Source organism: Stegostoma tigrinum, chromosome 15 (genome assembly GCF_030684315.1).
Source record: "Stegostoma tigrinum isolate sSteTig4 chromosome 15, sSteTig4.hap1, whole genome shotgun sequence".
NCBI classification, from domain to species: Eukaryota; Metazoa; Chordata; class Chondrichthyes; order Orectolobiformes; family Stegostomatidae; genus Stegostoma; species Stegostoma tigrinum.
Window position 1 is genome coordinate 20,895,907 of NC_081368.1, and position 60,948 is coordinate 20,956,854.

At 41.9% G+C, this 60,948-nt stretch overlaps 1 protein-coding gene across 4 annotated transcripts; it reads left to right on the forward strand.

Annotated features, from left to right (window-relative positions):
- The first annotated feature begins 6,916 nt into the window (after positions 1-6,916).
- LOC125458839 (cytokine receptor common subunit gamma-like) lies at positions 6,917-59,604 on the forward strand. Of its 4 annotated transcripts, none has more exons than XM_048544574.2 (9): positions 6,926-7,303; positions 31,874-31,961; positions 43,307-43,488; positions 44,326-44,468; positions 45,861-46,026; positions 47,500-47,587; positions 53,893-53,977; positions 57,375-57,625; positions 58,731-59,604. In XM_048544574.2, the coding sequence occupies exons 1-9, from the start codon at positions 7,201-7,203 to the stop codon at positions 58,747-58,749; spliced, it is 1,125 nt and encodes a 374-aa protein (XP_048400531.1). In that variant the 5' UTR covers positions 6,926-7,200; the 3' UTR covers positions 58,750-59,604. The 4 variants fall into 4 exon arrangements, with proteins under 4 accessions (XP_048400532.1, XP_048400531.1, XP_048400529.1 ...); XM_048544573.2 differs by having other exon boundaries at positions 6,927-7,303; positions 58,725-59,604; XM_048544575.2 differs by lacking the exon at positions 58,731-59,604 and having other exon boundaries at positions 6,917-7,303; positions 45,861-45,939; positions 57,375-58,681.
- Positions 59,605-60,948: the final 1,344 nt, after the last annotated feature.

Sequence of the window (60,948 nt, forward strand, 5' to 3'; positions counted from 1 at the left end):
GGTGTCACGGACGTAGGTGGGGAGTTCCTGGACCGCAACTTTCCCCCCACAGTGATCGAGAAAGCCCTTGACCTACTCTCCTCTCCACCTATCTTCTTTTCTCTTCATCTTCGGTCTGCCTCCCCCTCTCTCCCTATTTATTCCAGAACCCTCACCCCATCCCCCTCTCTGATGAAGGGTCTAGTCCCGAAACGTCAGCTTTTGTGCTCCTGTGATGCTGCTGGGCCTGCTGTGTTCATCCAGCCTCACATTTTATTACCATGTCTCGTTAGACTTGATCATAGATTCATACAGTCATACACCATGGACAAAGACCTTTTGGCCCAACAGTCCATGCCAACCATAATCCGAAAACTAAACTATTCCCACCTGCCTGCGCTTGGCCCCTATCCCTGCAAATATTTCCTATTCATTTACTTATCCAACTGTCTTTTAGCTGTTGTAGCTGTATCCACATCCATCACTTCCTCTGGAAGTTCATTCCACACATGAACCACTCTCTGTGTAAAAAAGTTGCCCCTCATGACTTTTTTAAATCATTCTCCTCTCATCTTAAAAATATGTCCTTTAGTTTTGAAAACGCTACTCTAGAGAAAAGAGACCTGCCATTCACCTTATCTATTTCTGTCATGATTTTATAAACCTCTATAAGGTCAGCCCTCAACCTCCTGCACCCCAATGAAAAGTCCCTGCCTATCCAGCCTCCCCTTATAACTCAAACTCCTCATTGCCAACAACATCCTGATAAATGTTTTCTGAGCCCGCTCCACCTTAGTCATAACCTTCCTACACAGGGCAAATAGAATTAGACACAGTACTCCAAAAGAAGCTTCACCACTGTCCTGTCCAAATCTTAACATCACATCCCAATGAGCCAGATTTAATTAGTAGTCTGACAGTGTATCACATTCTCTACTAGGGGACATAATATTATTGAGTTCAGCATAGATTTGGAAAAACTGATATGCTAAACAACTATTAAATTTAGGTAAGGCTGACTTCAAAGCAATGTAAAGGTGACTGTCAACAAATATTAAATGGGGCAAATCTATTAGTGCATTAAGTAACAGGATGTCAGTGGCTGGAGTTCAAACAAGGAATTAATGTGATTTTTAATTCATTTGTGGGATGTTGGTGTCATTGGTTGGCTGGCATTTATTGCCTGTCCCTAATTGGCCTTGAGAAGGTTATGGGGGTGAACTGCCTTCTTAAACTGCCACAATGCACACACTGTGGATTGACCCACACTGCCATAGGGAGGAAATTCCAGGTACTCATTTGTTACCCCTAACAGCCAAGAATCTACTTGGTAAAAAAGAAATCCTTGGTTGACTAAAATGGCGATACAGTATGAAACAAAATGAAGCATACCAAAATATAAGTATGATTCTGGTGAATGGAAGAGACACAATGAAGACAAAAGGGGGACAAGACAGAAAAGTATCTGCAAACAGGAACTTGCAAGGTATAAAAATAGCAACATAAAAATGCTTTATAATCATGTTAAGGAAAAGAGGAACACCAATGTGGACTCCTTACTAATTGATAATGACGATAGTTACAATGAAAATAAGAACATGTTGAACAAGCTGAATAGTTAGCTTGTGTCAGTATGCACAACTGAAGAAGTGCTTAGCTTGATGGATGTCTTGGAATCCTTGTGGCACAACGCTGATCACAGACCTTCAGTCTGAACATAATCTTAAAACCTGCTGCTTATGTTAGTAAAATGCATAACTCAGTCAGATGAGCAATACAGCATCAAAATATCATATGGCCCAAAAAATATCTCCAAAATGTGGGCGTGTTTTTCCATATCTACTGTATATTTTAAGAAAAATGTATATTCTGGTAAGATAAGTAAGTTTGCAGATCAAAATCAACATCCCTTCCTTGAAATCTCCTCCAAAGTGCTGGCGTATTGTTAAAATTGGTGCTATTTTTGACTGAAATGCATAACTTGGTGCGTTAAGCAGGTGTGCGCAACAAAATCAATGTTTCTAGCAACCTCTCCAAAATGCTTTATGAAGTCTTCAGAAGAAGGGCCTGTACTGCATTGTATTGTCCTATGTTCTATATATGTAAATCATGCTTTTGAAGCATTTTTTTTTAAAAAGTCTGTAATGTATGTTCTAAAAAGCGTAACTCAGTTAGAGTAGTCACTTTACAGATGATGTCCCACGTAATATGAACTAAGGAACAGAGTCTTCAAAACTTATAACAAGCAATATTACAGAAATGAGGGCAATATAGGTACTACAAAGTGATAAATGACCAGGATTAAATGGTTTCCATGCAGGGATTACTTAAAGGAAGTTCCTGAGAACACTGCAGATGCCCAACCTCAGGATTTTGAAAGCTGATTTAGTTTAGAAATTTGTGCATACAACTCAACATGTAAGAATGGTAAGAAAGGGAAGCCCAGGGATTATGGGCCAGTTAGTCTAACTCCTGTTTTTGGGAGATGGATAGATCAGCTGATCAGAGAGCCAATAGAGATTTGTAAAGGGTAAGAGCATGGTTTACAAACCTATTAAAACTTTTAAAGAGATGACTGCAGCAGTGGACAGAGGAATGCATATAAATATTATTTATATGGATTTCTAAAGACATTCAATACAGTTCTTCATGAGATACTGCTAGCTAATGATAAAGCTCATGAATTTCAAGACAGACAGAATAGGGACAATTGGCAGATATCCTAATTGTCATGATCTTACTAAAGGTTTCCCATTAATATGCATGTTAGGATTTCAAATATTCATCATTCTTATTAATAGCTTAATGATATGATAGCAAGTAACACATCAAAGGTTGTCAGTATTGCAAAGATTGGCAGCATTGTAAGCTACATAGATGAAAGCATAAACTAACAAAGACAATATTAATAGATAAAGCAAATGGGTTAGTAAATTCATGAACGGCTTCTTTTCTGCTGTTATCAAACTTTGGGACAGACCTTTCAAATGTTAATGTCTTTTTCTGAATCTTCTCTATGACTGTAACATTGTGGTCTGCACTCTGTTCTGCTAACCTAGCCACCTAACCTGTCCATCTTTGAACTGTGAGAGGAAAACAGAGCACCGAGACTGGAATTAAACACAGGTCCCTGGAGTTGAGACACAACAACACTAAGTTACCAAGCCACCCCTCTGTGTCTCCATATTTTTCAGCCAATCACAAAGCCTCTGAGCACATTCCAAGGACTGCAACTGGTTGTATCCCCCACCTGAGATTGGTAGACATGCACCAGCCTCACTGTACCCTCATAGCTTATCTCTAACCCAATTGTAGTACAGTTCTGTACTTCAATGCTTCAATTTGGAGAGCACAAGCATCTATCATTTTAATGTTATCAGGACACCTTCATGCAGTGACAGGCACGCTTGATTTGACTCAGAGTTATCTCAAGGTTCCTCGCCTGTTCCATTAGAGCTCACTCAACTTGTGTGCATGTGAATTCTCACAGCTTCTCTGCCTTTCCCTGCTCTATCCTGCCTTGCCTTTCTGCATGTTGCCTCCTCAACCAGAACTTAACAGCTCACAGTTCTTTTGTCTTGCCTTGCTGTTTAGCACAGGCACAAAGCTAGACTGCCTGTCATAGTTGCCAGCTGTGATCATTCAAGGGGGTGGGCATGTTGCTCTTCAGGACTGTGGTACATCAACCTCAACCGGCATCATTCATATAAGCAACAAACACACAACATCTGCATTAGTGAGAGTTCCACAGTATGAAGTGGTCTGTTATACTATCAACTGTTGGGTGATTTACAAGGATCGTTACTGGGAGAAAAGGGTCATCCTTTGCAACCATGGCTGTTGACTGAGATACACAACCCCTGACTGAAGTTGAGGCAATATTTAATGCTGCCCATTCTTCAACCCAGGCCATTGTAGGACAGATTCTAGGTCTGCCGAAGATGTTTTCCAATGTTTGACTCAGTCCAAGGTGTGACTATAGGGGATGGTGTGCATCTTTGAATACAGTTCGCACAGATTGTCCATCATCCTTGGATGTTATGGTGAAGAGTCAATGTGATGGACTATGTAGAGCTACAAAATGCAACAGCAGCTCCCAGTGAGGAGAGGGCATTGAGAAGGAAAAGCATTACCTTCTGTATGTTAGTACATTGCAGTATTGGAGCACAGAAAGCCACAATCTAATTGACACCATTTCCAATTTGAGCTGGGAGGTGTGATCACTCATTTACTGTAATGTTTTTGTTGCTTGAAAAGCAAGCAATTCATGACATGTTCCTACATTGAGCAATGAGATGATGTTTGGCTACACTGGATATTGGAGAAAGAGTAGCACTGCCTTAGACGGGATTCTAAGATGGGATGACTCTAAAAATAGGGGACATATTTTTAAGATGAAAGGAGAATGATTTAAAAAAGTCATGGGGGTAACTTTTTTTACACAGAGAGTGGTTCACGTGTGGAATGAACTTCCAGAGGAAGTGACGGATGTGGATACAGCTACAACAGCTAAAAGACAGTTGGATACGTAAATGAATAGGAAATGTTTGCAGGGATATGGGCCAAGCGCAGGCAGGTGGGAATAGTTTAGTTTTCGGATTATGGTTGGCATGGTCTGTTGGACCAAAAGGTCTTTGTCCATGGTGTATGACTGTATGACTCTATGATCAAGTCTAACGAGACATGGCCCTTGTTAATTCAAGAAAACAACCTTGAACATACTCAAGGAATTAATTACCCTCCCACTATGTGTTGATCTTCTTATCCTAATTTATGTTCAAGATAAAATCCATTGCTGAAAGCACTCTGCTGTTTCAATCTTCACATCACTATGAGGGGCCCTCTAAACAACTCCCATTCCAGTCCTAAATCTTTTCCTTTGTTTAGAAATTCTACTCAAAAGGTCTCCATTCCGATTACCTCTAGGTATATCTTTCCCATTCATTGGTGCAATTTCATCTCTAACCACTAGGGCACCTATCTCCTGCCACCATTTTGCCTTTTTCTTCCCAATAGTTCTTATAGCCTGCTTTATTTAGATTCAATTACTGAACGTTTTACAGCCATGTCTCAATGATGGCTATTATGTCATACCTACAAGTTGAATTTATATATGCAAATAGTTAATTTGTCCCTTACACTCAGTGTGTTTATATAAAAAATACCTTGAATCATACATCCATACTTGTCCTACAGCTCTAATGTCTTACTCATACATTTCTTATCCCTCCCTCTTGGTTTCATTCCTTACCATCTTTTAGTTTTCCATTTACCTGAAATGTCTGGATCACAATTCTTGACTGTTATTGCACTCTTCTTGTTTATTTTTTGAATTCCATTTATAAATACCTGTACCATCAAAGTCCTCACCTTCACTTACTCGCAGAAATACTTCATAATAGAAATCATAGAATCCCCACACTGTGGAAGCAGGTATGCAGCCCACTGAGTCTGCATGGACAGTCCAAACAGCATCCCACTTAGACCCACTACCCGCTCCACCCTACCCTATTCCCCTAGCCTGCACAGCCCTAGATGCTATGGGCAACTTAGCATGGCCAATCCAACCTGTATATCTTTGGACTGTGGGAGGAAATCAGAGCACCTGGAAGAAACCCACACCGACACAGGAGAATGCGCAAACTCCACACAGATGATCACCTGACACTGGAATCAAACTTGGGTTCCTGGTGCTGTGAGGCAGTAGTGCTGACCACTGAGCCACCGTATGACCCTTGGGAGGGCTTTGTATCTGAGTAGAGCATCAAGTTGAAAAACATACCAGCATTTAGTGTTCAGGTTTTCACATGAAGACCGGTCATTAGGGAACAGTGTTGGATAATGTTCTACATCCAGAATCAAATACTAATAGCAAATGAGCTACTTCAGGAGATAAAGAGAGAGACAAGTTTCCAAGATTGACTAATATCAAAAACGCGTTATATCTGTGACATTTCATTAGCCAAAATTTAACTGATGATGTCTTATTGATGGTCGTACTTGATCATAACGCTCATTTCCAGCAGATGAAGATATCATTTTAAATGTTTTACATTCATTTCAAAAATTATTCTGGCCAGATCCCAAGAGTTCAGGATGATACAGTTAAATTTCTGCAAAAGCTGTTGTAAGGGAAAATTGATATTCAAACCTTTACTTAGTAATGACTTGGACAGTAAATAATGCAAGACAAAACACTGAAAGTGAATTGAATTAGCCTTATTGTCACATGTACTGAAATGGGTGCAGTGAAAAGTTTATGCATATCCACTTACAGCTTCATCTTAAGTCTCAAGGTATCTAGGTACAACTTATTTAGTACAACTCAGTTTCAAGATCTTAGAAAATAGGGAAATAAAAAGGCCATCATTGCAGAAATAAAAGTTCAGAACAATGGTCTTCCGACCCAGACCATGCAGGCGCCTAGCTTCCAGTCCTCGGCTCCAAGGGTCTTGGCTCCACATCATGCCAGGCTTCACCTCAAGTGGTGGATGTGGGCACAACTACAATGTTTAAAAGGTAGTTGGATACATACATGAATAGGAAAGGTTCAGAGGGATATGGGCCAGGAGTAGGCAGGTGGGACTAGTTTGGTTTAGGGTTGTGATCAGCATGGACTGGTTGGATTGAAGGGTCTGTCTCCATGCTGTATGACTTTATGACCTCTATGACTGTATGAGCAGAGCTATTGAAAAATGTTAACATAATGGGGCCATTAGATTGCCTCTTCAAAGAGCAGAAATAGTCATAATGGGCTGAATGGTGACTTTCTGTGCTGAGTAATTTCATGATTCTTAGATATCTGGTACAAGACTGCAGGAATAATTGGGCTGTCTTGATCTTTTATTCCCATGTGCTCTACTCTGTAGTTATCACCTGAATAATTTGCCTGATACCTTCATGGGGATTGGTGGGGAAGAGAAGTGGAGAAGGAAATAGTGGTTGTGACTTTGTGTCAAATTCAGGTTCATTTTGCAAAATACAGAAATGTCAGATCTCCACACTGTGGAAAACACGTGAAATGAAACAGAGTGTACGTTCACTGCCTACGACAAGACACCGGAAACGACACATCTAAAGAGAGAAAAAGAGCGAGGGTGGAGGAAATTGATCAACTGCAGAGACCACAGAAGAGAACAGTTGCAAGCAGGTCCGCTATGGAATGGAAGTAAAAAGGTCTCATTTTTAAATGTCTGCTAATATTTTCACAGCAATCACAAAATGGCTGGACGATACTCATTAAAAAGACAGATACTGCCACAGCGGAATCATTGGATCTGGCTGATTGTTTTAAGCAACGTGGCCCTCAGCATACAAGCAGACGGTGAGTCTTTAACAAGATTTCTAACTTGTATTTTAAGCTATCAGGAAGGAAACATTTTGAAGCTTGTATTTACCACTACCCCATTTAGAATGAGACTTTCTGTTCGCATTATCTGAATTACGCAGTTGAAAATTGTTTGTTTATCTTATCACTTAAATTTTGTTTCAATTAAATGAAGGGGTCTTGTGGCGTATTGTTCCTGTCTCTGAACCAGAAACTACAGTTCAAGTCTAGGATTTGATGGTCAAGTAATGCAACTAAACAAGCTGAGCACTTACTTTTAAATCCTACCAAAGCAAATCATTGGCAAATGACACGACAGGAACAAATTCCTAATCAGCGATTTGATGGAACAGAAATTGGATTCGCTACTGTCAATATTCATAGTTCAGGACAATAACATGCATGTAAAAGTGTATGTTGCCATGTTCAAGTTGGGCAACTTGTGCTGAAGGCAGTGGCTTGTTGGTTCCAGTGGTCCTGATAGACAGTGTGGATCAAGTTGGTGCCTGTTCTGGCTGGGGTGAATTTGGTGTCTGCTTCCTTGACTTGGCACTGTGGGTCAGACTTTCCTTCAGGAAGAGAATTGAAGAAGATGAAATAGACGTGTCAAAAGATTCCTAAAATTAGCTTGAATTTCATTTGAAATGAAAATGCTGATCTTCATCAACAATACGATCAAGTGTGTCACGTAGCAATATTTCAAATCTTCTTTAGACGAATCAGAACTATAGAGAATACTTCAAGCGTTCTTGCCCTTGCGTCTCTCTCCTCTTATATTTGTTACATAAAAACGTAATATTTTGTAAAATCCAAATGGATAATTTGGAAATAGAAGTACCTTTTAAAATCTAAATTAATCTCTGCCTCAAATGTCGAGCAATGAAAAATAATCTGCTACATGTAAGCAATGACAGAGCAGAGTGCAGCCCACTGATAAGAATGCTTGAGATATCTAATTGAATGGGAAAGTCCCAAACTATGTTCAATTGAGTGAGTCATTCGAACTGTTCACTCCTGCAAAGTGAATTGTACAATTTACTTCATTTACAGCCTGAACTATATTTGATTTGTGCTTTCTTTACTTGTGCTTCAATAATGTGCAAGGCACTATTTACTGCGATCCCTAGTTGGATTGTGGACGTTAGAAGTCACCCTGTACAGTCACATGTGGGGCAAACCGATTAGGGGTGGCATGTTCCCTTCCTATCAGTGAACTACTTGAAATTTTACAACAAGTCAACAGATTTATTCTTCCTTCCTCACATTATGGTAATCGCTAGTAACTTTGATGAATTCACTTTTACAACCTCCAATGTAGAAATTGGGCTAATTGAATTACTAGCCTATTGTCATAAACAGCGGACTACTGACTGAACAGATCAATGATCAGAGTTTATCCTAACCAGTTCAAAGCAATTAATCACGAACTAACATGTACGGAGAATTACAGAATTGAACATTGCAACTGATATTTTATTTGCCACTCCATAACAATTTTATGTGTAATCCACTAGATTGGAATGCAGTGCATTATAAATTCAGTGAAACTACATGTGCTAAATATAAATATATATTCAACTTAAAGATACTCAAAGTAAACCATACAAATCTAAAAAGTGCCTTCTTGCGCTGAGTTAGCTGTTCTTAACTGTAGAGTGAATAGAATGCAATAACTGGCCTGAACATCCCTGAGGTAAGAAGCCTGGCAGGATAGAACAGCCAAGGAGTCCAATGATTCCTGTTTTTTGGTTAAGATTGAAAAGCCAGTTCTTATTTAGGGTACACTTGTCAGCTAATGGTAAAATCTTAGGATAAAGTTTAAACTCTTGGAACTAGATTGCCGTAACATGCTGCAACTGTACATTACACCAAAAAGATAATGCATGGCCAGTTATTATTAAGGCTTATGAACAGGAGACTTGACAAACACAGGAAATATCTTTCAGCTCAAATGTCTACCAATTGCCAAATCACACTTTCTGAATGTGAGACACACAACTGCAAAACTTACACTGGATGAGAACGTTAAAGTTTTATGGAAAATGGTTGGGAATCAAGAAGTATGCTTCACTTCTTCATTCTGTAGCCAAACGTTTGATATTTCTAAAGATCAGTGACAACATATAAAAGTGATCAGGCATAAAAAGAAATAAAAAAATGGCCAGTTGCTTCCAGTATGACCTTGAAAAGCTGAATGAGCTCCTTCTGTACTACAATGTCTGCCTGATTTCATCACATAACAACCTAACTTGGCTAAACAGAACTTAAGCAGCGGGCCAATTTTTCTGGCTGTGTCAAAACAAGCATTCTAAGGTCAATATCCTCTTGTCATCCCAGAATGTTTGTTTCACTGTTATACTGGAGGCCACAGAGGAGTCCTGTGTACATGAGTTAAGGCAGAGCTTAGTCTATTTGTATGTTGGAATTGACATTGACACATGCATCTCAGAAGATGGAGTTGAATATGTTTAGTTATTGAGGGATCTCCAAATTGTCTCCACTTTTCAAACATACTAATGAAACCAGACGCCTTGCTGCTCTACCTTCTCTCACATGTTAGGTTTAATTAGTATTGTGGTATATCAATTTGCTGATTCTTGACTCAGTCTGATTCTAAGCCAGAATTATGCTTCGGACACAATGAAAGCAAGTTAACATCAACTGGTATGGTACATTTTGTACGGCTGTTTTCATTCCACTTTACATTTAATATAGAATTCAATTTAATATTCTAATGCAGACATCTACTAATTAAATTTGCATTCTAGTCAATGCAAGGCATTATTCTGATATCATAAGACTGTAAGACATAGGAGCAGAATTTAGGCTATTCAGCCAATCAAGTCTGCTCTGCCATTCCATCGTGTCTGATATGTTTCTCAACCCCGTTCTCGTGCCTTCTGCCTGTAACCCTTGATCGCCTTACTAATCAAGAACCTATTGATGTCTGTCTCAAAGAGACTCAACAACAGCTTTTAACTACTCTTTATTTTCTAAAACTCTCCGAGTTCAGTTAGTATACATTTGTGCTTTCCATAATGTTATTTCAGTCTCATGGTATTTCTGAAAATTTCTAATGTGCAGAATAATTTGATGAATTCTAATAAAGAACTCTAAGTCTTAGTCAACAAAATCCCCAGATATTAATAAGTCATTCACCATAGAAAGCTTCTGCTGACTTAACTGATTTTAGCGTTCAGGAAGCACTAAATTTTGTTACAATTGGCCTCATTCCTCTTAGCTAAAGAGGAATAAAGAGGAAACCAACTCATTTCCCTTCCCCCGTCTCTTCTTCACCTTGATGGTTTACATTGTACTTAATGGGCTTTGCACATAAGTTCTCATGGGTGATTTATGAGAGGTGGTCAATAGGAGGGAAAAAATACCACAGTGATTTGGTAATGGGAAAAATGAATATTCAGTCATGTGTAAGAGCGCTTATGGATACAGCAATTTTTTTTGTAGAAAATGATTCCACTTCTACTCAGGACAGGGGCAGAATTGGACCTGATGTTTCTGAAAGCTTCCTTACAATTGTCATTTTGGCTTGCATATTAAAGAATCTTGCATGAACAATGTACTGGATGATTGCCACTACCTACTGACTTAAACTTTAGCATAGAACAACATTAAGAAGAAGGAAGAAGAAAATGAACAAATCAGCAGGTTCCACCAGGATGTTGCACTCAAACTGTAATTAAGAGATTGCCGTATTTTCAACCAATCAATTGTTAGCTGTTTTCTCAATAAAGTTGAAAGTGAATTTGCTACCATCATTCATTTTTCAGTATTACAGTCATCGAACATTATCCACATTTACCATACTTCCTATCAATGTCCAAGGTAAAATCTAATGCTGCTAGAAAGACTGAATCTAAATTGAACAAAATTGACCATAGCCATATTGTCAGAATCACAAGCCTTGAAATTGATTGGTGCCATTAGCTGTTTTTAGGCATAAAATATTCTGCAGATGAAGAGTGCCACGCATAGAGTCATAGGGCTATAGATATTTACAGCACAGAAACAGACCCTTCGGTCCAACTCATCCATGCTGACCAGATATCCTAAATTAATTCAGTCCCATTTGCCAGCATTTCGCCCATATTCCTCTAAACCCTTCCTATTCAAGATGTCTTTTAAATATCGGAATTGTACTAGCCTCCACCACTTCTTCTGGCAGTTCATTCTATACGCATACCACCCCCTGCGTGAAACAGTTGCCCCTAGGAGCCTTTTAAATCTTTCCCCTCTCTCCTTGAGCCTATGTCCTCTTAAACCTATGTCCCCCACCCTGGAGAAAAGACTTTGACTACTCACCCTATCTATAGTCCCTCGTGACTTTATAAACCTTTGTAAGGTCAGCCCTCAGACTCCCACATTCCAGAGAGAATAGCCCCAGCCTATTCAGCCTCTCCAAGCCTAGCAATTTCCTTGTAAATCTTTTCTAACCCTTTCAAGTTTAACCACATCTTTACTATAGCAAGAAGAACAGAATTGAATGCAATATTGCAAAAGTAACCTAACCAATGTCCTGTACAGCTGCAGCATGCCCTCCCAACTCCTATACTCAATGTATCATATTAGTGTAGTTAGAAAGGGGTATCTAGGCTTTTGGAGAGATGACCTTTGCATGTAGACAAATCAGATGCAAAGAAACAAAACCGGTAATTGCTGGAAAAACCTCATCATGTCTGGCAGAGGGTAAACAGAGTTAATGTTCCTGGCCCAATGACCCTTCTTCAGGACAGGGTCACTGGACCCAGAACATGCGAGTGGCTCAGTGGTTAGCTTTGCTGCCTCACAGAACCTGGGACCTGGTTTTGATTGCAGCCTCTGTGCAGAGTTTGCACTTTCTCCCAGTGTCTGCGTGTGTTTACTCTGGGTGTTCTGGTTTCCTCCCAAAGCCCAAGGATGTGCGGTTTAGGTGGATTTGCTGTGGTAAATTGTCCTGTATTGTCCAGAGATCTGCAGGCCAGATGGATTAGCCCTGGCAATTTTGAAATTACAGTTATAGGCTGGGTCTGGGTAGAATGCTCATACGAGGGCCACTGCAGACATGATGGGCTGAATGGCCTATTTCTACACTGTGGGTTTTCTATGATGCTAGGGAACCTGCTGAGTTTTTCCAGAAATATCTGTTTCTGTTTCTGATTTTGAGCATCCACAGTTCTTTAGTTTTTTTTCTCACACATGTATAGACACCTGTTAAAGGATGGTTTGCAAAACAGAATCAAAGACAGTCATATGTCTATCTGCAGCATGATCAGTGCACTGCTGAAGTCTGACACCAAAAGGGAATGTTTTAAAATAAAGTGTGTGAATGGCATTGTTATCTCCTACTTTTCTCTGGATGTCTGATCGGTTTCTGTTGAGGTCTGAGGTTCAGTCTAAACTGCCCCTTTCCAGTTTGTGATCAGGAAATTAGCCATTCTTCAATCAACTAGTCATGCACTCTCTATTTTTGGTTAGTTTCAATTGACCATTGCTCTCCTTTGATTATATATTTTACTGCAGCAAAGCAGGACACACGACTATAGCTTCAACTGACTGTTGACCAGTAGTCTTATGTATTAGGGCTGTTCAACTCACCAGATCATTTAAAACTACAATACTGCTGGTGATGGAAATCCGAAACAAACACAGAGTGCTGGAGAAACTCAGCAGGTCCGGCAACATCTGTAGAGAAAGAAACAAGTTAATGTTTTGAGTTTGGTATGACTCATCTTCAGACTCTTCTTCACCAAAGAACAATTAATTTAGTCATTTGACCGAGAAAATTTATCGAAAGAGTTAAAAACAATTTAACATAAACAACATAGCATGGGGATCTGGATGCAAAATGATGTATTTTGATGAGTGTGTGTGATTGGCAGAATCTCAGCATTCTGATATGGCAGGCGTCTGCAGTTTTTTTATTCGTTCAGAGAAGGTGGGCATCATTGAGTGGCATAGCATTTGTTGCCCAACCCTTGTGGCCACTGAGAAGGTGGCAGTGAGCTGCTTCCTTGAACTGCTGCAGTTCATGTGGTGCAAGTGGCTCCACAATGCTGTTAGAGAGTGGGTTTCGGGATTTTGACCCAGCAACAGTGAAGGAATGGTGATATGTTTCCAATTCAGAATAATGACTGGCTTGAACTGGAACTTGCAGGTTCCGATATATCTGCTGCCTTTTTCCTTCTAGGTGGAAGTCGTTATGGTGTTGTCTATGTTCCATCAGGAGTACCGATGAATTTCTGCAGTACATCTAGTAAATGGTACACAATTCCGTTGCTGAGCCTCAGTTGGAAGGAGTGAATGTTTGTAGATGTGATGCCAATTAAGTGGGCTGCTTTGTTCTGGATGGTGTCAAGCTTCTTGAAAGTATTTGGAGCTGCACCCATCCAGGCAAGTGGGGAGTATTCCATCACACTCCTGACTTATAACTTGTAGATGATGGTCTGACTTTGGGAGTCAAGAAGTGACCTGGTGCAGAATTCCTAACCTCTGACTTGCTTTTGTAGCCACTGTATTTATGTGGCCAGTCAGTCCCTTTTCTGGTCAGAGTTAACATCAGGGTGTTGACAGTGGAGAACTCAATGATGTTCATGCCACTGAATGTCAGGGGGCAATATTTAGTTTCTGTCTTGTCAGAGATGGCCATGGCATTAATGTGGCACTAATGTCACTTGCCACTTTTCAAACCTGAGCCTGGACATTGTCCAGGTCTTGCTGCGTCTGATTTGAGATTGCTTCAATATCTGAGGTGTTGTGGATGGTGCAGAATATTGTGCAATCAACAACAAACAGCCCCAATCCTAATGAAGGAGGGAAGGTCATTGAAGAAGCAGCTGAAGATAATTGAGCCGAGGACATTACATTGAGTATCCTTCTGGCACAGTAGTCATGTCCCTATCTCTGATCCAGGGCACTGAGGCTCAAGTCCCACATACTCCACAGGCATGTAACAACATTTCTGAACAGTTTGGTTCGAAAATTCCTATCCTGAGTCTCCTGTGGAGACGAGTGCTGAAATTTTATTTGAAACAGCAGAAAAAAATGACAGAAACCAAGGCAGTTTGTGGGGTTAACTCATTTATGCAGGAAATTCCACTCCTTTTCAAGGTACTTAACTTATATCAGTGGGTTTCTTGTTATCTGGGCAGAGATCATAAAGAGCCTTGACACCAGTAATCAGTTACAAAGACAGAAGTTGCTGGAAAAGTTCAGCAGGTCTGGCAGCATCTGTGAAGAACAAATCAGCGTTAATGTTTCTGCTCAGGTGACACTTCCTCAGAAGTAGTTCTGATGAAGGGTCACCTTACCCAAAACGTTAATTCTGATTTTTTCTTCACAGGTTCTGAGCTTTTCCAGCTACTTCTCTTTTTGTCCTGATTTACAACATCCACAGCCCTTTCAGTTTTTTTTAACCAATAATCAGTTAGTGCACTTAGCAAACTGACAGAACTGTACATGTTTGTAATTTTGAATGGAATTTTATTGAGGGGAAGGATCACATCAGCTGGCAGAGCCTGCTGAATCTTATGTCAGTCAGACATAGATGAGGTCTGCAGCTGGTCTTCACCAGGAAGTAAAACCTTGGGAGAAGATGTCCCACTCAATTAGAGTCTTGAATCAGCACCACCAGGAGAGGGGCTCTGGTTGCTGCTGGAAGAGCACCCAGGATGTAGGAGAATTGAGGCACGAGATAAATGATTTATGTAGGAGTTGAGTTTCTGGGGTTGTACATTGCAAGAAGGTCAGGGTGTGCAGGGTGTCTGAAGCAAGGCTAAAATGTAGCTCTAAGCACTTCCTGTCCTATGGTCAGTCGCTAAATCAGAAATTGACTGCCTTTGATGGAGCGATCACCCACACTCCCACCACCACCCACATTCCCACCACCACCTACTCCCTCACAAAATGATTGAATGACTATCAGGCGTACTGAATGGGAATGAACTTGCTTGTCATTTGGTTGCTCCTAGCAGTGCAATGCCCTTTGTGCCTCCAGGTCCAATACCTACAGATAGGAAATGAGGCCATGCTAAGCAGTTGCGTTTGTAAATGCAGTCATTTAAAAATCCAAATTGCAATCACTGTTGCAGACATACACATTTTTCAGTTATAATTTTGATTGTAAGATCAAATGCTGGAATACGGCACAGGTCCATCAGCATCAGAGAAAGGATAAGGATAATTCGGCTTTGCAGGTACATAACCTACTTCAGATTGGAAACTGGACAATCAGTAAGCTCCTCGTAGGATGGAAGAATAGGTGGTAAAACAAAAGGGGAACTGATGCTTAAGCAGTGAGAGGTTGATCAATTGAACAGTTGGAAAATATTAATCTATATCAATCAAAGATACTTTTCAAAAAAAAACTGCAAATGATTTGAATGGGAAATAAAAACAGTAAATGATGGAAGTATACAACAGGCTCATCAGTTCCAGGAAAGAGAAAAGACAATTTGATATTAAATTGCTTTTTCCTTCTTGAATTGCAAACTGAAAAATAACAAGTTCCTTTTTAAAGTGGAAGGGAGAACCAAAGGAAGAAAAGTGATAATTGATAACGCAATTACAAAGCAGAAAATGGACTAACTCAAAACCAAAAGAAATGTGGATGCTCTAAATCAGAAACAAAAACAGAAATTGCTGGAAAAACTCAGGAGGTCTGGCAGCATCTGTGGAGAGAAAGGGCCACTCAACCTGAAGTGTGAACTCTGATTTCTCTCCACAGGTGCTGCCAGACCTGCTGAGCTTTTCCAGCAATTTCAGTTTTTGTGCATGGGCTAACTCACCTGCAAAAAGCTTGAGAGTGAGGCCAGAATTTCCAACATGATATAACAGGTTGTTCAATGCAGCAGTGAGAAGTCATTAATTACTTACATTTCTTTTGCATTTCTAATGAGGGGAAGTGTTTGGGAACAAGCATAGGATTGTAAATGAAAGCAAGAAACGAGGACATCTGTTCTGCAAAGTATTTTGCTGAACAACCTCCTATACATTGACCATATTTCTTCCTTGGCAAATGAGAATCCAAGAGGAGTTGACAACTTGGATATGGATCTTTGGCCAGGGCACCCCCTAGCTAGGTTTCCACTTTCCATGTATTGACCTGTGGTAATTTTTTCAGGAATGAGAGGCCATTTGTATGTGTCTAGCTTCCATTTCAGTCCTTGACTTGTCTGTGCCTTTTGGCATCGCACCATTTAACACATCCCTTTTGACTTCTAATGTCTTTGCACTGCCTCAACAAGTTGATCTTTTATCTAACAGATTCCAACTTTTCTAGCAAGTTATTTTCAAACTGTCGAACCCTCTCCACCTGGAAGTCCCATTTTTAAATGATCTGTGTTTTATTGTATTGGGAATGTGTTGCCCTATTAAGTGGAGTTGGTTATTTTTTCCTCTATATGTTAATGACTTTGTTTCTGGACCAGGAATTATCAATGATATTCAAATTATGTGGTTCATAACAGTCTAGGTTTATTATTGGAACATGTGGGATTGAAATAGTCCAGAATTCTACAGCACTGCATTAAAGTTTCAATATCCTTTATGACATTTTGTTTGTTCTGTATATAAAATTCTCTATTTTGGCTTGTGATGTGGATATAGATATGTGACTGAGTACTGGATAGTTCACACTCCATCAAGTATAAAACTTTTTTTTAGCTGGGTATTTAGTCTTTTGTGTTTAGTCTGGGCTTAGAACAGAAAAGTGCTGGAAATTTGTCATAATATAGTAACTGTTGCTCAGAATTAATATTTCTTAAATTAACTGGAATGGAACTGGAGTGTTTGAGCTATAAAGAGAGGCTGAATGGACTGGGACTTTTTTCTCTGGACAGTTGGAGGCTGACAGTTGACCTTAAAGCAGTTTATAAAATCATGAAGGGCATGGATAGGGTGAACAGCCAAGGTTTAAGGTGACAGGGGAAGGATTTAAAAGGGATCTGAAGGGACAACATTTTCATACAGAGGATGATGCACGTATGGAAGCGGAAGTGGTGAGGTCTGGTACAATTACAACATTTAAAAGGCATCTGCATGAGTATGTGAATTTTGAAGGGATTGGAGGGATATGGGCCAAACATTGGCAAATTGATTTTAGGCTTTCTGTTCAGGCTTTCTGTTCAGTGCAAATGATTTGGACTGCAGGGTCTTTTCTGTGCTGTGATTCTGTGGCTCTATAACTGCTTATTAACGTGTCTTGGTTTCTATTACAGCTGATAACAGAAATATAAGGGGGAGCGCCACATTGGCTTTGCCACATGACGTGTGATTAGAAGATAAAATCTCTCTTAAACATCAATTGAAATTATAAACCCATTTGACGTAGATCCAGCAAGGACATAATTGCTCTGAAGAGACCATAGAGGAAATTGTCAAGAATGTTGCCTGGGTTAAAAGTTGCAGCTATGAGGAAGGTTTGGGCAGGCTAAGGTTGTTTTCCTTAGAACAGAAAAAACTGAGGGGTGATTTAATTGAAATATATGAAATGATAAGGGGTCTGGATAGATCAGACCAGAAAGCCCTGTTTTCCCTAGCAGAGAGGTCAGTTACCCAAGGGACAAATTTCAGGTAGGGAGGTAATGGTCTAGTGGTGTTATTGCTGGACTGTTAATCCAGTGGGTCAGATAATGTTCTGGGGACCTGGATTCAAATCCCTCCACAGTAGATGGTGGAACTTGAATTCAATAAATATTGGGAATTAAGAGTCTAATGATGACTGTGAATCAGCTGTTGGAGAAAGCCATCTGGTTCACTAATGTCCTTTGCAGAAGGAAACTGCCATCCTTATCTGGTATGACCCAAATGTGACTCCAGACTCATAGCAATGTGGCTGTCTTTTAACTGGCCTCTGGGCAATTAGGGATGGGCAACAAATGCTGCCTCGTCAGTGATGCCCTCATCCTGTGAAGAAATGAAAAAAAGATGATCAGTAAAAGAATTAGAGGGGACTTGAGAAAAAATATTTTCACCCAGAGAATGGTGATTTAATGATAACAAAGTGTGGGGCTGGATGAACACAGCAGCCCAGCAGCATCTTAGGAACACAAAAGCTGATGTTTCGGGCCTAGACCCTTCATCAGAGAGGGGTATGGGGAGAGGGTTCTGAAATAAACAGGGAGAGAGGGGGAGGCAGACCAGAGATGGATAGAGGAGAAGATAGGTGGAGAGGAGAGTGTGGGTGGGGAGGTAGGGAGGGGATAGGTCAGTCCAGCGAGGACAGACATGTCAAGGGGGTGGGATGAGGTTATTAGGTAGGAAATGGAGGTGTGGCTTGAGGTGTGAGGAGGGGATAGGAGAGAGGAAGAACAGGTTAGGGTGGTGGGGATGAGCTGGGCTGGTTTGGGGATGCAGTGGGGAGAGGGGAGATTTTGAAGCTGGTGAAATCCACATTGATAACATTGGGCTGCAGGTTCCCAAGCGGAATATGAGTTGCTGTTCCTGCAACCTACGGGTGACATCATTATGGCACTGCAGGAGGCCCAGGATGGACATGTCGTTTAAGGAATGGGAGGGGGGAGTTGAAATGGTTCGCAGGAAGGTGCAGTTGTTTATTGCGAACCGAGCGTAGGTGTTCTGCAATGCGGTCCCCAAGCCTCTGCTTGGTTTCCCCAATGTAGAGGAGGCCACAACAGGAACAACGGATACAGTATACCACATTGGCGGATGTGCAGGTGAACACCTGCTTGGGGCCTGGGATGGGAGTGAGGGAGGACGTGTGGGGGCAAGTCTAGCACTTCCTGCGGTTGGAGGGGAAAGTGCCAGGTGTGGTGGGGTTGGAGCGGAGTGTGGAGTGGACAAGGGAGTCCAGGAGGGAGTGGTGTCTCTTGAAGGCAGACAGGGGTGGGGATAGAAAAATGCCTTTCGTGGTGGGGTCGGATTGTAGATGGCGGAATTGTCAGAGGATGATGCGTTGTATCCGGAGGTTGGTGGGGTAGTATGTGAGGACTAGGGAGATTGTCATTGGGCGGATATTGCGGGGGCCGAATGCCTGGTTTGTGCTGGAGGTAGAAACCCTCAAAATGTGTCTGGATTTGCACCTGAAATTCAGTAATCTGCCAGGTTTTGGACAAGTGCTGGAAAATGAGATTCAAATGGGCGGCTAGTTCTTCTCTCGGCTAGTGCATACATGATGCGCTGTTTGGACTCTTTGTACAGTAGTGTTTCTATTCTTATATGGTTCTAAGTTCAAATCCAAGAGTTAATTTTAAGTTGATATTATTCACCTTCACAATCTGACGATGAAAATAAGGCAAGACGCTTAAGTAAAAAAAGGTTGACTTGCTGTATTTACTTCTTTATTTAATTCTTGTGTTACACTACACTGGGATAGTGCACTGGAAATCAGGTCCACGGAGTTATCACAAAAGTTAAAGATTTTAAAACTGTATGCACAATCCCCAATCTAACTGTCTTTTAGACCTAGGTTGATAGAAAGCACAGACTGGAAAATAGTAATGAACTATTGGCAAATAACTCTATCAGTTAAAACTCTAACCCTCTTATGTACTCCCCATCTACTCATATACAGACAGAAAACAAAACATGGGTATTCTGGGCAGAGGGAAAGATAGGAAAAACAATTCAGTTAATCCTGTTCACAGAATTTGACAAGATGATGCTTACACTGATCAGACTCCTGCTTCTCAATCTTCTATCTCCAGTTGCTTTCACTCGTTTACAGGAAGCACAGTGTGACTGGTTCTCATTTAGAAAGGTCTCTGTCATATTAATTAAATGTCACAGCTCAGACAAATTGCTGAAGGAAACTGGTTTTGCTTCAGACTGAAAGTGATTTCTTCCTCAGAGACCATAAATGGTTCCTGAGCTTACAGAGATCTGATGGCTTCTCATTATCTTGTTCAAAGCTCCAAGCTATCAGTTTCAGGGGAACTAATTACATAGCTCTTAGCAGGCAAAAGGTCTTTGTTATTGATAACTGGCCACTAGACCACAGACCAATCAGCTACTTGCTCCTGGCTGAATCTTCATTTGAGTACACCCTTTGCTCAAGCTCATCTGCAAATTAGACTTTACTGCTTAAACCAGCAGCTGTGTAAACAATACACACAATGAGCTTTCAAAATATGCAACCATCCCTGAACAATTTTTCATTTTTAGAGCACTTTTTCCATTTCAGTGCACAATCAAAGCTACAGGAGAAAAAAATAGCTTTTACATTTAATTTATTTGTCTACCATTTCTAAATTATGGATTTTTCAAATCTACTTTATAAAATATAGTTTTACATAGGATTGATAGCTCAGAAACAAGGCATTCAGCCCAAACACGTTACACTGGTCTTCATATTCCACGAGAACATTATTGTGCCTACTTCATCTAACCATAATTACTTTTATGCCATTTTCCCTGATGCATTTATCTAATGTATCCTTGAATGTATTTATCCTAGGTATCCTCAGCTACTCCATAAACTAAAATAACATGTTAAAATCAATCTCTAAAGAAAGAGTTTCTCCTGAAATTTTTATTTTCTTTCTTTACATTTGTATTTCTTTACTCCTGCACCAAAATATATTCACCTTTAAAGCAGAAAGCTGATCGCTCTGCTGTCAGACCTGTCCCCACAATCATTTAGCTGAACAAAATGTTAAAGGAGATTCTAGGGGTGAGACACTGGCTTTTCACAAACAGAATCTCACTTCATTTGCTGATCAGATTAATGGCCTCAAAATCTTCAGTTGGGTAAGGATTCTTCTGAGAAACCAGTTTTAAGGAGAGGTCCACTTGAGACAACTGGAGGTCTCTAACATTTAATTTCCAAGATCCAATGATATAATCCAGATCTTGGGTTATTTGTTGTTATAATGAAGGAGTTGGGGTGGGGTGGGATGGACAGAAACATGTTGGGAAGAGCAGCAGGAAGTCCTTGACTACCATTTTAATTGTCCACGGCTTCCTACCTCTGGTGGGCATAAGTAGAACAAAGTAGTTGATCTCAGAATTGAAGATGTGCCTTTTCTCAACACCCTCTTTACGTCTCCTGGGGAAATGTCTGGATTCTCAATTGACAAATACTCCTTGTGGCTCAATTTTCTTTCATTTGCGTTACTTCTTCCTGAGATAAAGTTCAAGGCTGAGCATTTCTCTTATCAATGAAGTAAAATGTAGTAGCTAAAATTAACACACTTTCTGTTTCATGAAAATTCAGAATGAGAGAGAATTAATTGATTTAAAATAAGGAAAAGAACATCTATCTTAAAGCAAAAAATTGTAGATACACACAACTTTTGATCTTCTATTATTGAACCACTATTTCCAAATTATGAACACAAAAAAGACTTTTACTGATTTTATAACATTGAAGTGTTTAACTTGACTGACATCATTAATTTTGTTTTGTGATCTATTTCCTCATTTTGCTCCACTTCCTCTCAGTGTGGTCTCCCCACAATATATTCAATTGTCTATTATTTGGGTGTCAGATCAGAAATCTGATAATCTCACTTTCAGGAGGTATGCACTCTTAATTCTGGGATAATTGGTCCCTTTAGGCTTTAACATCCCCATCCATCCTGTGCAATGACTTGCTGTTGACAGAAGAGTGTAGAATGGAGCATCAACAAGTATTCACGTTGTATATTTAATGTAGTAAAACCTTTTCTGGTAACTTGCGGAGTGCAATCTGATTACAATGGAAACCAAGTCGCATAAGGAGATATTCAGGCAAATGACCAAAACATTGGTCAAAGAGGTAAATTTTAAGCAGCCTCTTAGAGCAGGCAAGACAGATAGAGAGATCTGAAGTCATCAGACATTAAGACCTAAAAATCGCTGAATCTGCAGCAATGGAGTAGCAATGGAATTCAGAGATGCACCCGTGGCTAAAGTTGGAGAGACGTAGAGCTCTCAGAGGAGTTTGCAGGAATATGTTGTAGGAAAGCTATTCAATCCACAGTGTATTTTGTCTTCACAGTGCCTCGTCAGGAAGCAAGTTAATGATGAAGGGTCTAGGCCTGAAACGTCAGCTTTTGTGCTCCTAAGATGCTGCTTGGTCTGCTGTCTTCATCCAGCTCCAGACTTTGTTAATTGGATTCTCCAGTATCTGCAGTCCCCATTATCTCAGCGAGTTAATATAAATTATTTTCTACTCTTTCATTTGAGCATCTTAGTTTGAGCACAGGTTAACAATTTTTTTAATGATTCAGCTGTAAACTATCTTTTTCCCTTATTAGTATTCATTTGCCATTATTACAGCAGAAGATCTGATATGAGATTGCAATCTTTCAGTAGAACATTCAACGGAAATTTTCATGACACATTTGGTAACAACCAGGGGGTATTTTTGTTCACCATCTATATGAGAGTTTTTTTTGACATTCCCCTGTGAGTAGGCTCTAAATTTCGTGTGGTTTTATAAATATATGGTTTTCTAAGTTTAAAAGAAAACTGTCTTAGGCGAAATTACCACAACAAATAGGTTTTCTTCAAAAAAATCATAAACCTTCACAAAAGCACAGAAAGAATCATTCTTGGCGTTTAATATAACAACTTTGTTTAAATTCTAATTTTGTTTTATCTTTCCATAAATATAAATTTTGAAATCACTTAAAAGTAAAATGGCCATATATGTGGATAGCAGCCATTCTCCAGATTAAAAACTCTTATAATTTGATCCATTTATTCATTCTCTTTCCTTCTCTTCTATTTTTCTTTTGCTGTTTTTAACCAAAAAAATTTGGATCTTGCTATACTGTGGCTCTATGCACAACATTGTCTTCATGAATATGTGTGAGCCTGCCTTTACCAGTGTCCATCTCCAAACAGGGATCATTATATAGCAATGGGGAAAAATAAAACTTGCTGAACTTTGATCCTTCCTAACCTACAACGTACAAATAAGATTGCAGCAATCACAGAAAAATAAAAAACTAGGAGCGAGAGTAAGTCATTCAGCCTTTTGAGTCTGCTCCCTCATTTAATATGATCAGGGCTGATCTTTTATTTCAATGCCATATTTCCACTTTCTCCATACACTTCTTGATGGCTTTCAAAATCTAGAGAAAATCTATTTATCACCTTCTTGAATATATTCAATGACCTAACCTCCACTGCCTTCTGTGGAAGAGAATTCTACAGCTTCTCTGCCTTTTGAATGAAGAAATGTTTCTTGCTTCCTGTCCTAAATGGTCTACTCATTATCCTGAGGCTGTGTCCCCTGGTTCCAGACTCCCCAGTCAGCAATAATATCCACCCTGCATCTAGTCTGTTCAGTCCTATTAGAATTGTACACATTTCAATCAGATACCCTCCCATCCTCCTGACCGCTAGCAATACAGGTTCAGTCAAACCAATCTCTCCTCATGGGACAGTCCGGCCATCCCCAGTATCAACCTAGTGAATTTCTGCTGTACTCGGTCTATGGCAAACACATCCTTTTTCAGGGAGGGAGACTAAAACTGGATAATCCAGGCATTGTCTGACCTGCACAACGATCTCCTTGTACAATTGCAGTAAGACACATACTTCTGAACTCAAATCCGCTTGTAGTGAAGGCCAATATACCATTCACCTGTCTAAATGCTTGCTGTACTGGCTGTATATATACTTAAATAATACTCTTTGTTCTGTTTTTCATACTGGAGTGTGTAACTTCACATTTATCCTTGCAACAGTTTGTTGTACTGCATCTGCCATGTGTTTGTCCACTCACTTAGTTTATCTAAAAATACTTTGAAGCCTCTTTGCATATTCATAACTCATGATTCCACCCAGCTTTGTGTTATCAGAAAACTTGGAAATGTTGCATTTTTTAATATTCATTCATGGGACGATGACAGCATTGCTGACTAGGCCAACATTTATTGGCCAGACGGCAGTTAAGAGTTAACCACATTGTTGTAGGTCTCGAGTCACATGCAGGCCAGATCATGTAAGGATGGTGGTTTCTTTCTCCAAATGACTTTAGTGAACCAGATGGGTTTTCCCAAAAATTGGAAATTGATTTGTGGTCATCATTAGACTCTTAATTCTAGATTCTATTGAATTCAAATTCCACCATCATGGCAGGATTCTGTGTGCCCAGAACATTACCTGGGTCTCATACCCAGCACTTTTATATACATCATGAATAGCTGGGGGCGTGAGCATTGATTTTTGTGGTACTCCATTAGTCACCACCTGCCACCTGAAAGGTCCATTTATTCTTATTCTCTGTTTCCTGTCTATCAACTAATTCTCAATCCATGCCAATATGTTACCTCTCAACCCATATGTTTACATTTGACCCTGATCTTTTGGGGAACTCAACAAAAGCCTTCTGAAAATCCAAATATACCACATCTACTGGTTTCCTTCATCTATTCTACTAGTCACATCTGCCAAAAGCTTCAAATTTGTTAAATATGATTTGCCTTTCAGAAACCAATGCTGGCTTCATTGAATCACGTCTATGCCTTCCCCATGACCTGTTACCTGTCTTTTATAACAAACTTTAGCATTTTCCTTAATACTAATATGAGGCTAATTGGGCTGTAATTCTCTGTTTTTTTTCTCTGCCTCACTACTTCAGTAGTGAAGTTACATTTTCCATCCTCCAATCAGTAGGAACTGCACCAGAGCATATACGCTTTTCAAAGATAACCACTAATACATCTAATATTTCCCGGACCAGTTCCTTTAGTACTATGGGATGTAGATAATCAGGTCCCAGTGTCAGCCTTTTGACCGCATTGATTTTCCTGGCACCATTTTCTTACTTATACTTATTTCTCTTAGTTCCGACTTCTGTCTAGACGATTGGTTCCCTCCTGTTACTAGGATGTTATTTGAGTCCTTTTTGTGAAAACAGAACCGGTATGTGTTCAGTTCTACCTTCCCCATTATAATTTCCCAGGCTTCTAACTGTAAGAGACCTACATTTGCCCTTATTAACCTTTTTCTCTTCTCGTACTTTTAGAAGTTTCTCAGTCAGTTTCTATTTTCACTGAAATTTTACTCTGATACTTCATTTCTCCCTCTTAATCAAAATTTATGTCCTCTTTTCTAAAATTCTAAGATGCTGTCAATCCTCAGACTTCTCCTTTATTGGGCAATTTTCTATGTCTCCTCTTTAGATCTAATACCATCCTTAATTTATTTTGTACCCATGGCTGAGCCACCTTTTATCTTTTATTTGTGCACGAGACAGGAAAAAATAATTCTTGTTATTCATTTACACAATCTTTAAATAAGTACCATTGTCTATCCTCCAACAACACATTTAGTAAGGTTCCCCAATCCCCCCTTGCCAATTTACATCTTATACCCTCATAGTTCTCTTTATTTAGATTCAGGGCCCTAGTTTCAGATTCAACGACTTCATTCTCCATCTTAATGAAGACTTCTATCTTTCAGTTATTATGGTCACTCTTCCTAAGACACCCTGCACAACAAGATTTCTTGTTGCACTGTACCAAGTGTAGAAGAGTTTGTTGTCTGCTTGGCTCCTCAATGTATCAATCTAAAAAGCATCACATACACACTCCTGCAAATCATCCTTTATAACGTCATTGCAAGTTTGGTTTGTCTGATATATATGTAAATTAAAGTTATCCATGATTACAGTTGCATCTTTTTGTAGAAATCTCTGACTTCTTGTTTAATGCATTTCTTTACATCTCTACTACAGTTTGGGCGTCTATAGATAACTCCCAACATGGTTTCTACCCCTTGGTGTTTTTTTATCTCCATTGATATAGATTGCACGCCATGATTTTCCCAGCCAATATCCTTCCTTGCTCTTGCATTGAGCACTTCTATGCAAACAATACTACCCCATTTCCTTTTCTTTTTTTTGTGACCTTCTTAAATATTGAATGCCCCTGGACATTTAGTTCCCATCCTTGGTGACCTTGCAGCATGTCTCAGTAATTGCAACTATATCATATCCGTTTCTATCTTTTTACACAATTAATTCATCTACTTTATGCTCTGCACAAAGATACACAAAGCCTTTGACATATCTATTTGACCTTGTTGTCATCTTCGCTTTATTTTGATTTGGGACTCCTTTGTTTGTCACTCTTTTTTATTATGCCTTCTACATTTGCTCCTTGTCTTTCTTTTGTTTCTACCTTTGTTTCTCCTCCCTCTAACTTCCTGCTCAGGTTCCCATTCCCCTAACATTCTAGTTTAAACTCTCCCAACACCACTAGCAAAGACTGTCCCCAACCCGCAACCTGCAACCCACACAACCCCTATCCCCCTAGAAATCCGGTTTCAGATTCAACCCATCCTGCTTGTACTGGTCTCAGTGTGCCAGGAGCCTGATTCCCTCCCTCCTGCATCTTTTCTCTAGCCATGTATTAATCTGCAACACCCTGTTATTTAAATAGGTTATTTTTGTTTCTACAGTTCATAGTCAGTATATAAGATCTGCTAACTCAGCACAAATTGAGATGTCAGGTGCTGTATGGATGATTTCAACCTTGGCTGCATTTTAATGCATTCAATAAACTGGCAGCTTGACCAGAGTATTCCTAAAGATTACATCCGGTAAGACTTGTTAACTTCTTTTGTAGAAAAAGCCAGAAGAACAACCATTTCCAGTACTGCAAGAAAGTAGCAAATTTGAAGTGAGCGAGAGAGAAGAGCAATCAATTCTGCAAATATTTATAGATAACGGCCAACACAAATTTTCAAGAAAATGGTTATAAGTAAAAGAAAGGCAAAGTGAATAATGGGAAATTAATAGAGCAAAAGGGCCTGACAAACAGCTCAAGATATTAGAAAGAGATAATGGGAACTGCAGATGCTGGAGATTCCAAGATAATAAAATGTGAGGCTGGATGAACACAGCAGGCCAAGCAGCATCTCAGGAGCACAAAAGCTGACGTTTCGGGCCTAGACCCTTCAGAGAGGGGGATGGGGGGAGGGAACTGGAATAAATAGGGAGAGAGGGGGAGGCGGACCGAAGATGGAGAGTAAAGAAGATAGGTGGAGAGGGTGTAGGTGGGGAGGTAGGGAGGGGATAGGTCAGTCCAGGGAAGACGGACAGGTCAAGGAGGTGGGATGAGGTTAGTAGGTAGCTGGGGGTGCGGCTTGGGGTGGGAGGAAGGGATGGGTGAGAGGAAGAACCGGTTAGGGAGGCAGAGACAGGTTGGACTGGTTTTGGGATGCAGTGGGTGGGGGGGATGAGCTGGGCTGGTTGTGTGGTGCAGTGGGGGGAGGGGATGAACTGGGCTGGTTGAGGGATGCAGTGGGGGAAGGGGAGATTTTGAAACTGGTGAAGTCCACATTGATACCATATGGCTGCAGGGTTCCCAGGCGGAATATGAGTTGCTGTTCCTACAACCTTCGGGTGGCATCATGGTGGCAGTGCAGGAGGCCCATGATGGACATGTCATCAAGAGAATGGGAGGGGGAGTGGAAATGGTTTGCGACTGGGAGGTGCAGTTGTTTGTTGCGAACTGAGCGGAGGTGTTCTGCAAAGCGGTCCCCAAGCCTCCGCTTGGTTTCCCCAATGTAGAGAAAGCCGCACCGGGTACAGTGGATGCAGTATACCACATTGGCAGATGTGCAGGTGAACCTCTGCTTAATGTGGAATGTCATCTTGGGGCCTGGGATGGGGGTGAGGGAGGAGGTGTGGGGACAAGTGTAGCATTTCCTGCGGTTGCAGGGGAAGGTGCCGGGTGTGGTGGGGTTGGAGGGCAGTGTGGAGCGAACAAGGGAGTCACGGAGAGAGTGGTCTCTCCGGAAAGCAGACAGGGGTGGGGATGGAAAAATGTCTTGGGTGGTGGGGTCGGATTGTAAATGGCGGAAGTGTCGGAGGATGATGCGTTGTATCCGTAGGTTGGTAGGGTGGTGTGTGAGAACGAGGGGGATCCTCTTGGGGCGGTTGTGGCGGGGGCGGGGTGTGAGGGATGTGTCGCGGGAAATGCGGGAGACGCGGTCAAGGGCGTTCTCAATCACCGTGGGGGGGAAGTTGCGGTCCTTAAAGAACTTGGACATCTGGGATGTGCGGGAGTGGAATGTCTTATCGTGGGAGCAGATGCGGCGGAGGCGGAGGAATTGGGAATAGGGGATGGAATTTTTGCAGGAGGGTGGGTGGGAGGAGGTGTATTCTAGGTAGCTGTGGGAGTCGGTGGGCTTGTAATGGACATCAGTTACAAGCTGGTTGCCTGAGATGGAGACTGAGAGGTCCAGGAAGGTGAGGGATGTGCTGGAGATGGCCCAGGTGAACTGAAGGTTGGGGTGGAAGGTGTTGGTGAAGTGGATGAACTGTTCGAGCTCCTCTGGGGAGCAAGAGGCGGCGCCGATACAGTCATCAATGTACCGGAGGAAGAGGTGGGGTTTGGGGCCTGTGTAGGTGCGGAAGATGGACTGTTCCACGTAACCTACAAAGAGGCAGGCATAGCTGGGGCCCATGCGGGTGCCCATGGCCACCCCCTTAGTCTGTAGGAAGTGGGAGGAGTCAAAAGAGAAGTTGTTGAGTGTGAGGACGAGTTCCGCTAGGCGGATGAGAGTGTCGGTGGAGGGGGCCTGGTCGGGCCTGCGGGACAGGAAGAAGCGGAGGGCCTTGAGGCCATCTCCATGCGGAATGCAGGTGTACAGGGACTGGACGTCCATGGTGAATATGAGGTGTTGGGGGCCAGGGAATTGGAAGTCCTGGAGGAGGTGGAGGGCGTGGGTGGTGTCACGGACATAGGTGGGGAGTTCCTTGACCAAAGGGGAGAAAATGGAGTCCAGATAGGTGGAGATGAGTTCGGTGGGGCAGGAGCAGGCTGAGACGATGGGTCGACCAGGGCAGGCAGGTTTGTGGATTTTGGGAAGGAGATAGAAACGGGCCGTGCGGGGTTGGGGAACAATGAGGTTGGAGGCTGTGGGTGGGAGGTCCCCTGAGGTGATGAGGTCATGAATGGTGTTGGAGATGATGGTTTGGTGCTCGGGTGTGGGGTCATGATCGAGGAGGCGGTAGGAGGTGGTGTCGGAGAGTTGGCGTCTGGCCTCGGCGATGTAGAGGTCAGTACGCCATACTACCACTGCGCCACCCTTGTCTGCGGGTTTGATGGTGAGGTTGGGGTTGGAGCGGAGGGAGCGGAGGGCTGCCCGTTCTGCGGGGGAGAGGTTGGAGTGGGTGAGAGGGGTGGAGAGATTGAGGCGGTTGATGTCTCGACGGCAGTTGGAGATGAAGAGGTCGAGGGAGGGTAGGAGGCCTGGGGGTGGTGTCCAGGAGGAGGACTTGTGTTGGAAGCGGGTGAAGGGGTCAGTGGAAAGAGGGTTGGGTTCCCGGTTGAAGAAGTAGGCATGCAGGCGAAGACGGCGGAAAAACTGCTCTATGTCCGACCGTGACTGGTATTCGTTGATGTGTGGTTGTAGGGGGACAAAGGTGAGCCCCTTGCTCAGGACTAAGATATTAGAAAGTTTCCTGTGGGACTTGTCAATGTTTATTCAAGATGACCAGGGAGTTATTTTAAAAATTCCAAAAAGGTAACTGTGAAATGTTTTGACGTTGATGAGTTTCACAAGATTCAGTGAACAAGAGAAGAGTGAGTTGATAATCAATCTTAACAGAATTATAAAATCTTATCATTACTGTTTATCAGCTAAACAAATTGTTTAATGTTGCTAATGAATTAACAAATCAAGGAAACAAAGGTATCAGAGATAATGGGAACTGCAGATGCTGGAGAATTCCAAGATAATAAAATGTGAGGCTGGATGAACACAGCAGGCCAAGCAGCATCTCAGGAGCACAAAAGCTGACGTTTCGGGCCTAGACCCTTCATCAGAGAGGGGGATGGGGAGAGGGAACTGGAATAAATAGGGAGAGAGGGGGAGGCGGACCGAAGATGGAGAGTAAAGAAGATAGGTGGAGAGAGTATAGGTGGGGAGGTAGGGAGGGGATAGGTCAGTCCAGGGAAGACGGACAGGTCAAGGAGGTGGGATGAGGTTAGTAGGTAGATGGGGGTGCGGCTTGGGGTGGGAGGAAGGGATGGGTGAGAGGAAGAACCGGTTAGGGAGGCAGAGACAGGTTGGACTGGTTTTGGGATGCAGTCCAACCTGTCTCTGCCTCCCTAACCAGTTCTTCCTCTCACCCATCCCTTCCTCCCACCCCAAGCCGCACCCCCATCTACCTACTAACCTCATCCCATCTCCTTGACCTGTTTGTCTTCCCTGGACTGACCTATCCCCTCCCTACCTCCCCACCTATACTCTCTCCACCTATCTTCTTTACTCTCCATCTTCGGTCCGCCTCCCCCTCTCTCCCTATTTATTCCAGTTCCCTCTCCCCATCCCCCTCTCTGATGAAGGGTCTAGGCCCGAAACGTCAGCTTTTGTGCTCCTGAGATGCTGCTTGGCCTGCTGTGTTCATCCAGCCTCACATTTTATTATCAAGGAAACAAAGGATTCATTTTATAGTTCCAATGAGATTACTCCACACATTCTGAAATACAATGAACTAACCTGTGTCATGATCACAAATCATAACCCCAGAATGTCTTTGGACATCTCAAATTTTAATTATGTGCGTTTCTTTAATCAAAGGACATATAGCCAAGGGTTGACTGCACATGTGAATTCAGTGGCTACTGGAGAAAGTGGCTCTGGAATGTCACACCTGATGAAGTATCAATGAAGTCTCAAAGGGAGAGAATGTTTCATAAATTCAATTTGTAATTTTCTATAAGTATCTCAGGTTGTTAACATGATGGTCAAAGAATGATGCCATCTATACATAAGACATATTTATGTTTTCCCTCTTTGAAGAATATACAGGAATAGGCATTAAAGGTGAACTACAACTCTTTTCTGTGTTCGTTAATGGCTTGATGGATTAGTATGCATAACTCTGAGAACAGCTATTTAAACATGAATCAGTGATAATGGGAACTGCAGATGCTGGAGAATCCAAGATAACAAAGTGTGAAACTGGATGAACACAGCAGGCCAAGCAGCATCTTAGGAGCACAAAAGCTGACGTTTCGGGCCTAGACCCCCCTCTGATGAAGAGTCTAGGCCCGAAACGTCAGCTTTTGTGCTCCTGAGATGCTGCTTGGCCTGCTGTGTTCATCCAGCTCCACACTTTGTTATCTCAGCCATTTAAACATTCCTGCGCTGCAGATAGAGAGAAAAGAAAAAAGAGAAATGGAAAAGATTCTGTCCCACTCCAAGTGTCACCAATCAGCCAGTGCCAATGGGAATCAGGACAAAAGAGTTTCAATCAATGTACAACAACAACAATATTATTTTTGACTTCAAATGCCAAAGTCAGTGCTACTAGTGACATCTACTGCAATAGGTACAATGATCAACTATCCACTTTTCACAAACAAATAACCTTGAAGTGACCAAACAAAGGGGTGGGTGAATAACTAAGGAGAGCCAATTCATCCCCTTTGGGCCAGGAGCTTAACTGTTTAAGGCAAACCATCAGGAAATGCAACAATTGAGGAATTGACTCATGTAATATTGCAAATCAGACTTAACTTAAATTTTCTCAATTCAATTCCAATCCAATGTGAGAAAATCAAAATATTCCAGAATACCAGTTTGTAGGTGAAATTATATTTGATTGAATTTGAGATATTTAGACTCAGTATGTTAATACACATTCTGCTTTTGTTTTAGATTTAAATTGCATTGTCTACAATGATGAATTTATGGAATGTAGATGGAACCACACTGAAGGCAAACCAAACAGCACGCTGTTCTATTGGTGAGTCTGCTGATTGGGTGAAGGGGTTTACAGGCTTTTGTGTATTTGTTCTGAGATTCAGTTGTACACCACAGCAGCAGATTCCCTGATCAGAAGGAAGGAAAGTTTCTCCAAGAGCTGGACCAGTGAGTACACTTCCCATTGGGATACTGAACTGTGTGGGTCAGTAATAATCTTGCTCCACAACTCTGCTCAGAGTTCAATGAACTGATCTCAGTTAGGGAATAAAGGGGACAGAAGATGGAGGTTTATAGCCCCTTCCTGGTTATTAATAATTAAGCTACTACTTATTCATAATAAAAACATGAGAAATGGGTGTGGGAGTAGATCGTTCTGGTCCTCAGGTCTGCTCCAACACTCAATGACAGCATGACTCAGTACAATATTAATTCAATTTTCCTGCTCTATCCCACAGCCCATATTCTTTAATTCTCTGATTTCAGTCTCAGTCCTAAAAAAATACTCATTAACTAAGCATCAACAGCCCTCTAGGCAGAGAATTCGAAAGATTTTCTGAATTAAGGTACTTCAGCTCTAAACCCTTGTACAGGGGTACCATTCTCCAGTCGTATCTCTCCCTTTGAGAGGAAGCAGCCTCTCAGTACTGACCCTTCTAAGAGGTTTATACATTTCAATGAGATCATGTCACATTTTCAAAAATAAAGACTCATTTCATTCACTCATTTCTCTATCTCATCCCAGGAACTCATCTGCTAGTATTTTGTTGCAATCCCTTTAAGTATTGCATCCCTTTCTTAGATAAGGAGAGCAAAATTATACACCGTACCTTATATTCCAGCAAAATGCATACTGCCACTCTGTTAAAGTTCATCATCAGCCTCACAATAAGAATAACACATTTCTCTTTCTGAACCTGCACATTAACTTGTGTACAATGAAATTTACTTTTTCATTCTTCTCACCAAAAGTAATCAATTTATAAAAACCGAAAGAACAATGGAAGCTGAAATCAGAAACCAAAAGAGAAATTGCAGGAAAAACTCAGCAGGTCTGGCAGCATCTGTGAAGAGAAATCATAGTTAACGTTTTGGATCTGGTCACCCTTACACAGAATTGGGGAGGGGTCAGTTCTGAGGAAGGGTCACTGGACCTGAAACGATTACTCTGATTTCTCTTCACAGATGCTGTCAGGCCTGCTGAGCTTTTCCAGAAATTTCTGTCTTTGTAATAAATTTATATGTCAACTGGTACTCCATCCTTTCAAATCCCAAATCAAACCCAATATATACACAAACTCTGCAGTATGTCCCAGCTCTGCAGCTACAAGTTATAATGTACAGACTAAGCTGGACAGAAAGTTGACTTGATAATGAAACCTAAAATCATGAAATGTTTTGATTGAGTAGACCTAGAGAGGCTGTTTCCATTTATGATGAAGTCTAAACCACAAGTAGAACACAAGAACAAGCAAATTCCACAGGAAATTCAAGAGTTTTTTTAAATCCAAGGAATAGTTAGAAAATTAAGCTTTCTGCTGCTTAGAGTAGTTAAGGCAAAGAGTGAAGATGGATTTATGGGAAAGCCAGATAAGTATATAAGGGAGGGAGGGAGGAAAACATATTTTATGAGATTTAGATGTAAGGAGACAGGATGGTTTTGTGTAGTATGAACATTGGTATAGACCAATTGGGCCTGTTTCCATGCTGTAAAATTATATATTACTGTTGGCATTTTGGTAAATAAGATTGTGACTGAGAAGAGGAACTCTACGAATTTTTGCTAAGAATGAATCACCCTCATGTTAGATACAGAGTAAAGGTCCTGCGAACTACCCCAGTGAATATTAGAAGGTCAGTTGAAACATAGGTTTGTTGCAGTCTATAGCTGTCTCCATGTTAAGCTAAGTATGCAACTTCAATGTCGTTAAAGAATGAAACCTGCGTGATACGAGAGCAGTGAGCATTCAGTCTCCCTCAAAATTACTCAGAATAAACTGAACTAAGGGATTCAGAATTGAAATCTTTTTAACATCAAAGATTGGAAAGTGTTTTGAAACAAACTGAACACGCAAAATGATTATGGAACGAAGTAACAGGAAACATTTAGTTCAACTGTCAGTGTAGTTTGTGCTGATATATTAAGACTAGTTCATTGAGCTAAACTGACAAGAATGCCACTTCAAAATTTATTATTTTACAAATTTTAAATAGGCAACCACTATGGGTGACTAGCGATTTACAATTAAAATCCTCTTTGATCTTGTAAAGGCCACAAATCAGAATCTCTCACATTATGTGCAAAGGCATCTTTTGGATACTATTATTTTATAAATTTGCAGTCTGGTTGAATTCTGGGTTCTCAGGAATTAAAGAATTATACATTTTATTGTAATCACAGAAGTAATGTTTCAGCTGAATGATGATGCCATTTGATTTATAATGGGCAGTCTTTTTGGTTGTTCATGTCAAAAAAGAGTACAAAGACTGATTAATTTTCATTTATTCATTTTGGTGCCAACTTTGCCTATTTACAAACGTTAAATAGGTTATCTGCCACAAAATGCAGCCAACATGTTTTAAACTGTGGGCATTGATAAAATGTTTACATTTAATATTTTTAAGCATTAGGTTTCTTTTGAATTAATTCATGGGATGTGGATTTCACTGGCTGGGCACTTATTGCCTACCCTGTAAAGCTGTTGAGAAGGTGATGGTGAGCTGCCTTTTTGAACTGCTACAGCGTATTTGATGTAGGTACATGTACTGTGCTGTGAGGGAGGGAATTACAAGGTTTTGACCCAGCAACACAGAAGGAAGGGTGATATATTTCCAAGACAGGAGGGTGATTGGCTTGGAGGGGATCTTGCAGTTGATGGTGGTCCCACATATTTACTGGCTTAGAAAGAGTGGACGCTGGGAGTTTGTTTCAGTTAGGCAGGTAGACTAGGACCCGTGGGCACAGCCTTAGAATTAGAGGCGGTGTTTTAAAACGGAAATGAGGAGACATTTCTTCAGCCAGAGAGTGGTGGGCCTGTGGAATTCATTGCCACGGAGCGCAGTGGAGGCTGGGACACTAAATGTCTTCAAGGCAGAGATTGATAATTTCTTGAGCTTGCAAGGAATTAAGGGCTGTAGAGAGAGTGCAGGGAAGTGGAGTTGAAATGCCCATCAGCCATGATTAACTGGTGGAGTGGACTCGATGGACCGAATGGCCTTACTTCCACTCCTATGCCTTATGGTCATATTGTCCTTCTAGATGGTAGTGGTCATGTGTTTGGATGGTGCTATCTAAGGAGCCTGAGTGAATTTCTGCGGTGCACCTTGTAGATGGTACACAATCCTGCTACACTCCCATGTCAGTAGTGGAAGGAGTGGGAGTGAGGTCTGGGCCTCTCTTTCTAGAAAATAGAAAGCTGAGAAGTGGCATGATGGAGGTCTTCACGAAAGCAGTACAGGTTGTTCACTTAAACATGTGTGGTGGAGTCTTCCCAACTCCAGAATGACTTGGCTCACGGTGAGAAATTTGGGAAAAACAGGTGAGAGGACCAATATGGATCATCCTGAAATCAAGCCCATGAAGTCCCACTTTCCAATCAAGTAAATAGGGACAAGATGAGATTCTCATTAGTGAATGGTGAAATGCCTACTATCTTTCATTATCACCCACATAATTGTTTATCTTGCCTTGTTAATATGCATTAATATATTTCTCCAAGAATTCTGGATACTTCACAGCTCCAGCTCACCATTTGCTCCAAAGGACCCCAAGTTGTTGAGACAGCGTCAGCATCTCAGGGCACACTCTATAGGCAGGGGCTACATACACCCCACATCTGTAGACATTGGCATCTGATAGACACAAATCTTGTTGCATCATCATGGCACATTTCCAATCCATTGCCCTGTTTCTATACTTCACTGATCACTTTGAAGCTCACTAGCACTTTTCATTGGCAGGCTGTTGTAAGGATGCTTTCTGCAGGGATAGACACCCACTGTAAGTTCAGGTCCAGAATCAGGGATTCTCATTTGTTTGTTCACTTTGTGCCTACTTATATGATCAGAACAGATCTGCCTTGCCATTTTGCGATTCGTCCCCTCAGCCAGCTCTAACAGCCTCACAGCCTTTCTGTAATAACAATATGGAGCTGGAGGAACACAGCAGGCCAGGCAGCATCAGAGGAGCAGGAAAGCTGACGTTTCAGGACATTTCTGAAGAAGGGTCCTGACCTAAAACATCAGCTTTCCTGCTTCTCTGATGCTGCCTGGCCTGCTGTGTTCCTCCAGATCTACACTGTGTTAACTCTGACTCCAGCATTGGCAGTTCCTATTATCTGACTGTCCTTCTGTGTTGCCTTGCATTTTAGTGCAGGCATGAGTCCAGGCAGTTTGTCACACTTGACAGCAGTAATCAGTTAGGAGGTGAACAAGTTGCTGTGTGGCACCATGTGACATCGGTCTTAGCACCCGCACCATGTGCCAGCTGCCCATGCACCAAAAGCACTGTAAGTGCTTCAAACTAACAGCCATGCCTCAAAATCTAAGGAGTGTCACAGCAAAGGATGCATTGTTCTGGTAGGGGATCCCTGCACAGTAAGTCAAGGGCAGCCACTCCTATCAGCCTAGGGGCTTTGATCCAGTGTGTGAACCACTAACAGCAGTCCAGTCAGGGGATCTGTACTTCTGCAATACATGCAGTAAGCCATGGCCAACCCTGTAGGTCTGCTGTAACCTGTTTGGGTTTCACGGGAACAGTGTCGGGAGCTAAACGGGTATCGCTCAGGAGCCTGGTCACTGTTTGGCACTGTCTGTCTAACCCATTCACTGGGATAGGCCACAGTCAGTCTTGAGGCTAAAAGTTAAGGAAGTTATCCATTACTGCGGAAGGGAAGCTGGGAACTTAAATTGTGGGGATTGGAGGCAGCGTTCTGGGAAACAGAGGGGATGTCATTGTGAAGAGGTAAAGCAGCTCAGTACGTAAGAGATGAGATAACAGACCATTGAAGGGAAATGGAAGCGCAGTGCTGGGTGTCATTAACAGTCAGCTGTACACTGGCTTTTCATTGGGAGTACCCACCATATTTGGGTTGTTGACTCAAAATGAGTCAACATGACTCCATGATGGGCCCAAAATGAGGCAGCATGGTGGCTCCATAGTTAACACTGCTGCCTCACAGCACCAGGGATCCAGGCTCAATTCCATACTCGAGCGAGCTTACACAATTTCCCCGTGTCAATGTGGATTTCCTCCGGGTGCTCTGGTTTCCTCCCACAGTCCAAAGATGTGCAGGTTAGGATTAGCCATGCTAAATTGCTCGTAGTGTTCAGGGATGTGTAGCTTAGGTGGGTTTTTAGGGAATGGGGTCTGGGTGGGATGCTCCAAGGGTCAGTGTGAACTTGTTGGGCCAAAGGGCCTGTTTCTACACTGTAAGAGTTCTGTGTGACTTCATAGAAACCTTTAAAACTCGAATGGATTAGACAAGGCTGATGCAGAAAAAATATTCCTGGTGACAGGGAAGTCCAGAACCAGGACTCACAGTCAAAAGATGCAGGGTACACCATCTAGAACTGAGATTAGGAATGATCTCTTCACCTAGAGTGTGGTGAGCCTGTGGAATTGCTACCTCAGAAAGCAGCTGAGGGCAAAACATAGATAATAAAGTGTGAAGCTGGATGAACACAGCAGGCCAAGCAGCATCTCAGGAGCTCAAAAGCTGACGTTTCGGGCCGAGATCCTTCATCAGAGAGGGGGATGGGATGAGGGTTCTGGAATAAATAGGGAGAGAGGGGGAGGCGGACTGAAGATGGACAGAAAAGAAGATAGGTGGAGAGGAGAGTATAGGTGGGGAGGTAGGAAGGGGATAGGTCAGTCCAGGGAAGACGGACAGGTCAAGGAGGTGGGATGAGGTTATTAGGTAGGAGATGGAGGTGCGGCTTGAGGTGGGAGAGGGGTGAGAGGAAGAACAGTTTAGGGAGGCAGAGACAGGCTGGGCTGGTTGTGTGATGCAGTGGGGGGAGGGGACGAACTGGGCTGGTTTTGGGATGTGGTGGGGGAAGGGGAGATTTTGAAGCTGGTGAAGTCCACATTGATACCATTGGGCTGCAGGGTTCCCAAGCGGAATATGAGTTGCTGTTCCGGCAACCTTTGGGTGGCATCCTTGTGGCACTGCAGGAGGCCCATGATGGACATGTCGTCTAAAGAATGGGAGGGGGAGTTAAAATGGTTTGCGACTGGGAGGTGCAGTTGTTTATTGCGAACCGAGCGGAGGTGTTCTGCAAAGCGGTCCCCAAGCCTCCGCTTGATTTCCCCAATGTAGAGGAAGCCACAACAGGTACAGTGGATACAGTATACCACATTGGCAGATGTGCAGGTGAATCCAGCCCAGTTCGTCCCCTCCCCCCACTGCATCACACAACCAGCTCAGCTCATCCCCTCCACCCACTGCATCTCAAAACCAGCCCAGCCTGTCTCTGCCTCCCTAACCTATTCTTCCTCTCACCCATCCCTTCCTCGCACCTCAAGCCGCACCTCCATCTCCTACCTAATAACCTCATCCCACATCCTTGACCTGTCCGTCTTCCCTGGACTGACCTATCCCCTCCCTACCTCCCCACCTATACTCTCCTCTCCACCTATCTTCTTTTCTCTCCATCTTCGGTCCGCCTCCCCCTCTCTCCCAATTAATTCCAGAACCCTCTCCCCATCCCCCTCTCTGATGAAGGGTCTAGGCCCGAAACGTCAGCTTTTGTGCTCCTGAGATGCTGCTTGGCCTGCTGTGTTCATCCAGCTTCACACTTTATTATCTTGGATTCTCCAGCATCTGCAGTTCCCATTATCTCTGGGAGCAAAACATTGTATAATTTCAAGAAAGAATTAGATTTAGCACTTGGGGCTAAAAGAATCAAAGGGCACAATAAAGGGGAAAGCAGGAGCAAGCTATTGAGTTGGATAATCAGCCATGATCATATGGATTTCATGAGTGGCAGTGTAGGCTCGAAGGTCCAAATGCCCTTCTCCTGATTCTACTTTTTATGTTTCCATGTGATGCCTAGGGCTGGGAAATTAAAGTAGGAGGAATGAAGATTTAGATAGAGGGTTGGATAAGAACTTGGGGATGTTCATAGCCAATGGGGTTGACAGAAAGAGTTACCAAGAGGGAATATGTACATTTGGGGTTCACCAATAATCAGGAATGACCCTGATACTCGCTGCTTGAGGGGTGACCCTTGTTTCCTTCCATCATGCTGTAGATTACAAGTCAGCAATGGAGCTGGAAACAGCTGACATCACACCTGGACTCTGCAGGGTAAATGTTCCACTCTGTTGAGGGGGGAGGGGTCTTCGTTTGTGAGCAATGTGAGGCCCTTCAAATAGCAATGGAGTTATACAGACATCCACATACTAAAGCTGAAATTTTTCAGTGAGCATGAAGTGCGTGTATACACGCATTATATATCTTAGACATTAAGCTTCTGTGCAGAGTCCCAATCCTTGACTCAAGTACACTTAACCATATCATGAAACATTACAAGTCAATTCCACTAATGTCCGTGATGCACTGGCAATATTCTGGGATCTGAAAGGTTTTGCCTGATTGCCAAAGCAGTAATTGCCTGCCAATTTCTCATAGCCCGCACCTGTTGTAGGAGCTGCTAACTTCACACCTTGGACCATAAAATACAGTATAACACAAAAGATAGTTCAGTTCTACTTCAAGATTTTAACTGTGGCTAGACAAACTTTGCACATGCATAGCTGATGAAGAAAACCAAGGTAAAGTTGCCAAAGAGCTATCAGACCGTAGGCTCTCTCATTAGCCAGAGATGGCTGGCGGTGATTTAACCTGAGAGTCAGCCTGTGTCAAGTGAGGGGGAAGTGGAGAAGGAGAGTCCTTTATGGTAACTTCAGCTGGTAAGGAAATTGAACCCATGCTGTTGACATCACTCTGCATAGCAAACTAGCCATTCAGTCAACTCAGCTAACCTGAGTACAAGTCCGTGTGTGTTTCCAGTAGACTCTGAGAACATGTCCGTGGTCCTATCCAGACACTTGCATGAATGAGGCAGCAGGGTCCTGATTGCATTTTGCAGCCTTGAGTCATGTTGCCCAGTGCCCTCGATAAAGCTGCCTGCTACTCCTGTGTCTACTTGTACAAGCCAATGATGCTATGAATTGTTAACCCCATCGGGTCCTCTCCTGCCTGGGGTGGAGGTCTCTGGCAGTTCTCTGAGTGTCAGAGACCTGGGGCATTTCTTCCTCAGCCAGCAGAAGAGATATAGTGGTGATGTGTTCACCAGACTGTGATCCCAACTGCACTTTAGCTAACCTCCCCATAGCAATGCCAGTATCTGAGCTGGGCAGTGGTGCAGGACTTTGCTGATACATTGTCCGAAAGATCAATGACATCTTCCTCAGAGCTGGAAGAAGAAGCATCTTCTGGCACCACTGTCTTGACTGTGGAAACTGTGGTAATGAAGCTGGTGCATGCAGGAGACAAAAGATAGAAAGTGATATTGTCAAAGAGTAGAAGTTTGAACATTTTAGCACCCGTTCACAGTGAGGGTAATGGGAATAGTCAATGCTTTTAATTGGCTCGGAAACATAATTGTATCTACACCTTCCCAGGAGTGGTCCTGGTCATCACTGATGAAGATCATAAGGATATCAGACAAGTAGCAGGCACCCCACCTCCCAGGCAGGCTCTTTCAGCTCTGCTATGCACTGTTTCTTCTTGAATTAGAGAAAGAGTAAGACTGAATAGGATGAAAGTGGGTGGCACAGATGTTAATACTGGTACAAGGGGTAAGTTGGCCTGAATGAGTGAGCAAGCAGCACAGGGGTCATGCAGGATGAAGAGATGGAGTTCTGGGCTGGCTGAAAGTGAGTGAGGCAAGATCTTATGGGCTATAGTGAGAGGCTCTAGAGCATTAGAGGTGGCTGCAGTAGAAAGACAGAGTGAGAGTGATGTAGCAAAGAAAAGCCAATAGCCCTGACCCTGGCAGGGCAGAGAAGGTCATTGACCATCTTGCAATGCTACTGGGCACTCCTACAGATGGTTGAAACCACACTGATGCAGTTGGCAGCCTTAGACCAGATTGAAACCCTATCTATCAGGAGTTGTACTTCCTGTCTGCAAAGCAGGATGCCACTTTCCCCTTAATTGAAAAATCAGGACAAAGGTCACAAACCAAGCTCAGTGGCTGCAGACTGACGGCACTTGACTGGGTACACAACTGCCTTTTAAATATAACACCAGACCAGGTATCCTAGGACATTCTGACAGTGGCAAACACTTCCACCAATTGGGAAAATTGGACTACCATCAAATGAACGGATTTGTAAAAGGACGTGGTGCTTAGTTAGTGAAGTGGGTTTGGACCAATTGTCTGAGAAAACTTGTGAGGTCTTGCATAGAGGTACCCTGTGTGAATCTCCATAAAAATAGCACCTTGCCAATTTCTGGTAATGATCAGCCTGTAGAAAGTGTCTGCATTTTTTGTGGCTGATGAAAACTGTAGGCCGTAGATATAAAATTCTTACTATTAAATCCAACAGGAATTTCAGGATGGGAATTGAACCCATGCTGTTGGCTTTGCACATGTGCAAGCCGATGGTGCTATGAATTGTTAACCCCATGGGGCCCTCTGTATGATAGTAGGAACTGCAGATGCTGGAGAATCTGAGATAACAAAGTGTAGAGCTGGATGAACACAGCAGGTCAAGCAACATCAGAGAAGCAGGAAAGCTGACGTTTTGGGCCAAGACTCTTTTTCAAAATTTCTGAGGAAGGGTCTAGACCCAAAACGTCAGCTTTCCTGCTCCTCTGATGCTGCTTGGCCTGCTGTGTTTGTCCAGCTCTACACCTTGTTATCTCAGGTCCTCTCCATACTTATTTTTTCATGGGCTTTGCAAGATAATCTTCAAAAATTAAAATTTAATTCAGCTTCTCAGACCATTGAGCCCAACTGGTCTATGCCAGTAATTAAACTCTGCATGAATTTCCTCTGTCTTTACTCATCCAATTGCTTTTGCTGTTTCTTTGATTCCTTTTTTCTTTATGTGCTTGTCCGACCTCCCTTTAAATGTATCCACTCTGTTCTTGACTCATACTGAGAGTCACAGAGTTATCAAAAACTGTTTTTTTTATTTTCTCTGGCTCAAAGGATCCCGACAGTGTGGTAACAAGCCATTCAGCCCCACAAGTCCACACTACTCCCCAGAATAGCATCTCACTCAGCCCCATCCCCTTGCATTTCCCATATCTAATCCATCTAATTTACACACCCCTGTATACTACAGGAAATTTGGCATGGCCAATCCACCTAACCTACACATCTTTGAACTCTGGGAGAAAACCAGAGCATCCAGCAGAGACCTGCACAGGTACAGGGAGAACATGTAAACTCCACATCGGCAGCTTCCCAAGGGTGGGATTGAAACTGAATCCTTCACACTGAGGCAGCAGTGCTAACCACTAAGCCACTGTGCTGCACTATGAGACTGACTGATAGAATTGTTCTTTATTCCTGGACTAAATTTCCAACTACCCTGAATGTGAGTATCTTCTCAAATCTATGCATTTTTTTGTTGAAGTTAGACACTTGTAATGATCTCCCACAGCTTTCTTTGCAATCGTATCCAATCACATCAGAATATTGGAATTACTGCTATATCACTTTGAGTATTACATGCAGAAACTGAATGAAGAACAGAGTCCTCAATTGGTGAACTGGGAGAAAATTTAAGATGAAATCATTACTGGTCACTGTCATGTGACAATGAGAGAGTTAAACCTCTTAGCTTAGCAAACAAGGTAGAAAATAGAAGAACATTGTTTTATTATTAAGATTAAAAATCATTAAATATGAATTCCTGATAATGCCAATTCAGACATTAGTTTTGTAAACTGACATGGTCTCCTCTGAGGCTCCAAGTGAATATCTGTAACGTTATGTTGAAACAATGTAGGCAAAGAATCAGACAGGTACTATCTAACAGATGAGACATCAGCTGTCTCAGGTTGGGAATAACATTCCTGACACTATATTGAAGAAGTAGTAGGATACTCCCACCCCAGGACCAAGCCAATATTTATCATCTGACCCAACAAATAATAAAAAAATCAGGTTATCTGGTTTGTGAGAGTATGCTACTGTCACACACTGCTGTATTTCCTACAACACTGACTACACTTCCAAAGTACTTAATTGGCTGTAAAATAATTTCCTGAAGACATGAAAGAAGCTTTATAAATCTTGGTTCTTTTCTCTTAAATAATTGTTGAGCATGTGGCAATTTTCTGTAAGTTACAGCATTGTGATTGATTTTGAGTTTCTAGGTTAGAAATAGCTACTATTAAAAAACACATTTCTCATCCCATATAGGTATGGCTCAAGACCAAAACAGGAATGTGTGAACTACATCCAAGAAAATGGCTATAACATTGGTTGCTATTTCTCAAAAGACAAAATTATCGAATTTGAAAACTTTTACGTTTACAGAAGTGGATCCAATGACTCAGGAAATATATCGTCCGGGGTCAAAAACTTCCAGCTGCAGAACCAAGGTAGAAAATCTAATAATCTAGGTGATGGCCCAGTGTTACTATTGTTAGACTATTCGTTCAGAGACGGAGGTAATGATCTGGGGGCCTGGGTTTGATTCCCACGTAGCAGCTTGTGGAATTTGAATTCAATTTTTTAAAAATCAGAAGTTAAGAGGCTGATAATGACCATGAAATCAGTGCCAATAAAAAAATCAGGTCCATTATGTTCAATTGCTGTAACTAGTACTAGAAGCATATACACTTCTTAATGTATGTTTGGGAATGAACGGTTATTGTAAGCTAAGTTGTATCTTGACAAGTGCACTCCACGTTAAAGAAGCTGCTTGATGCTCCATTTTGCCTGCGGCAATAGCTTCTGCAGCATACATCCCACATCTGTGCTAGAGCACTTGCCACCAGGGAAGCCCTTGTGGCTGTCCCAGAAATGGAGACTGGCCCTTTCCCAACACTTTGAAAGTCTCACGTTTCTGTATCACCGACTTCCAGCCCATCAAACTGCTTTACTTTGCAGTACTTGTAATGTTTAAACCTGTGGAGTGGATTTTGTACTGGTTACAGTGAGTACTGGATTTCCCAGGATCAAATATGTCCTCATTAAACTGAAACAGAAGAGATGTGCAGAGATTGAGTGAGTAGGGTGTGATACATTATCCTACTTTCCCGCTGAATTCACTTCCTTGTTTTTTGTTTAGAAATTATAATAATTCCCGAACCTCAGTAAGTTCGCTTGTTCCAATTTCATTGAACTACAATCTTATTTTTCTGATAGAGTCACTCTCTGAAATGCCTGAAATATTCTACTTCAATAACAGCAAAAACTCAATTCATGCTTTTCAGTGAAACTCGATCCTCCTGCCAACCTGACGCTGAATATGTCTGAAAACAATGAGCTCTTTTTGACCTGGGACCCACCAGCAAAGCTACTGAAATGTCGAATGTATGAAATCCGGCACCGCAGTAATAAGGATAAAGATTGGCAGGTACAAAGTGACAATGACCGACAGGACTGATCATATTTACTAACAAATACCTTATAAACAGAGAATAGTAGCTATTGTTTTAGGAACCGAATATTATAGTACATGATTTGATTTGATTTGATTTAATTTATTGAGTCAATGGATGGAAGGTTGGCTTGTTTGATGATCTGGGCTGGGTAAACAACTTTCTGTAGTTTCTTATGGTCCTGGGCAGAGCAGTGCCACACCAAGCTGCTGTGCACCCAGATAGAATGCTTTCAGTGGTGCATTTCTGAAAGTTGGTGAGAGTTCTTATGGACATTATTCCCTTTGTCACTGTGTACTAGAATGAAGGTCTCCTACCTTCCTGATTTCAATTTGAATTAAGCTGCCCTTTGTAGGTCATTTCAGGAGACTGAAGGCAAATGTCTCATGTAAGTGTTTGAGGATATTATCTGCAACACCAGCGTTCCTGAAAAGTGAGATGTCGACCTAGTGAAGCAGGATGCAATTCTCAGAGCTAAGTGATCCCACAACCAATGGATCAAAGCCCTGCTGCAGCAAGTGGTAAATAGTGTTGAAAAATTATATCTAGAAGGAGTTGAAGGCTTCACCAATATCCCCGTCAGCAATGATGGGCAAGCCTAGCACATCTCAGCACATGCAAGAAGGCTGGAGCATTTGCATCCAGCTTCAGCCAAGAAGAGTTCCATAAATGATCCAGGTAAATCTTCTCATCAGATTCCTAGCATCATAAGTGAAATTTCAATTCACTCCATGCAATATCAAGAAACTGCTGAAGGCAGTTCTTCAAATCTATGAACCCTGACAAAATACAAACAATATTACTGAAGAGAAATGCTGCAGACTTGGCTGTAACTTTAACCAAAGTGCCCCATTGGCATTACATACAAGGTGAAAATTTGCCCAATTATGTCCCACCCAAAAAAAGCAGGAAAAGTCCAATCCAGCAAAACATCACCCCATTAACCTCCAAATCATCAGTCAATTGATGGATGGGCTTGTTGACAGTGCTCTCACGCAGCATTTACTCAGCAATAACCTGATCACTGACACTCAGTTTGGTTTCAACTAGGGCCAATTTGCTCCTGACCTCAGAACAGATTTTCTCCAAGTGCTGAACTCCAGAGGCGAGGTCAGAGTGATTGATGTTGATAACAAAGGTGGAATTTGATTGAATGTCAACTTACAGGAGCTTAGATTGTCCCTTCCTCCTTGTGTTATGAACAGCTGGTTACTAAGGAAGTGAGAAAATGGTGATCTGGAATTAGTTCCTTACCAGTCAGTGTAAATAGCAACAGCTTGGAGACACATTGTTTACCCATGAATTGAGATTTTAATATTATCTTCACTTATGATTCCATGCCGTTTTCTCTGAATTTCTTCATCTAGGTGCAAGTCATCAATGCACAAACAAAGTATGTTTTGTCAAGTGTAGATCCAGAGAAATTCTACACCTTTCAAGTGCGAAGTAAGTCTAACCAGTATTGTGCCAACGCTAAGCTGTGGAGTAATTGGAGCCCGGCTATTCAGTGGGGAAAAGAGCACACACAGTCAGGTAAATTATGTGGGTTTACAATGTAATAGACTAGACCTCTGGAAAACAGTGTTCGGATAATGTCCAATGTAACTAAAAATCAGAAAGCATGTAAAAACAAAAAATGATGAAACATTTTTCACTATCTCCAAAAATCCTTCGAGAGAAGATGCCTGGGAAAGTAGAATAAAAACCTTAGTATGATCTATTTAAATTAATCTTCTTGGCCCTTCAAAATAAGGTGTTTTTTTTCACCCTGAGATAGGAATTGTGTGAACTGGCGTGCCCCAAAAGAACACAGCATGCTTCAGAAAAGGTGGAGATAATATCATCAGTGTGGTGCGTCCAACATCGCTGCATTTGATTAGCAGAATGTGGAAGATATCTTTAAGTTTCTGCAAATAAATACTGCATGGCAAGGGAAAGGTGGCAATGTCACAGAAAAAGACTGAAGCAGCAGAGAGAGGAGAAAATCTTCCCAACAGTGCTTTATATCCCAAATGCACTTTTCAGCCTAAGCCATAGGACGATGCAGTGTGGAAACAGACTCCCTGGTCCAAACAGTGTGTGCCGAACATAATCCCAAATTTAAGTAGTTTCCCCTCCCCACCCTCTAGGCTTGACCCATAACCCTCTTAAACCTTTACTATTTATATACCTATCTAAGTGTCTTTTAAATGTTGAAATTGTGCCCATATCCACCACTTCCTTAGGAAGTTCATTTCACTTGTGAACCACCCTCTGCATAAAAATTTGCCCCTTTTGTCATTCTTATATCACTCTCCTCTCATCTTACAAATATGTCCCCTAGAAAAAGACGCCTACCATTGACGCTTTCTATACCCTTCATGGTTTTATAAACCTCTATAAGGTCACCTGTCAACCTCTTATGCTCCAGTGAAAAAGTCCCAACCTATCCAGCCTTTCTTCATAACTCAAACCCTCCATACCTGGCAACATCCTGATAAATAGAAATTTATAAAACCATGAGGGGCATGGATGTGGTGAATAGCCAAGATATTTTCCCCAGGGTAGGGCAATCCAAAATTAGAGGGCATAGTTTTAAGGTGAGAGGAGAAAGATTTAAAAGGGTCCTAAGGGGCAACTTTTTCACACAGAGAGTAGTGTGTGTATAGAATGAGCTGCCAGAGGAGGTGGTAGCTGCTAGTACAATTTCAACAGTTGAAAGGCATCTGGGTGGGTACATGTATAAGCAGGGGTTTAGAGGAATATGGACCAAATGCTGGCAAATGGGACTAGATTATTTTAGCATTTCTGGTCAGCATGGACAAATTGGATTGAAGCATCTGTTTCCATGCTGTGTATTTCTATGACATTAAATCTCTTCTGAATCCTCCCTAGCTTCTAAATGATCAGCAAAGTGGGAGAAATTGTTTAATTAGGGTAAGGGCCAGCAGAAAAAATGTACTGACAATTAAAATAGATACTTAACAGTTTCAGAAAGTGATGGAACTTTGTTGTTTTGTTTCACAGAGGGTTCAACAGGTCTCCGTACTACAATCACAGTCCTTTCTCTTCTTGCATTAATCCTACTTATTGTTATGGCGACAAAGAATGAACGGTGAGTACCAATAGTACAAATTCCACAGATATTATGACTCATAAAACATTATGTTATATTTTGCCATCTTTTACATGTGTCTGCTACCATAGGAATGCCAGAATGCACTAACTGCACATTTCTATTTGCATAGCATGCCATGGACTGTAGACAGAGGAGGATATGAAAGAAGCTAAAGAGTTAGTTGCAGTGAGGAGGGATGATATATCAGAAATGACTTAAAAGGCTTTGTGGGTAGAGTTTAGGAACAAAAAAGGGACAGTCATATTTGTTGAAAATGTATTGTAGGCACCCCAAACAGTTAGTGGGCAGCAGAGGAGCAGATCCATGGACAATTCACTGAGGTGTGTAAAAATAATGATAAAAACATAATTGTATGAGGGGATTTGAACTTCCCAACACAAATTGGGATAATCATAGTGTAAAGGGTTTACCGGTCTTGGATTTTGTGGAATGTATGCAGGAAAGCTGTTTATGTCAGCATGTAGAAAGTCCATCAAGGGATGGTGGGGGTATCTAGGGAATGAAACTGGACAGGTGTTCAAGGTAAGAGGGGGCCACCATTTTAAGGGCAATGACTGCAATGCAGTGTAATGTAAGGTTGCAATGGAAAATGTGCAAATGGCTTTGAATTAAGGCAAGGCAGATTTTATTAAAATAAGACAGGATCTGGCCAATGTAGATTGGGAACAGTTATTTGTGACAGAATCTACAGCAGAATGGGGGGGGGGGGGGGGGGGGAACACAAAGTGGGGAAAGTACAGGCCCAGCATGTCCCCTTTAGATTGAAGCATGGCAATGCAAGTCCACAAAACCCTGGATGTCTAGGAATATTTGGGATCGGACAAGAAAGGGAAAAAAAAGGCTTTTAGCAGATACAAAAGGATTCTGTCAACAGTGGCCTTGGTGGAATATAGAAAGTGCAAGGAAGAACTTAAGAAAGCAATTGGGCCACCAAAGAAGAGACATGAAGAAACACTGGTGGTAAAATTAAGGACAAAAGAGGTTATTTAATAAGCATATAAAGGAGAAAGGGATAACCAGGAAAATAAAGGACTGATTAGGGACCAAGAAGGCAATCTGTGTACGAAACTACAGAATATTGGCATTGTGTTAAAAAAACCTTCGCTCTGGAGAAAAAGGATGCAGGTACAAATTTCGGAAAGAAGGATCATGAGGTTTTTGAGCAGATTGCATTTGGAAATGAGGAGGTATTGAAGGTTTTCACAGGCTTAAAAGTGGAGAAATTTTCAGGTCTAGATGAGTTGTATCTCATGCCACTATGAAAAATGACAGAGGAAGTTGCAGGGATCTGACCCAAATTTTTAATTCCTCTCTGGCCATAATAGAAGGGTCAGAGGACTGGAGGGCAGCTAATGTGGTTCCATTTTTCAAGAAGTGGGGTAGAGATAAACCAGTGAATTACAGATCAATGAGTCTGACATCAGTGGTAGGGAAACTATTGATGAATATTCTGAAGGACAGAATTAATCTCCACTTAGAGATGCAAGGTTTGATCAGAAATAGTCAGAAATTTGATAGAGATTTTTGAGCAGGTGATCTGGTGTGTAGATGAGGACAGTGCAGCTGATGAGGTTTACATAGATTTCAGCAAAGCTTTTGACAAGGTTTCACATGGGAGACTGATAAAGAATGTAAAAACACATGGGATCAAGGGTAACTTGGCAAGTTGGATCCAAAACTGGCTTAGTGGTAAGAGACAGAGGGTGGTGGTAGAAGGCTGTTCATGTAAATGAAAATGGGTATAGAGCGGCATACCACAGGCCTCAGTGCTGAGCCCCTTAGTGTTTGTCACATGCAGAAATGATATAGAGGAGAATGTGTGGGGGATAAGTAATTTACAGACAACACAAAGACAGGCTAAAATTGTTTCAGAGACACTAGGACCTGCAGATGCTGGAGAATCTGAGTTAACAACGTGTAGAGCTGGATGAACACAACAGGCCAAGCAGCATCAGAGGAGCAGGAAGGCTGACGTTTCGGGCCTAGACCCCAAAGATCCAAGTCCGAAACGTCAGCCTTCCTGCTCCTCTGATGCTGCTTGACTTGCTGTGTTCATCCAGCTCTACACCTTGTTAACAAAGACTGGCCATGTGGTTGACAGTGTGGAAAAAGCTCTGGGGTTATAGGATGGTATAGACAGATTGATCAGGTGGACAGATCAGTGGCAGTTGAAATTTAATCCTGAAAGTGTGAGGTGATACACTTTAGAAGAAGTAACAAGACAAGGGAGTATGCAATGAATAGTAAGACACAAGAAAGCTCAGAGGAACAGAGAGATCTTGGGGTGCTTGTCCTTCGATCCCTGAAGGTGGCAGGCAATTTACTAAGGGGGTTACTTGCTTTTATCAATCATGGATAGATTATAGGACCAGGGAAGTTACGTTGGAGATTTATAATATTTTGGCTAGGCCACAGCTAGAGTACTGTGTGCATTTATGGTTACCTTGCTACAGGAAGGACATGATTGTGTCAGAGGGAGCGCAGAGGAGATTTACCAGGTTGCTGCCTGGTGAGGAGCATTTTTTGCTATGAAGAGAGGATGGATTAGCTTAAGTTTACTTAGAATCCCTATGGTGTGGAAATAGGTCATTCGGCCCATCACCAACCCTCAGATGAGCATACCACCAAGCCCGATCCCACTACCCTATCCCTGTAACCCTGCATTTCCCATGGTTAACCTACCTAACCTACACATCTCTGGAGCCCATGGGGCAATTTAGCATGGCAAATCCACCTAACTTGCACATCGTTGGACTGTGGGAGGGAACCGAAGCACCTGGTGGAAACGCATGCAGACGTAGGGAGAATGTGCAAACTCCACACGGTCGCCTGAGGGTGCAGGCAGCAGTGCTAACCACTGAGCTACCATGCCGCTCATAAACAGGGTTTGTCTGAAATTTGAACCCAGGACCGCTCACACCCTAAGCAAGAATCATTCCCCTAGACCAACGAGCCAATACTTGTTTTCTTTTGAACAGAGAATGCTGAGATATAAGGTAATGAGGGGCATGGTCAGGGTGGATAGAAAGCAGTTATTCCCCCAGTCAAAGGAGCAATCACAATGATGCATAATTTTAAGGAGCTTTAGAGGGGATTTGAGGAAATAATTTTTCACTGAGAGGGTGTTGGCGATCTGGAATGCACTGCCTGGAACAGTAGTAGTGGCAGGAAATCTCATAACCTTTAAAAAGCACTTGATATGTACTTGAAATGTCATAACATTCAAGGCCATGGGCCAAGTACTGGAAAGCAGGACTAAGACTAGTGTAGATAGGTCAATGGACTAAAGGGCCTTTTCTGTGCTGTATGCCTCTATTTTTCTATGATAACAAACATGTACCTTATCACCCAATAGCCACTGTTTCAGTGCATTCCTTTTCACAGGGCAACAAATGAATCCCCTGTACATGACATCACCTGCATAAAGCTAATGGGCAATTAACAGATTCCCTGCTCTATCTTTAAATAAAAATTAGAGCTTAAAGGTACAGCTAAAATTTCAAAAACAAATCAAAACAAAGCTGCATAATCTGTATAACATTACCCTTTGAGATGTGCCACCGACTGGGATCCCTAACAGTTGATGATTTGAATGATCCATGTAATTTTAGAGATTTTCTTACTTTCCACCATTTGCTTAAAGTCAGCAAGGCAATGTCTAATCTTTCCTCATACAGTTTTTTACTGCATATACAATATCCCTTTAGGAATAATCATGTACACAATATTCAGTGGGGATATTGTCTTTATACACTCTCAAATAGAAATTCACTGATAATGTTTGACAACTAGAATTCCATAATCTCTGCTTCTGCAAAAGCCAAAGTTTCACAGAGTATTTTCAATAATCTTTTCCACTCTCTTAGCTTCCTAAGCTGAAGGATAATATTTCTCATTTTTAGCTGAAAGAGTGCTACAAAAACAGCTAGAACCGCCTCAACAGTAGGAACGTGTTTGTGTGAGGGAAAGGCATTTCACATGTAGCTTAGAATCTGGAATGCACTACCTGAGTGTGTAAAGGAGCAAAGCTTAATTGAGGCTTGAAAATGTAACTGGATATGTATCTCTAGTCGATGTGCTCCTTTAAAGGGACAGTACATACAAAATGATAACTACCTCACCATAATCATATTTTTTTTAGATTATATTCCCTACAGTGTGGGAACAGGCCCTTCGGCCCAACAAGTCCACACTGCCCCATGCAGCCTCTCACCCAGACCCATCCCTCTGAGACCCACACACACCCCTGAACACTATGGGCAATTTAGCATGGCCAATCCACCTAGCCTGCACATCTTTGGACTGTGGGAGGAAACCAGAGCACCTGGAGGAAACCCACGCAGACACGGGAAGAATATGCAAACTCTGCACAGAGTGTCGCCTGAGGCTGGAATCGAACCTGGGTCCCTGGTGCTGTGAGGTTGCAGTGCTAACCACTGAGCCACCATGCTGCCCCATCATATGTTAATGAAAAGCTTATAATACTACTGTGCTACATTTTACAGACTTAATATTTTGCACTTATCCTTACAATGAGCCAGCTATCATTACCCATAAATCCTTTAGCAACCTTTAGTCTTTGACAGGAGGAGTCAGCAAATTGTGCACCTTTAAGACCATTTTGATTTTTACTCTCACCCGATCATCTGATGCTATTAATACTTCTCCAGATTTCCGATTAGAAACATTGTGTTTTGTTAAGAGGAAATGGAAGTTTCTTGATTGGGTGAATCTGCTGACTTCCTAAAACTATTTATTTTTATCATGTGTCCAGTTTCAGTAAGCTTTTTTAATGGAGTGGCAAGGTGGCTTACTCCAGCTACTTTGTATGGAATCACCACTCTTTTTAATGATTATAATGTGTTGTTGTCCCCAGACCTTAAAATAAGTAGAACTTACAGAAGCCATGATCTTATGGTATGGAGTTATTCGGGATAATATTGTTGCTCATCTGTTCTATACACTGTTGATGTGTAATCATTATCTAACACAATAAAGTTAAACAAATTCACCAGCAATACATATTTCGTGGGACTAAAGCTTCTTGTGACCAGTACAATTCTTGAGATTGATTGTCTTCACCAGCATTTTTAGCCTCTTAATTGTCAATGTTTCTAAACATCATCCTTTGCTACTCTCACACAGTCATACAGGTCTATATAAATAGGCCCATCAGCCCATCAAGTCTACACCAATCAAAATGAAGCACCCAACTATTCTGATCCCATTTCCCAGCACTGGACCCACAGCCTTGAATGCCTTCGCATCGCAAGTGGACATCTAAATTCTTCTTCAATGTTATCAGGGTTTCTGCCTCTACACCCTTTCAGGCAGTGAGTTCCAGATTCCCACCAACCTCAGGATGATAAACACTTTCCTCATACTTCCTGTAAACCTCCTGGCCTTTACCTTAAATCTATGCCCCTGGTCATTGACCCCTCCACTAAGGGGAAATATTCCTTCATATCTACCCTATTTACATCCCTCATAATTTATTACAGTTCAATCATGAGATCCCTCTCACCCTCTTCTGCTCCAAGGAAAAGACATCCAAGAGAAACATCAGGACAGGCATTTTGATGACCTGTCTTGACCCATTACCACTTGTGCCTGCTCCTCCTCCCTTCAAACTTCTGTTGGTCTTTTGGTTCACTTTTCCACTCTGTGGAACCGCTAACAACAATGTGATGAAGGAGGACATCAGAAGCCACTTTTTACTCAATTTAGATTTATCCAGAAGGAGAATATTATAAATATATATTTCCAAACTCTTCTCCCCATTCGAGTGTCCATATGTTACCCTTTATATGTGCTTAAAGAATCAATGCCCTCACCTTATTTTGCTTCATATTGTTAACTAGCTCTATATGTTCGCTTCATTCTTCCAATGGTTTTATGGTTCAGCCTGCAAAAACACTGGAGGCACGCTCTATATATAAATTTCTTGAGGATTACATTTTGATTTTTGTGAACTACTTCTGGTTTTCTTCAAAAGTGGTGAAGGTCTCCTTTGCCACTCATTTAGTCTCACTGACTCCTTCACCATCTTCCAACAATACCTTTTGTATCTGTGTTGATATACAGATGATTCAGATTGAAGCAGAATTAGATGAATTCATTCATATACTCAATAATTATCACTGGTTTATTGATTGTTAAGTGATTCAAGGAAGCCAGCACATTTCCTAGAAATCCCTAGTTAAATTGGCACAAGATTCATCCACTTATCCTGCTTAGTTTTCTATTTAAATTAAGGTCTAACCCATTGTATTTTTTTGCAGGTTGAAGGTAATAATCATCCCAAAAATACCCAATCCAGGCAGAAGCTTTGATCCTTTGTTCAACAATCACAATGGCAACTTTCAGGTAAGGGAAAGGGAAGAAAAGATGCTTCTGACATTTTGGAAGCAAATTCCTTTCATTCTAATTATCTCTCGGAATGCAGCTATCAAATACAGGAAGGAGAAAATATCAGTGGAACAACCATCTCAGCCTCAAGCACAGGCCTTCTAGACAGTGGCATTGACAGAGAGCTGGGGTGAAACATTGCTCACCCCTTTAAAGGGGGAATAGTAACTGGATTGCATGAGTGTGGGTGTGAGTCCTGGGAAGTTCCTTTGGTTGTAGTCAACTGATGAAAGCTACAGGAGCAGGGTAAAAGCGAGAAGGAATGTTAAAAGGAAGAAAAGAAAGAGCTTTAATTTACTTTGTACCTTTCTTCAGATCATCAAAAAGCAGTTTGTAGGAAATGAAATTCTTTTCAAATTTAGTCACTATTATGATGTGTCGCACCTCACCAGGATAGTGTGTTGGAAATTAAACCCTGCTACTCCCAGAATTGTCATAAACGTTAAAGATTTTATCAAAGTTTGCAAACTTTCCCAATTTACCAAACTTTGTAGACTCAAGTTAACAGAAAGCATGGACTGGACTTGTATACTTAGCAGAAAGTACTATCTATTATAAATAAACACCCACAAGCACTTCCGTCTCAAGGACAAGGGCAGCAATTAAGTGGGAAGACCATTACATGCAAGTTTCCCTCCAACCTACTCACCATCCTGACTTGGAAATACATCACTGTTCCTTCACTGTTGCTGGGTCAAAATCCCAGGACTCCCTTCCTCAGGGTATTGTGGGTCAACCTGCAGCACAGGGACTGCAGCGGGTCAAGAAGACATCTCACCACCACTTGCTCAGTCCAGCCAGGGATATGCAATAAACAGCTGGCCAGCTGGTGATGCCCGCATGAGTGATGTGTTTTTAAAAAAGATTCAGTCAACAGCTAAGTAATGATGAACTGTGAACATGTAACTCTACTAGATGAAATTCTAGCCCCTTATAAACTGCCCCTGCAAACACGAGGTTTGCTACAAAGGGTTGTACTACTTTTTTTTTCCTTCCTCACCCTGTCGTTCTCTTAATATGTCCAAAAGTGCATTTACCTTTCAGTGGCAACATGAGGAACTTTATCCCCCCCTATTCAGCAAGTGGCTAGGATCTGGAATGTCCTGGAAAAAATCAGCAAGTTTGGCAGCACCTGTGAAGAAAAAAATCAGGGTTAACGTTTTGGGCCGGGTGACCCTTCCTCAGAACTCCATTTCTGTTTTTGTTCCTGATTAGCAGCATCCGCAGTTCTCTCAGATATATTTTCTTTGGCACCCCTCCCCCCCCCGTCCTTCTAGGTTTGCTTGAAGAAATACAGGCTGTTAGTCTAAGGTGTTATCTTCAACTCTTCCATCCTCATGGTCATAGAAAAACGGGGGCACATTCTCTAAACATCGGTGTTTGGAAATTACTTTGCAGAGATTTGGTGTGTCTTCCCACAATGCAATTCTTTGGTCAGGATTTCTTCTTCAATGCCCATCATGAGATGCGACACTACCATTTGCATTCACGCATTGGAAAGAATTAAAAGCATGGTTACATAATTCAAAGTGATTAATACAAGAGTGAATAATGCATTGGCATATGGATTTTTTTAATGTACATATTGGCTCCTGCAAAGAAGTTGCACTGAACTTTTATAAAATGCTTGTTAGACCTCAGTTTTACAAGCAGGTCAGGGCATTACATTTTTGGAAAGTTTTAAGGCCTTAGAGGGGTCCAGAGGAGATTTATTGGATTGCTACTAGGAATGAGGGTGTTCAATTAAGTTGGAAGGCTGAAGAAACTGGGGTTGTTCTCTCTTGAGGAAAAATAATTAGGACATTGCACAGAGATGTTCGAAGTAATGAGTATTTTACTTTGCAAATGGTGAGAAATCATTTCCAGTGTCAATTTCTCAGGTGGTCTAGCGGTTAGGATTCGGCACTTTCACCACCGTGGCCCGGGTTCGAGTCCCAGTCAGGGAATAGAACTTCTGCTGTGTTGGGGTGGCACGGTGGGTCAGTGGTTAGTACTGCTGCCTCACAGCGCCAGGGACCCGTGTTTGATTTCACCCTTGGGTGACTGTCTGTGTGGAGTTTGCATATTCTCCCTGTGTCTGCATGGGTTTCCTCCGCATGCCCCGGTTTCCTCCCACAGTCCAAAGATGTGCAGGCTAGGTGGATTGGCCATGCTAAATTACCCATAGTGTTCATGGATGCATGGGTTATGGGGAGATGGGTCTGGGCGGGATGTCTCAAGGTTAGTGTGGACTTGTTGGGCTGAAGGGCCTGTTTCTACACTGTAGGGATTTTATGATCCATGAAAATCAGCAACCAGAAGATTCATCATTATTGACAAAAGAACAAGAGGTGGCATGAGGGAATAATTTTACAGGTGGGAACAGATTCAATCATAACATTCAAAAAGAGCTAGATAAAAACTTGAAGGGAAAAGGTTTACAAGACTTTTGTTAAAATGCAGAACAGGGGTGAATGAATCAGATGGCTGTACTGAAGAGCCAGCATGGATATGATGAACCAAATGACCTCATTCACTACTGCATGATTCTTTGATTTTGTGATAAATGTAAAAAGTTGCTGTCAGAATATCACAGCCAAGTCAGATCTTGTTCATCTCTACTGCTCACACGTAAGGGGCAGCATTTGATGGAGTTGGTGGGCTTCCCACCTGCTAGCTAGAAAGCATCCATGTGCCTAATTTTTCTGAGGATGACCAAACGAGTTAGATGCCAGCACGGAGTTGGGCAGCAGTGGCCCTTGATACCAGGATCAAGGACCCAGGGGAGCAGAAATCCTGTCCACTGATAGCTGCTGGTTGGCCATTCTTCATGGCTCAACAGTGCCACCAGGTAGGCAGTGCATGCTGCGGGTACTACACCTATAAAAGACCAAGGATTTTACCTACCTTATTGTGAATACAGGCAGTTTTTCACTAATGGGGAAAGAAAAAGAGAAAATTCCTCTCCTACATATTCTAATAGCTGTTTGAAAGCAATAAAACAGAAGTCTCGGCATAGGTTTGCTGAAGTAACTCCACAGAGGTTGGTTTCCCATCACCCTTTATTTACACGTGGAAAGTCCTGATACAGCTCCCTCAGAGCCAAGCCTTGGAGTGAACAGAACTTCTGACACTCCTGTTCTTATCCGTCAGCCAGGGCTCCCTGATTTGATCAGACTAACAACCCCAATCAAGGAACTCCTATTCTAAGAGGTTGACCAGGCTAAGTTTGTTACAATCACGACCATCATGAAAACAGATGGAGCTTCAATATTCAGAGTGAGTCAGAAAAGTGTCTTACAATATGACAATAGTACAGCTAGCATAGCGAACCAATAGGAAGTAGACTAATGGTTAATGGTCTTATTTTTTACAGGACTGGCTTGGTGTCCCAAAGGACGCATTGGAAGGTTTCAAATCAGCCTACCGCGAGAATGTGTGTATCGTGAGCGAGTCACCAGTAAATCCTTCCCTGAGCAGTGTCCATGGAGGGTCCTATGAGCAATGTGGAATGACACAGATTCCAGAAAAAGTTCCCTTTTTTGGCACCAAAAGAGAGGCTCAACCAAAAAACACCTCTCCTGCAATGCTGTTTTCTGATATTGCCGTTTTTGTAGAGAGCAATAGGTATGCCATTAATGAAAACATCTATGTCAGAGTCTAACATTTGTCATATTTCAAGTCTTTGTGACACTGGAGAAAATCTATTAACAGTGGTACAAAATCCTGAACGAATCCACAGGCTTTTCAGGAATAAAATTCCCAAAATGTTAAATCTTACAACAATCTCCGTAGAGAAAATCAAAATAAAAATGTTGAAAATACGACTGGTCTATCAGGATATTAACTCGAAACATTTGTCTTTCTCTTTCAGAATCTAATCACCTCTTGATTTTTCTCGTATTTTAGTTCATATTTCAACTTCATAGTAAGTTGCAGATTTTTAAAAAGAAATTGCTCAGGCATGTGTAGAAAATTGGGCAGGAGAAAGAGTGCACATTTCAGATTGATGACTTCTCATCAAGATAAAACATTAGCTTCATCAGACTGTCCCCTGCTGCTGTCTGACGTATTGAATGTCTCCAGCAACTTCAGTATTTATTTCAGACTTTTAGACTCTGTAGTATTTTGCCTTTGGGCAGCATAAGTATTACCTTACATACAATTCCATATTTCAGGTTTGATTTCCCAATTAGAGGAGCAGTAGTCTTTGGGTATAACAGTTGGGAATTGAAGCCCCTGATCTTTCCTCATCCAGTTAACTTATTGAAAAGTAAGGGACTGAGAGTCAACTACTAAGCACAATGTTGCCTGTGGCTCCCATCACTTAGTGAGACCTTCCAACTGGGCAGTCAGATATTGGCTTCACAACATCAGTATTTTGTATAGTTGTAGAATATAAAAGTGGATTTTTCTTCTTAAGGGAGACAATTCAAAACTGCATTTGACCTTTCCTGGTATGAATGCAAGATGGTAGCGGATTAGGTGCAAAATAGTAAATAATAAAAGTTCTTCTAGAATGCATCATGTCTCAGAAATTAAGTGAGGTCATAAGCTATGAGAAAGTATAAAAGAACTAATGTACATGAATTTTGTATGATTTATTGGATGTGTAACAATCTTAACACAACTTGTGTATTATTTTTGCTATTCTTATGTAATACACATATGAGACTGAAAGTGTTTTTTTTTGTTTTTGCCTTCTTTGTTCCATATTATTTTGAAGCTATAGCATCACCAAGTCTGGCTGAGAAGCATAGCATTGTGCAAGAAGTGACCAGAGGCAGAGAGAGAGCTGGCTGCAGCCTGAACATTGTAACATGGGAGCATTTGACTGTTATTGTATGGTGATGTCAATGGTGACTTATAGCAGGCTGTTTCACATTTTTTAGTATGCAGTTTGATGATTAATTAGCAAGTGCTTTACATATATTATTAATCTGTCTCCAGCTTACCTTTAAAATGATGAGCGTATAATTAAAGTAACTTACTTTGAATATAAACTGGAATTACAAAATGTTTCAGTAGTGTTTTTTTAATGGATAAACTATTGCTTAAACTCATCAAAGTATGTCTTTTGGTTTCTCAATACCCCCATTTCAAGTACATTGCTGTAAATCTTTGTGTAATTGTGCCAAATAGGAGAAAACAAGCCTCCAGTCCATTTCAGACCTTTCCCAGCTTTTATTTTTGTCGACTTCAAGGAAGATTAGCAACCATGCGTAGATACCTACTACCTGCCACAGCTATCCTGACAGCAGTTTACATCCCACCCCATGTAGAAGTCAAGAGCACATTTAATAAAACATACACCATGACAAATCGCCTTGAGACGGAATACCCCAAGGCCATGTTCATCATAGCTGGTGACTTCAACCAAGCCAACATCAAGAGTGTGCTACCAAGATACCACCAACACATCTCCTTCTCACTTGAGGTCCAAATACCCAGGACCACTCCTACACAATCATCAAAGATGCTTACTATTCAATTCCTGCCCATTTTTGGTAAATTTGACCGTAAGTCTGTGCACCCTCTCCTGGCATACAAGCAAAAACTGAAGCATGAAGATCCAGTACAGAAAGTTGTATAGTCTAAGGTAATGGACAATGACTCCAAGCAGTCATGTAGGAGCCCAGTGGACTGGTCCATATTCAAGAACTCAGTGGTCAACCTAACTGTGTACACCACTACCATCACAGATTTCATCAGTAAGTATGTAAAGGACTGTGTACCAATACAAATGTTCCCCAACTAGAAACTATGGATGAACTGGAAGGTCTACTCTGTATTGAAGTCCAGGTCTGAGATGTCCAAATCGGGTGGCCCTGACCTATACAGGAAACCTAGGTTTGACCTGTGCAAAGCGATCAGGGATGACAATACCAAACTAGAATTCTAGACTAGCCACACAAGCACACATTGACAATGGCAAGACTTATTTAACCTAACAGGCAACAAAACGAAGTTGGACAGACTCGCTGTTAATAATACATTGCTCCCCAGTGAGCTCAATGCATTCTGTTCTCATTTTGAACAGAAGGTCGGTGAAATAATGTCACCTACCCCAACAGCCTCGGGTGTACCTGTGTCCGTGGTCATGCTGCAGGCATCAGGTTGGCCTTCTTGAGGGTGAACCCATGGAAAACAACTGGCCTGGATGGAGTCCCCAGCTGTGCACTCAGATCCTGGGCAGATCAGCTGGTGGGAGTATTTGCAGACAGCTTTAACCTCTCCTTACTCTGATGTGAGGTTCCCACCTGCTTCAAGAAGACCACTGTCATCCCGGTGCCAAAGTAAAATCAGGTAGCGTGTTTTAATGACTGCCTCTCAGTGGCTCTGACAAACATCATAATGAAGTATTTCAAGAGGTTACTAATGGCACACATCAACTCGAGCTGCCCAGATGGCCTTGATCCACTACAATTTGCTGCGGACACAAAGCCCACAGTAGATGCCATCCCCCTAGCGCTGCATTCATCCCTGGAATATCTGGATAACAAGGACACCTACATCAGACTCTAACTTATTAACTCTAGCTCTTCCTTCAGCACCATTATACCAACAAGACTCATCTCCGAACTCCAAGACCTAGGACCCCCTACCCGCTTGGATCCTCGACTTCCTGACCCATAGGCTGCAATCAATGAGGACAGGCAACAACAACACCTCCTCCACTACAATTCTCAACATCAGTGCCCTGCAAGGTTGGGTACTCAACCCCCTACTGTAATTTACCTTCAAGGCAGTGTGGCCAAATTGTGCAAATCTGTGGGGCAGATCTCAAACAACAACGAAGCAGAGGCTAGGAAGGTGACAGAGAGCTTTGTGGCATGATGTAGAGACCAGTCTCTCCCCCAGTGGCAGCAAAATGAAGGAGCTGTTTATCAACTTCAGGAAGTGCGCTGGAGGCCACGCCCCTATCTGTATCCATGGTGCCGAGGTGGAGG

Excerpts from the sequence above, each read along its gene's own strand:
- LOC125458839 (XM_048544572.2), top strand. The coding sequence starts at position 7,201 with ATGGCTGGACGATACTCATTAAAAAGACAGATACTGCCACAGCGGAAT. Across the intron at positions 46,027-47,499 it reads AAAAGAGCACACACAGTCAG|AGGGTTCAACAGGTCTCCGT; the intron begins GTAAATTATGTG and ends TTTGTTTCACAG. Across the intron at positions 47,588-53,892 it reads ATGGCGACAAAGAATGAACG|GTTGAAGGTAATAATCATCC; the intron begins GTGAGTACCAAT and ends ATTTTTTTGCAG.